The following is a 72,089-nucleotide window of genomic DNA, read 5'->3' as shown; positions in this document are numbered from 1 at the left end:
TTAGCAGACCTATTATGCGAATTATAGGTTAAGGGTTTATGTAAGAAGCAGAGTAGAAACCGATACTAGATCTGGCATTATAGATGATATTTTGAAGTAGTACAAGACACTGGATTTATATAATCCATTTTGTAAGTCAGTGAGACTTCCCATTTTGTATTTGAGCAGTGAGCTCTAGGCACTTGGCCTTCCTGCATGTGCAGGCCCCTCTTGTAGCACTAATATTCTCTTATTGGCCAGCAAGTGAATATTGTGGTTCACAAATCCCACCGAGGTTTTTCCCACACCGGGTTTCCCTGTTAAATCATTGTGTTATGGTGTTTTTTTCATGTGGTTACTGTTATCTTTGTTTATAATATTACTTTTTGTTTACCGGTACACAGTACTAATATGTTCTGCATGTTTTAAGTTGAAAAATTGCTCATACCGGTGTTAGATACTAATTCACCCCCCCCCCCCCCTCCTAGTATCTGTGGGAATCCTAACAAGCTCAGGGGAAGCTTACGTTTTTAACAACACATTTTTGGTAGATTCTTTTTGGACATCATTTTGGACACTTTTTTATTTTTCTCATGAGTGTTGCCATCAATGCCAAAGGGGGAGATTGTTGGCAAATGCACACTCCAATGAGAAATTGCAGGTGATTGAAGGTATTGTCATTGATAGCAACCTTACAATCATGTGATACTGACAGGCAGACATAGGCACCGGCATCAGCACCAGTAGACTCTACATTGGCATACAGATCACCGGCACCAAAAAGGAAGATTACCGGCACCCTGGCCGACAAGAATTTTGTATAAATATATTTAATAATTAATTGTTAAATCTTTTGTAAGCCGACTTGGCAGATTGTAACATGACTCATATAAGTATGAGATCATTGTAGATAATTTAAAAAGAGAAGTATGAACATAATAGAGAAGACCTAATGTGTGAATTATTGGGATAAGGGTTTGTGTATATTGCAGAGCTTAAACCGGTACTGAATCTGGCATAGTAGATGCTGATCTAAAGCAGTACAAGACATTGGATTTGTATAATCCAATTTTGTAAGTCTGTGAGACTTTTTTTGTAACTGAGCAGTGAGCTCTAGGCACTTGGCCTTCCTACATGTGTAGGCTTGTATTGTAAATAGTAATATTCCCTTATTGGCCTGTAAGCAAATATTGTGGGTCACAAATCCCACTGATATTTTTCCCACACTAGGTTTCCTTGTTAAAATATTGTTTTATGGTGTGTCTCTTATGTTGTGGTTATTATTCTTCTTTACTGCATTATTTTTAGTTTACTGATACATAGTTTTGAATTGCTTTTCATGTTATAATTCAAGTAAATTTACATATCGGTCAGATACTGATTCACCCCCCCCCACTTCTCAGTATCTTTGGGAATCCTAATAGAATCAAGGGTCTTTTCATTTGTTGCATTATTGTGGTGTATGTATTTTCTATTCATGCTTTGATTTAAGGGGTCGATTAAATGCTTCAGTGGAATTGTAGATTGGTAGGGCTTATGCAGGGATTTCGATAAGTAGTTTGGGTTGGGATTGTAGATGAGATATATTGTAAAGCAATATTATCATAGATTCAGTGCTATTAGATAAAATTATCTCATATTTTTATGTTACATCATATAAATTCAGGGTCCCAATGGAGTAAAGAACTGATTACAGCTTGTAAATGTCTTTAATGTTAGTTTCATGTTCTGACTCATCGAGAACTTACTATAATTTACTGAATATCAAAATATCACTCTTATTTTTTTGTATATTTTTTTTTTATGTTTTGTCCATCTCATTCTCCAATAGGTTGAGGATCACTAAAGAACTCGCCATTCTTGAGAATTCTCCCTCTTTGTTGAGCCTTTTATATGAGACCATCTACTCTATTTTGGTTAAATTTGTGAGTAGGGTGCGGAGATTACAAATTCACCAAGGGATCACCCTCCCGGGTCTTACAGAGCCCAAAGTGTAGAAGGATTAGCAAAATCCTTTTCATATGTTGGTCCAAGTTCTTAAAGATATTGATAATTGAAGTTGGCTTCTCCATAGATAATCTGAAGAATCTACTTCGATACTGCCCTCTGCAGTGTAAACCCAACACGCTTGGTCACAAGGCTACAAAGTGTGGATCTAGTGTAGGAAGAAGGTATGTCGCACAACAAAGTATCACCTGCTATAATTGTAATATATCAAGACATATTGCTAGATTCTATAGAGGAAACAATGCCAAAGTAGATGATTCATAGAAAAGGGTTGATCAAATAAATAAATAAATGGAAAATATGTGGGCAAAGAAGATAAATGATAAGGATGATGACAAGGTGAAGGATGAATCTCTACCCTAGGATGGCACAGGTGTGTCTTTTGGAAACTAAAAGGATAGCAAAAGGTCAATAAGACGTATTCACTGCATATATCTTGTCTCCCCTTAAGTGTATGGATATTCTTTCATAATTTTTTATTACATATATGGAGTAATTGTAATTTAGACAAAGGTGTATGTGATAATGCATAACTTTTTTGTATTGTTTTGAAATAATTTCTTCTTTTTGTGTTGAAATGAGGATATCAATACTTAGGGAAACAATATTTTTTACATTTTTTTCTCCATTTTCCTATTTTTACACATGTGTGAAATAAAGACCTTAATGTTTAATGAAAACCCTACATTTAGAAGAAACAAAAAATAAATATATTAATACAAATTAAATATATTTAAAATTATACTTTTTGGAAAGCTTATAATGAGGACTACATACTTACAAAATATAAGTTCTAAATGAATTCATTTGACCCCCCAAAAGTTAAAGCAAAAGTAGTTTTTTATCAACATTTTGATAGGTGCAAAGGAGACTCTATTACATGTATGACTTAAGACTATAGGAGTTCTATCCAAGGAGGCTTGACTTAACCCTATTCAATTAATTCCTTCAAGTGGGATCTCTCGAGGCTTAAATCATTATATTTAAACAAAATATGTAATTTTAAGAAAAAATCATGATATCCCAAGTCTATAACCCTTTATTTTGGGATCCTAAATGTTTCATATTAGATCTTAGCCAAAGCCCTAGCTCTTTGGACTAGTAGATATCCTCTCCTAATTTTTCTTCTCAACTCAAACTAGATTTATCAAAGACATTAAATTATAGAAAACCTCATCACTTGTTGGGAAGTCATGGAATGTGCCAAAGTCTTTAACCAAAACATTGGCACCCTTTTGTTGGATTTTGAAAAAGAATATGATAGAGTGGAATGGTCATTCATGATGATGACACTAGAGGCATTTGGCTTCCCAAGTAGATTTTGCCAAACTCTTAAAACACTTTCAAATGATGAATTTTCTCATGTTGATGTTAATGGATCCCTTGTTTATCCTTTTCCTTTGGAAATTTTTGTTACTCCATATAAGTTATGCCCTCTTTGTGATAGCCTTAGATGATATATTTTACATTCTTAGAGATTCGTCCTTGTATCCTAAACCAAGAGGTATATATTTCCCTAATGGAGATGAACTATTAAATGTCTAATTTGTTGATCTTCTTGAAAATAATGTTGATTATCTTATGAACAAACTTGGGCTATTTAGTGAAGCATCCCAAGCCAAAATATCTAGAAGGCTTGAACATTATTCTTAGTTAGAACAATGAGCCCCCAAATTAGTTTGATAGATTTTAATTTCAACAAGGAGGGCCTAAGATAATTGTTAGGTACTTAAGAATCGCATTTGCTACTAATCACTATTTGAAAGAGATGTGGGATTGAATCAAGAGATATGTTGGCAAGAAACTTTGTAAATGGAATAAACAATACCTCTCTTTTGCAGTTAGATTTAATATTTGTTATAAAATATTATCTTCTTACAACTTATAATTACTCTTTTGTTTAGCTTTTCATTAGCTACCAGGTGAATGAGATTCAAAAGAAGATCAGACAATTTCTTTGGTTTAGTAGGAGAGGTAATAAAAAAATAATGGTGTGAAGCGATAGTGGTGTTGACATGAGAAGGTTGTAGAAGGTCTAGGATTGAGGGACCTCAAAAAAAGTGCACTCTCTTGTTGGTAAGTGGATATATAAGGCCTTGAGTGGCCTTATATACCCACTTACTACAAAGAGAGACTCCATAATAACTATGCCATGCGGGAGAATGAGTGGAACTCAAGTTCTTTTAGTTCTTTTAGTTATTTTAGTTATTTCAGTGACGGGAGTTTCTCCATCCTAACATATTAGATTTTATCAATTTTATTTTGGTGGACCAACAATATTTTGTTGTTTGTCATTAATAAAAAAGGGAGAGATTGTTGGACATATGTTGTGATTGATGTCGAAGAAATGTTCTCACTAATGATAGATGAGTTTCAAATATGCTATTTAGTTCTATGGTATCCACAAAGTTGAAGAAATTATATTATCGACATGACATATCAGAGAATTTTGAGTTGTGGTAGTACAGTTGATTGCTATGATAGTGGATTCAAATGAGGAATATCTATAATGTCATGTTTCATCTATTTATGTCAATCGAAGTGATCTATAAGTCTCATCTGAAATCTTTCAAGATAAATAGCTAAACAATGAGCTTATTCTAGTAACTTGGTTTGATTCATATTTATTCATGTTTGAGGTTTGTGTCCCGCAATTTGAAAGGAGAGTATTTCTACACATGATACATCATTATCTAGATTTTATAGAGTTGGTGTGTAGTGGTCTACATGTTTGGAGTGATAGAAGTGTCATTGTTCTAATGAAAATGACAGGTTGAAGTTTTAGTAATGGATCAACAAATTCATGAGGTTTTCCATTGACCTTTAATTCTTTTTCCACTCAATCTTTCTTGGCAACTCCATGGATTAGGGTTTTTTAGTATTCTGAGATCGAGTTTGCAAATCCTCAAAGAAAATTCCTTCCATGGTTTTAGTCCACACTCAATGGATCCAATATTATTTGGTTTGAACAAAGGGACCAAATGATCAACATGATCTACTTGAAGGATGATGGAGGCAAGAGTAAGGGGTGAGAACAAAAGAAAAATAAAAAATAAAACAAGCAAGAATATAGTCGAAAGTCCAAACCCTACCTCAAACACAAAACAAAGAAAAATAGAGAAAAAGAAGACCAACTTGCCAAGTATAAGCCCAATCCCTGCACCAAAGACCAAGGAGCAACAGTCCAAGCTCAAACCTGACTTCTTACTAACACCGATTTTGACATATATGTTACACTCAACTTGAAATTAAAAATCAAATGGTGCAAATGATCTCCACTTAGGCCTTATTTAAAGCCTAACTAGATAATGTAGGCACTACTTACCACAATAAATGTACATGGGTTGGGGGTGAAGGATTGGAAATTGGGGGTTGGGAGTTGGAGGTATACTTGTCACCAAGTGAACATTTGATCTCTAATCCCCAATGCCTAAATAGGTAAGTTATTGGAGGTCATGGGTTGAGCATCCCTTGTTCTTCTTACAAAAGAAGAAACTAGAAAGCCCAAAGGTCGATCCCTGAAAAGGAGAAAAAAGAGAAGATAACTTGAAAAAAGAAACAAGAAAAGAAAAGAACAAGGCCTAAGGAGACCAAAGAAGAAGGAGAAGAAACAAATGAGAGGGAGTCCTCACTTGGCCAATTGGCATAGTGGGGCGTGAGTTGTGAAGCACAACAAGAATAAGGCTAGAGAACTATCAAAAAAAATTAATACCTGGGAAAATATCTAATGACATTGTAGATGAACTAAATATGACAATTTCTAGAGATGAGATAGTAAGTACAATTTATAAATTAAATAATAGTGAATCCCCCAAAGTTGATGGTCTCCCTATTGAATTTTTTTATGAGAAATTTTGAGTGGATTGTAGATGATCTATTATAGGTCTACGTTGAAGCTATAAACAACGGCTCCTCTGGGACTAATATTAACAAAGATATTATCAAAAATCTCCTTAAGGATGGAAACAAATCTCTAATAAAAAATGGAGACTAATAGCAAGGAGTAGAGCCGAAGTCTACTTATTTGGCTACACTTTTTGGCCAAACATGGCAATGAAATCAACATTTTGCACTAGATCTTCAGTTTATAACACTTATAGCAAATAAACCATTAAGAATTTAAAGATGAATCAAACTACTTATTTGTGTGATTTTTGTGTAGATTCTAAATATATTTTCTTTAAAAAAATTAAAAATTAATTTTGCATATTTTCACGCAACTTTTAATAACTTGTTTTATTATAGTAGTCAACAGTTTTTGAAGTGACATTTATGTCATCATGCATAGCATTTTTTATAAAATGAATAAAATTCTAATTTTTAAAATATAAATTTGTCACACCAATATCTAATGTATGCATATTTTTTTTATAATTTTTTGTTGCATATACTTTCTAGTTAATTTTTGTAGTCTGAGTAATTGTAATTTAGACAAAGGTGTATGTTGTCATGCATAACTTTTTTGTATGCATTTGAATTAATTTCTTCTTTTTGTGTTGAAATCGGGATCAAAACCTAGGGAAAAGAAAAATTTACAATTTTTTTCTATTTTCCTATTTTTATACATGTATGAAATAAAGACCTTAATGTTCAATGAAAACCTACATTCACAATAAATAAAAAATAAATATATTAATGAAATTAAATATATTCAAAATAATAATTATTTGGAAAGATTATAATAAGGAATACATACTTACAATCTAAATGAATACATTTGACCTCTCAAAAGGTAAAGTAAAAGTGATTTTTTGTCAATATTTTGATAGGTGCAAAGAAGAAGAATCCATTATAGGTATGGCTTAAGACTAGAGGGGTTATATCCAAGGGGGTTTGATCTAACCCTCTTAAATTAATTCCTTTAAATGGGACCTCTCAAGCCTTAAAGCATTATAAAAAATATATATTTTTAATAAAAAAAATCAGGATATTCCAAATGTGTAACTGATGTAGGAGCACTAGTCTAGTTCTTACCGGTTGAGCATTTTTTAGTGGAATTTCTTGAGATCATGGCATTTCTTCTTATTTGAATGTTTAGTGTTGTGGTTTTGGGTTTATTCCCTTGTGTCCGTAGTCTTGTTTGTGTTCAAGTTTCATGTCTTTTGGATTTAATCCCGATGAGTTATCGATTCCGGTATTGGCTGGGTTGATATGTTCTAACCAGTTATTATGGCAGTGTGTTAAGTGAAGCTGGATCGGGTTGTGGTTGATCTTCGTGACTTGTGGATCATTGATTTATGCTTCCTATACCGTGTTCAATGTTCCCGGAGGACCACACATTGTTTTGTTTTTTTTGGAAGTTGTTCTTAGTGATTTGAAGAGACATGTTACCGTTGCATGCTTCATGAACCAGTTGGTCTTTGGGTCAACTTGATTAAGTTGTAATTATTTGCGGATAGTATAAATGGAAGTTTGAAAATCATTTGAGGAGGCATAAGTTATAAGATTGAAGATAGAGTTTAGAGATCGAGCGAAGATGTAGATCTAGCGAGATTCTGATCCAGTGGACTGAGGTCGGAAGGCTAAGGTCAGATTAGGATAGAATCTGGAAACTATTTTTGGAGGCCGATCTGATATGTGGATGATCTGCAGATCTTGCAATTGTGTTGTAAGAATTATTTGTATCCTGGAATGCGATCCAGCATGTGGCATGCATAATTCTTCAGACTATAACAAGATTTATTCATACCGTTTACTGGTTATGTGTTATGTTATATTATGTTACCGGTTGTTCTTTCTATTGTTTTTTGGCATCTTGTTACTGGTTACCGGTATATTTTGCATGGTTTACGTGTTAGGCCACAATTTTGGGTTGTCCTTCATTGGATCTCCCTACCTTGAATACACCAAGTTGTTGGCATTATGGATAAATTGATTATGTGTTGCATTAATGTTTTATCATTGATGTCAACACTAGCTGATATGGTTGGTTACCGATAGACAGGTTTTGGTTACCAGTAGAAGATCTACTGTTACCGGCAGACGAGACTATCTATTGGACACTTCCAGCATGTTTGGATCAGTGAAGTATGTTTTATTACATGTGATATGTGCTTCATGAGCATGTTTTGGTCAGTTGGTATTGACCTGGTATTGGATACTATCATACATTCTGGTAAACCCTTACTGGCATTGGTTTAAGGCTCTACCGGCAGAGCTATCACTAAGGAATCTTGACAGGATGCATAATTATTTTTGGTGCAACTTCTACATGGATTTCAAGATGCTGAAGATGTTCTTTGATTGTGCTTCAACTGCTTGAAGATATTGTTTTGGCGTAGTGGACCCAGAATAGGTCTGGTACCTATCTAAGTTATGGACCAGTATCATGCTAACGTGTACTCTACACGATACCGAGATGTTTTGAGATGATTTATGGATTTGTTGTTGTTGTTTTGATCTTAAGCCGACATGGCATATCAATGTAATATGGATTTATGTAATATCTTTTAGGTGGCCAACCTAATTGGTTTAGGCCTTAGGGTTTGTATAAAATGATGCAAGATCTCATTTGTAGATCGTGGTATGGGGATTATGTTTCATGGTCTTGGAATGCAATATCATATGCGAAGGAGATTTGGTCAATCATAGGTGATCGAATTGGATTACGGAAGAGGTCAAAGGCCTCTGGTATTGAGCTTAACCGGGAATGTAATCAGGCATGATAGATTCTATTTTAGGCAGTTCACTCTATTGGATTGTTGTCCATTTATCTTAAGATGGTTGTAGCCTCTTTGTAGTCAATGAGACTCTTTTGTAATGAGCAATACGCTCTAGGCAGTGTGCCTTCTTGCAAGTGCAGGGCCCTCATTGTAACACATACTTTCTACAAAAGTATCATCTGACTGTGGGTAGGCTTTCCACCGTGGTTTTTCCCTTTTCGGGTTTTCCCCATACAAATAATTGTGTAATATGGTATGGTTTCTTTGCATTGATTATCTATTTAATTGTTAAGTTTATCAAAATGTGTTCCTAACGGCATCTGTATGTGCTTTACCGGTACTTGATTTGTTTAAAGGTTTTAAGTGGATTAAAAGTTATAATCTGTTAACAACTGATTCACACCCCCCCCCTCTTAGTTGTTCACCAATTATCCTAACAATTAGTATCAAAACTTTGGTCCTCTTTTGCAAAATCCTAATCGCTTGAGGTAGATCCTATGGCAGCTAACACTTTTAATCCACCGCAACTATTTTCAGAAGAGAAATCCTTAAGCTTGATGGAACAAATTATGGGATATGGAAAATTTGAATGGAGACACATCTTAGATGTCTTGGCAAGGATATTTGGGAGATAAATGAGAAAGGATACACACCTTATGATCCAGCATCTGGCAATCCTGCTCCTGTAGACTTGGATAAGAATATTAAAAATGATTGCAAAGCTAGAAAAACCCTCTTGTGTGCACTTATTGATCAGCAGATCATGGGATTGACTAATAAATCATCATTTGAGGTTATGTGAGACAAATTGCAAGCTATGAATGAAGGTGATCCTACTGTCAAAATTGCTTAACTTGATGGTTATCGGGTAAGATATGAAAAATTAAAGATGGAAGATAATGAGAGAATTGTTATGTTTATGGAAAGAGTAAATGAGATTGTTATGGGAATTCAATATTGTGGAGGATTTCTAAGTGAAGATGAAATTGTTTCCAAAGTCTTGAGAGCCCTTCCACAGGCTTACAAAATGAAGGCAACTGCAATTAATGAGTTAAGAACAATGGAAAACTCTTCAATTAACAGAGACATTCTGATTGGGAAATTATCTGCTTTTGAGCTTGAAAATTTTAGATCTTCTAGAGCTGTAAAGTCTGAACCTTCTTTTCATGCATCATCATCATCATCTATCGGCAAAAGTGATTGGAGAGCCCTATATGCAAAAGAATTGGAAGACATGAGGAAAGAAGATGAAGAACTTGAGCAACTTGAAGCCTTATTTACTTTAAGAGTACCTAAAGGACCAAGTGGAAGTAAGTATGAAGGAAAATCACCTTTTAAATGTTTTGCATGTAACAAGATTGGTCATTTTGCATCTAGATGTCCTGAAAGGAATGCAAGGTTTGAAGAAAGAGTTAAGAAATCTTTTAAGCCTAACCAGAATAGATAAAGATTCAAGAAAAGTAAACAATGGTACATAGCAAATGAGGAAGGAGTAACTGATGACTCTGGAGATGAACCAACAGAAGACTCTACTAGTGGATCTGACAATGGAAAGGAATGGGTATTCTATGCTTTGAAGGAAGATGAATTAGAACCAGCTATCAAGATTGAAGAAAAGTCCTTGGCAGCAAAAGTTGAAGATAAAGATGAATGGGTAATTGATCATGGATTCTCACATCATATGACTGGAGATAAAGGGAAATTTTTGTCCCTGCAAAAATACAATGGCGGTCTAGTCAGATTTAGAGATGACAAAGCATGTATGATCAGAGGTAGAGGTATTATTTCTCTGGATGGTAAGAGTAATATTGATAATGTCTATTATGTAGAAGGTTTAAAGCATAATATTTTGAGTGTTGGTCAGTTGGTTGATAAGGATTTCCAACTTCAGTTTAAAGATAGAAAATGCAAAATCATTAACAAGACTGGTTTGGAGATTACAACCGGTATTTAGACATGAAGTAATATCTTTCACTTGAACACTAGTAATAAGACATGTTTGATTGCTCATATTGATGAGAGTTGGCTATGGCATAAGAGGTTGTATCATGTTAATTTTGATTGTATTGTTAAGATCAATTCAACTAAGGCAGTTAGAGATATACCTAAGATTATGAAGCCTCATAATCCGGTATGTAAGGAATGTCAATTAGGAAAGAAAGTTATAAGTTATTTTAAGAGCATACATGATAAATCTAATGATGTACTTGATTTGATTCACACTGATTTATGTGGTCCATCAAGGTCTAAAAGCTTTCAAGGTGATAGGTATTTCATGTTGATTATTGATGACTATTCTAGAATGATGTGGGTGACTTTTCTAAGGGAGAAGTCTGAAGCTTTTGAGAAATTCAAGATCTTTAAAGCAAAGGTTGAAACAGAAAATGGATTGAAAATCAAATGTCTAAGATCAGATCATGGAGGTGAATTCATTTATCATGAATTTAACAGTTATTATGAGACAAATGGAATCAGGAGACAACTATCTACACCTAGGACTCCTTAGTAGACTGGAGTAGTGGAAAGAAAGAATAGAACCATTTTGGATGCAACAAGATCTATGATGATGGAAGCCGAATTGCCTCATATCTACTAGAGAGAAGAAGTGAGTACAATAGTCTACACATTCAATAGAGTTCACATCAAAGGTGAAACCGGTAAGACCCCTTATGAACTATGGTTTGGACATACACCTACTATTAAGTATTTCAGAATTTTTGGAAGTAAATTCTATATCAAAAGAGATTATTCAATTGGAAATTTTGATCCTAGATGTGATGAAGGGATATTTCCTGGGTATTCAATTCAAAGCAAAGAATATAGATGTTATATCAAAAGATTGCAGAAAATTGTGGAAAGTGCTAATGTGAAAGTGGATGAACAGTACAAAAATCATTTTATATCATATGACAGGGAACCGGCAGTGGAAATGATCATAACTAAACCGACAATGCCTCAACCAGTACAGGAAATTGAAATAGTTACACTGGCACAATCAGAAAATTCAACTATGACTGATGATCAGAGCAGTGAACCTGAAGTTTAAAAGACACCAAGGTATGTAATATTAAATCATTCTGAAGATCAAATTATTGGAGATAGGAACAAGGGAGTTATGACAAGAAGAAAATTGGCAAATGAAGAGGCATGTCTTATTTCTCAAGTTGAACCAGCAACTGTTATTGAAGCTTTTAAGGATAAACATTGGTTAAAAGCTATGGAAGATTAAGTAGATCAAATAGAGAAAAATGAGACTTGGTCTTTAGTTCCCCAACCTAAAAATAAGAATGTTATTACAACTAAATGGGTTTTTAGGAATAAACTGAATGAGGATGGTCAAGTTGTAAGAAACAAGGCTAGATTGGTTTGTAAAGGATATTCTCAAATGGAAGGAATTGATTATGGCGAGACATTTGTACCTGTATCTAGAATTGAAGTTATTAGAATATTTCTTGACTATGCAGCTTTTAAGAACTATAAGGTTTATCAAATGGATGTTAACTGTGCATTTTTGAATGGTGAGCTTGAGGAATAAGTTTATATTAAGAAACCTGATGGATTTTCACTGATAGATGATAAAGATATGGTTTGCAGACTAAAGAAAGCTTTATATGGATTGAAACAGGCTCCTAGAGCTTGGTATGCAAGGTTGGATAAATATCTTTTGAAGGTTGGTTTTACTAAAGGCAATGCTGATAGTAATTTATATTATAAGATCACTGATAATGATATTTTGATTATTGAAGTATTTGTTGATGATATCATTTTTGGAGGAGAAAATAAATTGTGCATGGAATTTGCTAACATGAAGAATGAATTTGAAATGTCTGTGATTGGTGAGATGAGATTTTTCTTAGGTTTACAGATTACTCAAACTGACAAAGGCATTTTTATCTGTCAAACTAAGTATCTAAGTGAGTTGTTGAAGAAGTTTGGTATGGATAATTCCAAACCGGTTAGTACCCCTATGGTGACAAGTGAAAAATTATCTATCAAGGATACTTCTAAATAGGTAAATCTGACAAGGTATAAGTCTATGATTGGTGGTCTATTATATCTAACTCAGACTAGACCTGATATTATGAATGTAGTAAGTATTGTTTCAAGATATCAAAGTAATCCCAAAGAAATTCATGAATGTGCAGTAAAGATGATATTTTGGTATTTGCAAGGAACAACAAAATATGGTTTATGGTATTCTAAAAATGATGATTTCACTTTGTGTGCATATAGTGACTCCGATTGGGCAGGAGATACTGATGATAGGAAGAGCACTTCTGGTGGAGCTTTCTTTCTTGGAAAGAAACTAGTTTCATGGATCAGCAAAAAATAGTCATGCATTTCTTTATCTCCTGTAGAAGCTTAGTATGTTGCAACAGCAACTAATTGCACTCAAGTCTTGTGGATGAAGCAAATGTTGAAGGATATCAGGTTAATTGTAGTGAACCGGTAGTTATCAACTGTGATAACTCTACACCTATTGACATGTCTAAGAATCTGGTATTTCACTCTAAGACTAAGCATAGTTCAATAAAGTAAAACTTTCTGAAGGACAAGGTAGAAGCAAAGGAAGTCAAATTGGTTTGTGTGAAATCTAAAGAATAGAATGCAGATATATTCACTAAACCATTGTCTAAGGAATCATTTGAGTATTTGAGAAACAGGTTAGGGATTTCTGCCCCTTTGGCAGAGACTTGATTGATGCAGTTTGTCATCAGTCTGACATGCATTACCCGAGACATTATTCATTCTGGCACTGATGAGTGGTGCTACTACTCAGGGGGAGTAGTCAGCTCGAAGTTTTAGAGGTTTACATTATTGCTATGATATTTTTGTCATATTTATGGCATTGATGTCAAAGGGGGAGAGATATTGATGTGAAAATAAAAATAAAGGAGTTGTATACATTAGGGGGAGAGATTTATTCAGAACTCTACAGAGATATCATTCACATAGATTTTTGGTTTTCTTCTACAGGGGGAGACTTGTTTGGCATTTTTTGGTACTTAGATGTTTTTCACATCTAGTGTTGTCATCAATGACAAAGGGGGAGATTGTTGGCATTATAGATAAATTGATTATGTGTTGCATTGATGTTTTGTCATTGATGTCAACACTAGCTGACATGGTTGTTTACTGACAGAAAGGTTTTAGTTATCGGTAGAAGATCTAGTGTTACCGGCAGAAGAGACTATCTGTTGGACACTTCCGGCATGTTTGGATCAGTGAAGTATGTTTGACTACATGTGATACGTGTTTCATGAGCATGTTTTGGTCAGTTGGTATTGGCTTGGTATTGGATACTATCATACATTCTGGTAAATCGTTACTGGCATTGGTTTAAGGCTCTACTGGCAGAGATTTCACTAAGGAATCTTGACAGGATGCATAATTGGTGTTGGTGTTGCTTCTACATGGATTTTAGGATGTTGAAGATGTTCTTTGATCATGCTTCAACTGCTTGAAGACATTTCTTTGGCGTAGTGGACCTAGAATAGGTCTGGTACCTATCTAGGTTATGGACCGGTATCATACTAACGTGTGCTCTACACATTACGGGGATGTTTCAAGATGATTTATGGATTTGTTATTGTTATTTTGATCTTAAGCCGACATGGCATATCAATGTAATATGGATTTATGTAATATCTTTTAGGTGGCCAACCTAATTCGTTTAGGCCTTAGGGTTTGTATAAAATGATGTAAGATCTCATTTGTAGATCATGGTATGGGGATTATGTTTCATGGTCTTGGAATACAATATCATATGCGAAGGAGATTTGGTTGATCATAGGTGATCAAATTGGATTAAGGGAGAGGTCAAAGGCCTCTGGTATTGAGCTTAACTAGGACTATAATCAGGCATGGTAGATGTTATTTCAGGCAGTTCACTCTATTGGATTGTTGTCCATTTATCTTGAGATGGTTGTAGCCTCTTTTTAGTCAGTGAGACTCTTTTGTAATGAGTAGTACGCTCTAGACAGTGTGCCTTCTTGCAAGTGCAAGACCCTCATTGTAACACATACTTTCTACAAAAGTATCATCTGATTGTAGGTAGGCTTCCCACCGTGGTTTTTCCCTTTCCAGGTTTTCCATGTACAAATCATGGTGTTATGTGGTATAGTTTCTTTGCATTGATTATCTATTTAATTGTTAAGTTGTATTGTTTATCGGTATTTGTTCCTACCGACATCTATATGTGCTTTACCGATACTTGATCTGTTTAAAGGTTTAAGTGGATTAAAAGTACAATCTGTTAACAACTGATTCATCCCCCCCCCCTCCTCTCAGTTGTTCATTGGATATCCTAACACAAGTGGTATCAGAACTTGTTTGTGAACCTGTTGTTGGACACAGTGTTGATTGTGCACCAATTGGTTGGAGAGAAAGTTGAGGCAACTTATGGACTTGTTTAGATCATCAAACATGAGGTAGAGCAAGGTTTGCAGGTAGACCATTGATCCTAGAGCTTGAGCTTAAGGTAGTTAGTGGATGGAGACTTGAGCAGATTGTCGATTGAGGCAAGTTGCAGTTTGGACCGGTGGATCACCGAGGAGAGGCAACCGGAAGCTGTGGTCAGAACATCAAAACCCCTAAGGTAGTTGCAAGTATGTACTAACAAATCATCAAACTAGATCAAGTGATGGGACTCACTTTGAGCTTCATATTGGTATTTTTAAGATTAAAGTTAGCTGAAATATAATAAGATAACATTTCAAAGACTTTGTGCTAGTTACTTTGTTATCTTGATAAGGAGGTGGTGATTTGAAGACTTTGAGCTTCATTATATTATTTTCAAGAAAATATTATCAAAATTTGTAATAGGATATCAAGATAAAGACTTTGTGCTTTACTTTATTGTCTTAGGACACAACTATGGGCTACAAAAGTTATTTATAAAAGGTTGATAGGATTATATTGACTACAAGACTTTGAGCTTGAACACTATTTTCTCGTCCCGAAGAAGAACACATTTAATTTTCACTTTACTTGAGGAAAATAAGAATTTGCAACAAGAATGACATTTAAGAACACCCTCACCATAAACAACAAATGAATCCAACACAAAGTCTCGATGCCAAATCTTTCTTCTTATTTTATCAAGTTTGTAAATCACAAGAGGAACACAAAGTTTCACTTTTGCTCTTCACTTCGGCAGAGTTTCAACATATAGATTAAAAATAGATGGATCTAAGATGAATATTATAAAGAGAAACCTCATATAAATAGAGGAGAGGTGAACTAGGAAAATTACAACTAATTTGTGACCAAGTCAAAGGTAGAGTCCTATTTGACTTAGAACTCGTGCACGTTCTAGATACCAAAGCATGAATACAAAAAGACACTTGAAGTGTCAATTGAGATAACAAAATGACACTAGGCTAGAGATGCATAAAAATGACTAAGTGTTTAGAACCTCGTCTTGTTCCCAACATTCTTCACCAATGGAGACTTCATGTTCTTGCTTGATAGCCTATATTTTACAGTCATCTGGTCCTAATGTGTTGAATCTTGTATCTTGAGTGGAGTTGTAGAATTGGATTTGAAGAATTCCCAGAGTTGGACAAAAACAATCAAAAGGGGGTCATGAAGTGCATTTCAAACTTATAAGTCCAATTTGCATTTAGGAAGGGTCAATAGTCATATAGGTTCATATCGGACTTACAAGTCTGATTTGCACTTATGCAAAAACAAAGGGAAGAAAAATTGTCTCTGGTGCAAATCGGGCTTATAACTTTGATTTACACCTAAGGAAGAAACATGGTGCCAATTGGGGTTACAACACCGATTTACACCTAAGAAGGGAACATGGTGCAAGTCATAGTTACAACTCCGATTTGCACTGACTCTTAGCACTTCAAAAAAAATACAAAAGGAAAGCAGTGTGGGTTGGGATTATAACCTCGACATGCATTAAAAACAAGATTTCTTAGGCTTTAGGTGTAGGTCGGGGTTATAACTCCAACTTGCACCTGACATGAATGACTTGGCTATGAAGTGGTGTAAATCGGGGTTACAAACCCAATTTGCACCGGACTAAAATTTTTGAAGGGGAAGTGTAATTCAGGGTTGTAACCCTAATTTACACCAAAAGACAAAACTAACTTCAAAGGCCTAAAAAAGGACTAGAACCTCTAAATTGAGAATCAAGGGTCCTAAATCACACATGAGGAGGAATAAAGACTACCTCAAAAAGTGTGCTTAGAGCATATAAGCTACAAACTAGACAAAACTTGTAGGGGTTATCATGTTTTTGTGACATAGCAAAAAACAAGGACAACAAGTCTAACATAATTATCAAGTACCTAGGAATCCCATTTTTTATTAATCCCTATTTGAAAGTGTAGTATCATAAAATTTTACCCCTTGAAATTTTGACCGCATTTTAGGCCCTCACCTTTGCGACTGCATATCCCTACTCAATTGGGACCCCTCTTTGCATCATCATTTAAAATTTTCTCTTGTGTTGGCCCCTGAATCACCTTGTGACCCTGTCCAGGCCCCAAAATAGGGTAGGAGAGGGGTGTGGCACCCCTTTCCTCCCTCTTAGGGTGGCCCTACGATGGGTCCATCTGACCCTTGGACCTAATTTTCTTCTTGGGGACTTAAATTCTCCTATGTTGGCCTTCGGTGAGATGAAAATTAATTCTCCAAGGCAAGTATAAAAGGGATTTAGTCCTCTCATTTGCATAAGAAGAAATTAGATAAGCGAAGAGAAGCGAAATTGAGGAGGAGGCCTTCATTATCATCATCAAGCATTCAATTCTTCAAGAATCCATCAAGTCTTCTTATTCATGTGTCGTCTTCATTCATCCATTGGAGCAACATTACAACATTCATTTTCAAGCATGTGTGTGTGTTAGAGTTTTTTCATGTTACATGTCATTTCATGCAACACTTGTGATTACATTCAAGAAGCAAAGCAACCATCATCAACAAATTGTAGATCTACAAGGTATACCTTTTCATTATTTACATTTAAGCATTTGCAATTACTTTCTTTTGAGTTTGATTCTTCAATCGGGGTTTGACTAAGGAAAACTCCTATCCACAACCCTTCTTCCCTTCTATTCTATGTGTAGGTTGTAGGTGCGCAACTGTAATTGCATATTTTGGCTTCATTTGTAGAGAAGAAAAAAACCCTTTTTGACTAGTGAATTTTTCGGAGAAACAAATACACTTTCAACCTGGTCCTGATGAATTTTCTCCAAATTTGTAGGGCAGATTTGTATCAATCTAAATACCTTAGATCTGAATTTATAGCGTGATCCCTAATCGGTAGCTCCTTATTTCATCCATTTTATCTTTATTTTCTACATAGTCAACAAGTCAACTCTTCTACTTACAAAAGAGGGCAAATTACATTCTAACCCTTGCAATCCACCTGGAATTCACATCCTTATTTCCCTTATATTTGGATCTAGTGGATTCAACCCCTCTTTTGAATGTAAAGTATCTCCCAAATGAAAATCATCCTAGTGATTTTCTTTCTCTCTCCTAGGTGGAGAATCACTAGGGTTCAATTTTCCACTTTACATTTTGGTGAAACCGACATCCTACATCTTAATTTTGATTTCTTATTTGTTAGATCTAAATAATTGCAATTTGAACTTTAAAATTTGATTTCCAAGTTTGATTTTTTATCAAAATTTAGAGGTTAATTGCATAAAAACCCTAATTTTTCATTTTGAGAAAATTAAGTTGTGAAGTATAGCATTTTGGTTGCTTGTTTTAGATTTGATTTCTATTTCAAAATTGCAATTCAAATCTGTCTTTTCATTCTGAAAATTAAGTGGTTAAATAGTAAAACCCTGATTTTTACGAATCTCCTATTTTGACCTTTGACTGCTAATTTGACATATATAGACATCTCCAAATCAGCTATTGTTTTGGATTCTGAAATAAAATCATAATTTCTATATCCCTAAAAAAATTCAAAAAAGTTGGTCAGACCATGTACACTTTGCACTTGGTCCCTAGCTTTTAACCTGAAATTTCAGGAGTTGGAATTGACTGTAGTTTTATGCTTAAATCTAAGAAATTGGTTGATTTTATCAATTTTTAATTATCCTAAGCTCGAAAGAAAATTCAAAATTGTATGTTTGATTTTCTTGCAATTTACAAAAAATCTAGATTTGAAATTGAATTTGTCCAAAACTTGGATCTTACTTCAAAATTTCAGATTTATCATTCTTGTCAGAGTTGTCTCTTGCCTAAAATTCAAATTTTCAATTTCCCTCCTTTTCCCAAAATTCAAAATTTCAAAATTCAGTGGTTAGGTCCTAAAACCCTAATTTTCAAATTTAATTGGATTTTGTACAAGTTTCAATCAACTTCAACTAATTTTGATTTTCTAAATATTATTCAAAGTGGCCCTATCCATTAGGTCTGACCTTTTTCAAATTTCCAATTCAATTTTTTCAAAACCTTAATAGGGTCCTATTTCAACATTCAAACCCTAATTTTGCCTATCTAGAGATCATAAAATCATTCAATTTTGGGGGGTTAGCTCTCAAATCATCATAGCTTTCATCCCTTAAAATTTTTGAAAAAGTTGGGAGGACCAGGTGCACTTTCAACTTGGTCCTTGGTTTTTTTACCAAAATTTTGGAAGACTATTATGACTATATCTAATTGCTTAAATCCAAAAAATTAGCTGATTTTGTCGAATTTTGATCCCTTTAAAATAAAATAAAAAACAATTCCCAATTTCAAAATTGCAACTTTCAAGGAAAATTTTAAAATTAAGTGGTTAATTATAATCTGCCCTAATTTTAAGATCTTAATTGTGTCCATTTTAAATTTGAAATTAAGTGGTATCCCATAGACCCTACTTTTAAAAAGACCTCTTTTGGATAATTTTATTATAAGAGGTTTTTTTTACATAATCCTAATTTTAAATTTTAATTTCCTAGGAGGTTTCATTATTATTTTTTCAATCAATTTATTCATTTAATTGAATAATCATTTTTCCTAGAATTTTGAATTATTCAAATATTTTGCAAGTTTCAAATTTCACAATTTCAAATTCAAATTTCAGAATTCAAATTCCATTTTCCCTCCTTTATTCAATTTTCTATGCATGTATGAGGTGAACATTATTATGTTTAGATGACATGAATTTCTTGTTTGATCATAAGTGCATATGGAGTACTTATCTTATTTTGCTAATTCAATTTCAAGTTACATTAAAGATGTTCATGATGTTCCCTTTTATGCATGTGATGGTAATTTAGTTCTCCCTTTCATTCATACCTATGATTTACCCTCTCCCAAAATTGATCTCATTAACAAGGGTACATTGGTGCAAAAAGGGAATATGGACACTTCTTTCAAAGATCTCCCTCCTAAAAATGAATCTTTGGAGAATTGTGTTCCTTCTTCTCCTAAAAATTACCTCTCTCATAAGGATTATTTGGTGCAAGAGGATGATATTATGGCTACTTATCCTAATGATATTGTACCTTATTTTCATGATCTTCCCTCTAAAGATGAAGCATTAATTACATATGATAGTCCTTTTCCTAATGAGTGTCTTGAAAATAAAGATACCTTGGAACAAGAAGATGATATTATTTCTCATCATAATTCTCTCTCCCAAAAATCAATATCCTAACAAAAATCAAATCAATTCCATTCATGTTCCTAGGAAACCAAAAATTCTTCTTGATTATCATGTTGTGCCTTACACATATACTGATGAGGTAGTTGATGAGAACATAAGTGAAGCATCATATGCTTTCTTAGTTCCTACAATCCTCTCTTAAATTCACTCAAATAAACCATCTCCTACCAATTAATACAACATTACATTGATTCAAGCATGTTAAAAATAACATCTAACAATTAATGGCATATTCATCATGATCATTTAAAATAACATTCAAGTTCCTATTATGTTGCTCCTCACTATGTGGCATAGTTAGCCTACCTATTGGGGGCTCCTTGTCATTCATGGTGGTATAATTTAAGGTGCAATCATACTTAGTGACCAACATAATAGTCTATTTCTTCTTGCCTCTATTCTTGGAGGGCAAGAATATTCCTTTTCCTCTTTCTAAGGTTTCACTATTTTCTTTATGGAGTACATTATTCATAAACTTTATGTCCTTTCTTGCATGGAGTTTTCCTTCATGTGAGCGCATGTCTATTCCATGAGTGGGATCTTCTCCTTGCTTGAAATGGTATGTCTATTATGAACAATCTCTCCTCAAATAACTTGTGTGAATCTTCTTCTTTCTCTCTCTTTGAAAATTACCTCTTCTATTGTGTTATTCATAACTTGATGTTCTTTCTTGAATGGAGTTATCCTTCATGTGAGAGCATGTTTGTTCCTTGGATAGTATGTATTCCTTTCTTTAAATGGTACATCTCTTATGAGTAATCTCTCTCTAGAAGTTGTATAATTATTCTCATTGTTCTACACTTGGGAGAAATGATATCTCTCCCTCTCTCTTTCTCTAAGGATCCACTCTTTCCTATGTTGTGGACGATGTGAGTTTTATTACTTTATGTCATTCCTTGTGCGGAATTGTTGTTGAAAACTCAAGGGTTCTCTCTTATAAAAGAAGTGTAAGTCCTTGACTACAATATATTTCACACTTGGTAATTTACATCTATAATAAATTCACCCATCCCCATTGGGATAAAAGTGAGTCATCCTTCATCAAGAATCCCTTTCACCTAGCAATAGGAGGAAGGATTGACTTCTTGTTCTCTTTCGCACTTCATTCTAGAAGATGTTATATTTATATAAGACAACTCCTCTTGGAGTTAGATGTATTTTGAGCAAAGATCTCCCCTCCTCTAAGGATCTCCTTTACACTTATAGAAACAAATTTATTTTCAACTAACTTATCCTTTCTTGATGAGTATTCCCTCTCTTGTTTGGATCTATGACATTGTTGCATAATGGATATCTTCTTTGTGTGAAGATAGGTATCTTTGTTCTACTTTCCTTAAGATATCAACATTAAACTATGTTGACATCTTAAAGGGGGGCACTCACACTGCTCCTTTTGTATTATATTCCTCTTGTGCATTGTATCTCTTATATAGTAGGTCATTCTCGGAACCAAAGGATGGCCTCTTAGAGAAATATGTCACCACATTTCTCTTATACACTGGATCATTCTCAGAACCAAAGCACAACCTCTTAGAGTGAGATGTCACCACTTCTCTATTATACAGTGAGTCATTCTTAGATCCAGAGCACAACCTCTTAGAGAAAGATATCGCCACATTTCTCATATACAATGGGTCATTCTTGAAACTAGAGGGCAGCCTCTTAGAGTGAGATGTCGCCAATTTACTTTTATATAGTGGGATATTCTCGGAACCAGAGGGCAGCCTTTTAGAGTGAGATATCGCCACTTTCTTAAAATTTGTACTATACATCTTATATAGGTTGTAGTATACTCGGGAATAGACTCCTATGAGGTGCTTTGAAACTTGCTTGCACACACATGCATGGGGTTGAGTGGAACCAACGGTGCTCTCACCCTCCTCCCTTACATGGATCACCTAGACAAAATCTAGGGCTAGTTTTCCATGTCCTCTTTTCTCCATGGATCACCTAATTCTAGGGGAGATATTTCCATGGTTCCTTTTGTTTTCCTTTCTTCTCATGGATCACCAAAGTGTGTATTCATGTTCTCTCTCTTCTTCCTCTCATGAACTCATAGTTCTACTATTGATGGTTCATGGATGATGTCAGCTTTGCTCTTTTATGTGATTAATGGTTTTTATGTGATGGTATGTGTCTTTGTATTTCAATTAGTTGTTGAGACATTTGAGTATCGATGTCTCTTTGGCTAGTTGATTTGTGGTCTTGTGTTTTGATTTTTGTCATGTGGTCTTGTTTTGTTTGTCTTGTCCTTTTTGTTTTGTGTGCAGCTACATATGTTTGAATGAGTTAAGATCCTAGGATTGGTGGCTTTGTTCCTCAAGATTAACGATGTCTTATACTCCTGGTGATCTTGCTCTACATTTCTCATCTAAAGTGGGGGCTAAATGTAGAATCATAAAATTGCACCCCTTGCAATTTTGACTGCATTTTAGGCCCTCACCTTTGTGACTGCATTTCCCTACTCAATTGGGACCCCTCTCTATGTCATCATTTCAAATCTTCTCCTATTTTGGCCCCTACATCACCTTGTGACCCTGTCTAGGCCTTGAAATATGGCAGGACAGGGGTGTGGTGCCCCTATCCTCCCTCTTAGGGTGGCCCTAAGATGGGTCCATCTGACCCTTGGACCTAATTTTCTTCTCGGGGACTTAAATTCTCCTATGTCTGTCTTTGATGAGATGAAAATTAATCCTCTGAGGCAAGTATAAAAGGGATTTAGTCCTCTCATTTTCATAAGAAAATATTAGATAAGCAAAGAGAAGGAAAATTGAGGAGGAGGCCTTCATTATCGTCATCAAGCATTCAAGTCTTCAAGCATCGATCAAGTCTTCTTCTTCATGTGTCTTCTTCATTCATCCATTTAAAAAACATTACAACATTCCTTTGCAAGAATGTGTGTGTTAGGGTTTTGTCATGTTACATGCCATTTCATGCAACACTTGTGATTACATTCAAGAAGAAAAGCAACCATCATCAACAAATTATAGATCTACAAGGTATACATTTTTATTATTTACATTTAAGAATTTGTAGTTACTTTCTTTCAAGGTTGATTCCTCAACCAAGGTTTGACTAAGGTAAACCCCTATCCACAACCATTTTTCCCTTCTTTTCTGTGTGTAGGTTGCAGGTGCACAACTATAATTGCAGATTTAGGCTTCATTTGCAGAGACGGAAAAAACCCTTTTCGACTCGTGGATTTTTCGGAGGACCAAGTACACTTTCAACCCGCTCCTAGTGACTTTTCTCCAAACTTGTAGGGAAGATTTTGTATTAGTCTAAATACCTCATATATGAAGTTACAACGCAATCCCTGATCGGTAGCTCCTTATTTCATCCATTTTATCTCCATTTTCTGCATAGTCAACAAGTCAACTCTTCTACTTACAAAAGAGGGCAAATTACAATCTAACCCTTGCAATCCATTTGGCATTCACATCCTTATTGCCCTTGGATTTGGATCTAGTGGATTCAACCCCTCTTTTGAATATAAAGTATCTCCCAAGTGAAAATCATCCTAGTGATTTCCCTTCTCTCTCCTAGGTGGGGAATCACAAGGGTTAAATTTTCCACTTTAGAGAAAGAGATGTGGGAATGGATCAATAATAATGTTGAAAAGACTCTTGGTCTTGAATGAAATAATAAATACCTCTCTTTAGTAAGTAGACTTAAGCTTTGTCATGAAATATTATGTTCTTACAACTTATATTACTCCTTTGTTTGGCTTTTTAGTATCTATCAAGTGAAAGAGATTCAAAGAAGATCAGACAACTTATTTGGTCTGATGGGAGAGGTAATAAAAAGAACATTATGAAGTGATAGTGTTGTTGTATTGAGAAGGTTGTAGGAGGTCTAGGATTGAGGGACCTCAAAAGAGATGGAGTCTATCTTGTTGGTAAGTGGATATAAGGCCTTGAGTGGGTAAGATGTTGGCATTGTATTGCCATTGATGTCAAACCAGTAAGTATATCAACCGGTATGAAAGATATTGTTATCGGCATTGGAGATTGTAAGCATGTTGATGTCAACCAATATGGGATGTCAACCGGTAAGTTTGTCAACTGCTAAGCAAGCAAACCCAGTAAGTGAAGTCTGATATAACATGACCTAACCAATAGATAGTGAAGTGCATGATATGAAGGTTAACCGATTAGTATATATCATTAGCATGATCAGTCGGTGACCAAAGTTGAACTGGCACAATCAAGTGAGCTGGATGCTAACAGAGATGTCACGTGGACTCCAAGTGGTGAATGTGCAGTGGTAGGTGAATGGTGAATCAGTGAGGTAGTTGTCGACTAAGATTGTATTAAATGTCGACTGTGAAAATCATGGAACAGTCGTAGGGAATTGTGGCTCAAAGAAGATAGAGGGGCAGAGATTTGATTCTTTGACATGATGATCAAAGAAGGATGTTTGATCATCTAGTTGATCTCGAGAAAGAAATTGCTAAATAATTTATTGATCGACAAAATCAAGACTCATGAAAAGAGTTGTGTTTGCTAAATATAGTAAACGTTCATAGGAAGAATAAAAAGACGACAAATCTTTTTACTGTACTATTGCAAGTTGACGATTCTAAAAAGATGAGATCCGATTTGATTTGGATAGATGTTGGTGAAGAAAACCCTAAGCGCGTGAAGTTTGAGTTTGTGTTTTGGTGGGAAAGCATATATATAAGTATGTAGATCAAAAACTTACATAGGCTGAGAGAGAGAGTATGCTTGATGAGAGATTTATGATACAGTGAATCTCTGCAAGGCAAGAGTTGATCAGTCTAAGTGAGATAGAAAATAGAGAAGCGAGTAAGTGTTGGAGAAGAACCAGTAAGGAAGGTTTAACCGACAAGGGTTAAGGTAACCGATAAACTATTGCAGAGTATAATAGTCTGTTTAACGGGCAGTATTTGAACAGATAAGAGAGCAATAGAGAGTGAAGGAGAGCAAAGTGAGTTTCAAAGAATATTGGGCAAGGCTGAAACTTAGTTGATAGAGGATTCAAAAAATAAGAACAGAAGACCGGTAGAATAGAGAAGTGGTGAAACAAAAAAGAAGTTTAATCGGTAGAGTGAATAGTTTCTAGGTGTTACAAAACTCATTTGTAACCAAGTGTTTATCGTTGTATTGATTTTATATCTCACTATTATTCATTGAGTGGGTGCTCAGTGCAGGGGTTGGTGCTCAGACTAGAATAGTGGTTGGTGTTCCTTTGGGTAGGTGCCAATAAATTGCTAGGGGTTGGTGCTCCTTAGGTTGGTGCCCTAAACATTGTAAAATTGTTATTTCACTATGAGGCTAGATTGGAGTAGTAGATCTCTAGCAATATTTCTCACAAAGGTTTTTCCCACATTGGGTTTTCCTCGTATATCTGGTGTTATTTGATGTACTCTTGTGTGTGATTGCTTGTTAGTGCTTTTATTATCCTACCGATTGTTAGGTCCCGGAGACAATTGAGAGGGGGGGGTGAATCAGTTGTCAAATAAATTTAAACCAAAAACAATTTAACCAATTTAATGCTTAATACCGGTAAACCAGTTCAACATGTCAATAGACAGTTTTAATAGTTAATTACTATACTAGTAAGGATTAGTGCATGAAACATAAACACAAAGTCATCCACAACACATAACACCAATAATTGTACGTGAAAACCCTATAAGGGGAAAAACCACGGTGGGAAACCTTACCCACAATCAGATGATACTATTGCAGATAGTAAGTGTACATAAATGGGGTATGCACATGCAGAAAGGCCAATAGCCTAGAGCTCACTGCTCAATCACAAAATGGGAGTCACACTAACTACAGTTGGATGGTTAAATCCAATAAGAATGTACTGCACAAAATAGCATCTTCATATGTTGGATTCAGTACCGGTGCAATGTTGATATGCTTCCACAAAAACCTAGCTTCACCTTCAAATGACGTCTGCATGTATAGCTCTGCTTAATCTCGCATATACCTTCACACAATCCTTTTTCGCATTTCACATTTGATCTTACAAATAAGATCTTACATTTATACCATAACCTAAGACCAATTTTAGTAGGTCGGCTCTACAAGATATTACAATAAAAACATTTTACAAACAATATAATATCTGATGCAATAACTGATTGAACATGTCAGCTTAATGCATTTACAACAATAATTAATCATCTCCATAGCGTGCCATGTTGATCTAGAAAAGATAAACCTGTCGGTGTAACCCTGGATAATCCTGGACCTATTTGTCGGTGAGAGCAAATATGCAAATATGAATATGTCAATAACCAATCCTTCAAGACAAGATGTACATACAATGTCTTCGATATTACCAGGTGTCTTCCATGCCATTCCAAGTACCGATGATCATTATATCTTGTAGGTGTACCATATACCGGTAACTATGCAATAGTTACTTGCTTGCCAATGAATGTTGCTAGATCTCCAAAGTGCTAGTGTTTTAGTAGGTGTTGACATCAATGACAAAACCATACCAAAATACCAACACCGGTTGCACTCTTGTGTTCTACAATTGGTATCAGAGCCTTAGGTTCCCTGTTTGTCAAAGATTTCTCTAGCTTGGGTAGATTCTAGTTTAAGAACACACTGGCAAGGAATGAGTCCTCCTCCTCCAAAGCTCCCATGTTTGATGGTACCAACTATGCCTTCTGGAGCAGAAGAATGGAAACCTATCTGTCATCCCTAGGTTTTGATGTTTGGATGTCTGTGCACAATGGGTATATTGTCCCTAATAATCCTCCTATAGATCTAGATGATAAGAAGGAGTACGAAAACAATGCCAAGGCCAAGCATGTTATTCTCTTTGGTCTGTCTGATAATGAGTTTGTTAAGGTCATGCACTCCTCATCTACCAAGGAAATTTGGGATAAGTTGAAAAGATTGTTTTGAAGGAGATGTCAAGATCAAGGAGGCTAAACTGCAAAATTAAGAGGTCAACTAGAAGGCTTGAATATCAAAGATGAAGAGAAGGTTTCTTATTATCTTCATGGAATTGATGAAACGGTGAACACTATTGGAGGACTTGGAGAAGATATAGCTCATGAAATGATTGTTAAAAAGGTACTTAGATCACTCACATCTAAGTATGACACAAAGGTCTCTGCAATAGAAGAAGCCAAGGATCTAAAAAACCTTTTCAATAGATGATGATAACTCAATGATGATCAGCGAGTACCAAACCAGTACTGAGAGGGGGGGGTGAATCAGTACAAACACAAAAACTTTTCCTGAACCTGTTTGACTGCAAATGGTGAACTTGACTGGCAATCACTAATGTCAATCTTAAACCAAATTACTACCAGTTAAGCACAATGAGACTATGAAAGATATAAACTAGAAACACTTATCTTTCCACACAACCTACACCCTCATTTCCACATTATCCTTGTACATAAATAGGTAATCTATCATCAGAAATATAATAACTTGCTATATCAACATGATTCACCGCTTAACAGAAAACAACAAAATCATCACATGAAAAAGACAACACATATGACACGCATATTTTTCATGTGGAAACCCAATTGGGAAAAACCATGGAGGGGATGAATACCCACAATCTATTTTTGAGCTCTTTAGAAGTCCTCTTTGTTAGGAGCCTTGTCCGGTTAAAGACTGTTACAACAGGTTTTGTTAGGAACCAATCCTGTTAGGGATCACCCAGTTAAGGGATGGCTAGAATACCCGATTAAGGGTTAAACCCTGTTAAAGGTTACCTTGTTAGAGGATTTTAAGAACTCAATGGCTTTGAGTCACCCTGTTAAAGGATTTATAGCAAGCTGGTTAGAGCTACCCTGTTAAGGGATTTTCCAACTGTTGAAGTGGTTACAGATCAACAAGTATTACAATGATCTGGTAATAGCACTCAATGCCAATGCAGATCCGCTTTAGTTCCTTCCTTCTGCACACACACTCTACAGGTATCAATTCTCTTATTTGGTCTAGCAAGAATCACGTATCTCTGCACTTAGATACATACACAACATTTGCCAACAACTTCAACATGAAACACAATATCGACCTTATAGGAAATAGATAGGTCGGTAGCATAAACCCTAAACCCTAAACATCTAGGTTGAGCAATTCAGTCAGTTCAATCCTGACCATTGAACACTTTGCATTTGAATACAACGGCCTTGAACAAATCTCAAACATTCTCCATCATTCGTTCTTCACTGCTTCTTGGAGATGATAACCCATCATGCATTCTCCACCATTTGCAGGGACTTCACACATTCCCAAGGTAGATAGGATCACTCTCCTTCATGCAAGATCCTTCACGCACACGAGGCTAACGTGGCAACATGATCTGATCTCCATTACACTGCTAACTCATCTCATAATGTCATCAGTTGAATTACACATGCTCAAAACACTTCAACTGGAAACCCTGAGATGGACTACCAACCGATAGACATACCATATTAAACCTTGATAGAAAACATTCCATATACCAGTTCACTCTTCAACATACCAGTTTACTTGGACAAACATACCGCTTCACCTTTTGCACATATACTGGTTCACAACATTGTACCGGTTCTCTTTGCCAGTTGCTTAACTTCACTAAACTGGTTCACTCTTCAGCATATTAACAGTTCACTCTTCAGTATATTGACATCAATGACAACACAATATCATCATGTCAACATACTCTGCTCATATGCCAACAATCTCCCCCTTTGGCATTGATGGTAATATACAAAGATATCTCTCTTTTTGCATAGCATTTTCTCCTTAATATTGTAGATATCTTCTCTGCTTCACATCTTCTCCCCCTTTGACAACAATGTCAAAGTGGAGGCACGAGCTTCCTTGTTCCACTACGCTGCTCCCCCTAAGGAGTAGCATCCTTCAACACATCAATCATGAAAAGATATAGCAAAGTAAGATCTGACTGATGTGGAGTGCAAAACTTTAGTTTACCTCTTGGAGGGGCAGTACCCCTAATTCACCTCTCAAATAGGTAAATGTAGCCTTTAGTAGAGGCTTGGTGAATATGTCTACTAACTGCTCCTTACTGGAAACATGTTCCAATACCACCTCTTTGTTCTGAACCTTTTCCCTCAAGAAATGATACTTGAGTTCAAAGTGTTTAGTTCTAGCATGTAAAACCAGATTCTTGGAGATGTTAATTGCACTTGTATTGTCACAATATATACTTACCAGTTCAAATACAGGAACTTTGAAGCCATTCAATACATGCTTCATCCAAGTAGTCTAGGTGCAATTCATAAAAGCTGCAACATACTCCACTTCTTTTGTAGACTGAGAGATACAACTCTGCTTTTTACTCATCCATGAGACCAGTCTACCACCGAGAAAGAATGCACCACCGGTTGTGCTCTTCCGGTCATCCACATTACCAGCCCAATCAGCATGTGAACACTTTCAGGTTGAAATCATCATTGTATGGATACCATAATCCATAGTCAATAGTTCCCTTCAGATATCTAAGAATCCGCTTGACTGCTACCAAGTGGGATTCTCTTGGGCTTTTCTGAAACCGAGCAGTAATACCCAATACATGTGCAATGTCTGGTCTGCTATGCACTACATAATGTAACTTACCAATCATTGATCGGTAATCCTTCTCATTTACCAATGCTGAGTCATCCTCTTTTGATAGTTTACAACCAGTCACCATTGGTATACCAACTGGTTTGTTGTCTTCCATGCCAAAGGTCTTCAACACCTCTTTGACATACTTGGACTAAGTAATTAAGATTCCATCTTTCATTTGCTGAATTTGTAGTCTAATGAAGAGCTTAATCTCCCCTATGAGTGACATCTCAAACTCCTTTTTCATCTCATCTGCAAAGTCATGACTCATCTTGTCATCTCCACCAAAGATTATATCATCAACAAATACTTCACAAATCAGAATCTGATCTCCTTCTGATTTCAAGTAGATATTGTTGTCTTCACTTGTTCTTTCAAATCCAATCTTCACAAGATGGGAGTGCAAGCATTCATACCATGCTCTACATGCCTGCTTTAGTCCATACAAGGATTTATGTAGCCTACACACCATGTCACTGTCTTCTGATAGGGAAAACCCATCTGGTTGCTCTATATATACCTCCTCTTCAAGTATTCCATTTAGGAATGCAGATTTTACATCCATTTGGTATACCTTGAATCCTTTAAAAGCTGCATATGCAAGAAGCATACAAACTCCTTCCAATCTTTCTACTGGAGCAAAGGTTTCTCCATAGTCTTCCCCTTCTTCTTAGGCATATCCTTTACATACCAGTCTGGCTTTGTTCCTTACCATTGTGCCATCCTCATTCAACTTATTTCTGAAAACCCATTTAGTTCCAATAACATTTTTATGCTCTGGTCTGAGTACCAAAGACCATGTACCATTATTCTCTATCTGGTCAAGTTCCTCTTCCATTGCCTTGATCCATTCTTCATCTTTATGTGCCTCTTTGAATGATTTAGGCTCAAATTCAAAGATCATACATGAGCTTTCTCTGACCTTTCTTCTTGTAAGAATTCCTGCATCTTTGTCTCCTATGATCTGCTTTGGATCATGATTGAGTTTGACATACCTAGGTATATTCTTAACAGATTCCTCTTTCTTTTCTTCTTCATCCTCTTCTTCATCAGCATCAGCATCTACCAGTGTAGGAGCATAGTTACTGGTACTGGGCAGATTTGCAACCAGTTCCCAGAAGGTTACTACTGGTTCATCTCCTACATGCTCACTGTCGGTTTCCTCAGGTTTCTCACAGTTTTCATAAATCCTAACATTGATGCTTTCAATGATTCTCTGAGTCCTATTATTGAAACATTTGAGATCTTTACTCTTGGTGGAATATCTTAGGAATATTCCCTCATCATATTTTGCATCGAACTTGCTCTAGTGTTCATTTCTCTTGATATAACATTTTCTACCAAATACTCTAAAGTAGCTTACCACTAGTGTCTTACCAGTCCAGTACTCATAAGGAGTCTTATCCTTTCCTTTCTTGATGAGTACCCGGTTCATTGTGTAGACTACAGTGCTCACTGCTTCTCTCCAAGAGGTGTGAGTAACCTTTCCTTGGATCAACATAGGTCTAGCCACTTCAACCACAGTCCGATTCTTTCTTTTTGCTAATCCATTCTGCTGTGGAGTCTGGGGGGCAGACAGTTGCCTCTTGATGTTATTCTCTTCACAATATTTGTTGAATTCACCAGAAGTGAACTCCCCTCCTTGATCAGTTCTTAGGCATTTGATTCTTCTACCGCTTTCCTTTTCTACCAGTGCTCTAAAATCTTTGAGGTTTCCAAAGGCTTCAGACTTGTCCTTCAAGAATGTGACCCACATCATTCTTGAGCAATCATCTGTAAGAATCATAAAATACCTATCTCCCTGTACACTCCTAGTTTTCATAGCACCACACAAATCAATATGCACAAGATCAAGTAAATTGTCTGGAGTGAAAGATTTAACTTTGAAGGTTGAGGAAGACATTTTCCCCAGTTGACACTCTCTGCACTGAGGATTTTCTGGTTTGCTCAACATCGGCAGTCCTCTAACTACCTTGATCTTACTAGCCTTCACAATGTTATCAAAGTTTATATGGCAGAGTCTCATATGCCATATCCATCTATCATTAAACTTAGCCATAAGACATGTACTTATATTTGCATTCAGCTAAAATAGGTTACCTTTGGTCTTCCTACTGATGGCCATTAGTTCACCATTCTTTCCTTTGATCTTGCACACTCTATTTTTGAATTCCACGGTGAGTCCACTATCATTCAGCTGGGCAACACTCAATAGGTTGTGTTTAAGACCTTCCACCCAATACACATTGTCAACACTTCTCTTTCCATTCAAATAGATGGACCCTCTACCTTTGACCATACATGGTGCATCATTACCAAAATGAACCACACCACCATCATACTCTTCCAGAGATAAAAACTTACTCCAGTCACCAGTCATATGGTGAGAATAGCCACTGTCAATAATCCACTCATTGGAATTATCAAAGCGGGATACAAGAGCCTTCTTGTCTAACACATCTTCCTTGACTGCAACAAACATAATATCTTCATTTTCTTCATCTTTTCATTCCTCATCAGTGACACCTTCATCAACTGCTACAAAACAGTTTCTCTAGTTTCCTCCTTTGAATTTCTTGAACCTCTCTGGTTTGTCCTTGTTATCACCATTAGGACAGTTTACATCAATGTGTCCTATCCGGTTACAAGAAAAGCATTTCAAAGGGAGCTTACCTCTGTACTTACCAGTTCCCTTAGGAAGTCTCTTGGCAAGAAGAGCTTCAAATTCCATCAGGATCTCCTCATCATCCATTTCTCTGCACTATCTTGGTTCACCACTGGTGCTTGCTTCTTTTCCTTTTCTAGATGGTGCAACAGATGCTCTAAAAGTTGATTCAGTCTTCTGGATACTGCCATCAAAAATATTTAGCTCATAGGTTGTCAACTTTGCAATGATGGAGTCTAGGGATACCTTAGTCTTGTCTATTGACCTCAACTCCTAAATAGCAGCAACCCTTACTGCATATACCGGTAGTAAGGACCTCAATACTTTGCTAACAATAGTAGAATCATCAATTTTGCCTCCTGCACTCTTGATATCTCCAACAACAGTTTTGATTCTTATTCCATATTGTTGAATGGTCTCTCCTTCAACACTCTGCATGTCTTCAAACTTTCCCCTAAGGCTTTCTTCCTTAGCTTGTTTCACATGCTCATCACCACCATAGATATTCTCAAGAGTATCCCATACCTCTTTGGGATTTTCTTTATCCTGGACATCAATAAACTCAATGTCAGATAAGCTATTGATTAGGGCTTCCATAACTTGCCCATTCTCCTAGATCTCTCTCTCTTTTGATCATCAGTGAGAGTACAAGTAGGAATAACATAAGCATTCTCAACATAGCTCCAATGTTGAGAACCCATGCTTCTGATGTATATTTTCATTCTATCCTTCCACATTTTGAAATTATCTCTATTGAAATTTGTACCTTCCCTCTTCATCATTACAATAGGATCTTTCCCTCAAGCGGTTAAGCTTACAACATAGAGGACCTGGAGGATGCTCTGATACCAATTGATAACTCAATGATGATTAGCGAGTACCAAACCAGTACTGAGAGGGGGGGGTGAATCAGTACAGACACAAAAACGTTTCCTGAACCGGTTTGACTGCAAACAGTGAACTTGATTGGCAATCACTAACACCGGTCTTAAACCAGATTACTACCGGTTAAGCATAATGAGACTGTGAAAGATATAAACCGGAAACACTTATCTTTCCACACAACCTACACCCTCATTTCCACATTATCCTTGTGCATAAACAGGTAAGCTATCATTAGAAATATAATAACTTGCTAGATCAACATGATTCACCGCTTAACAGAAAACAACAAAATCATCACATGAAAAAGACATCACATATGACACATATTTTTCATGTGGAAACCCAATTGGGAAAAACCACAGTGGGGATGAATACCCACAAGCTATTTTTGAGCTCTTTAGAAGTCTGCTCTGTTAGGAGCCTTGTCCGGTTAAAGACTATTACAACAGGTTCTGTTAGGAACCGATCCTGTTAGGGATCACCCGGTTAAGGGATGGCTAGAATACCCGGTTAAGGGTTAAACCCTGTTAAAGGTTACCTTGTTAGAGGATTTTAAGAACTCAATGGCTTTGAGTCACCCTATTAAAGGATTTATAACAAGCTAGTTAGAGCTACCCTGTTAAGGGATTTTCCAACTATTGAAGTGGTTAGAGATCAACAGGTATTACAATGATCTGGTAATAGTACTCAATGCCAATGCAGATCCGCTTTAGTTCCTTCCTTCTGCACACACACTCTGCAGGTATCAATTATATTATTTGGTCTGGCAAGAATCATGTATCTCTACACTTAGATACATACACAACATTTGCCAATAACCTCAACATGAAACACAATATCGACATTATAGGAAATAGATAGGTCAATAGCATAAACCCTAAACCCTAAAAATCTAGGTTGAGCAATTTAGTCAGTTCAATCCTGACCATTGAACACTTTGCATTTGAATACAACAGCCTTGAACAGATCTCAAGACATTCTCCATCGTTCGTTCTTCACCGCTTCTTGGAGATGATAACCCATCACGTGTTCTCCACCATTTGCAGAGACTTCACACATTCCTGAGGTAGATAGGATCACTCTCCTTCATGCAAGATCCTTCACGCGCATGAGGCTGACATGGCAACATGATCTGATCTCCATTACACTGCTAACTCATCTCATAATATCATTGGTTGAATTACACAGGCTCAAAACACGTCAACCGGAAACCCTGAGACGGACTACCAACCGATAGTCATACCATATTAAACCTTGATAGAAAACATTAAATATATCGGTTCACTCTTCAACATACCAGTTTACTTGGACAAATGTACCGCTTCACCTTTTGAACATATACTGGTTCACAATATTGTACCGGTTCTCTTTGCCAGTTGCTTTACTTCACTAAACCGGTTCACTCTTCAGCATATTAACAGTTCACTCTTCAGCATATTGACATCAATGACAACACAGTATCATCATGTCAACATACTCTGCACATATGCCAATAGATGAGTTATTTGGGTCCCTAACCACTTATGAGATGAGAACAACCAGTGAAGGAACTTCAAAGAAAGAGGTTGCTTTTAACTCCATCAAAAAGGGTAAGGAAGAAATTACTCATAGAGAATCTAGTGAAGACTCAGACACAATAGCAACAAACTTTGTAAGGAAGCTTAAAAGAGGATCCGGTAAGTACAAAGGAAAATTACCTCTCAAATGTTTTAACTGTGTTAAAATAGGACACTTTGCTTCAATATGTCCCTATAGTGAGAATGTTAGAGAAGAGCAACAAAGCACTAGCAAACCTTCGGGTAAGGATAAAAAGAAGAATACTTACCGACAAGATAGAAGAAGCTACCAGAAGTAGAACAACCTGTATACTCTTGAAGATGATGCCACAAATGAAGAAAGTACCTCAGAAAATGATTGTTGTGAGGATGAAAGAGTAACCAATCTTTTTATGGCACTAGATGAACCAGTTGATGAAGACGATAAAGATGAAGACATTAAAGTTGAAGTGGACCTAGAAGGTGAGCTCATAAGTGCTCTTGAGGATTTGAGTAAAACATGAAGAGATTTCAAGAAGGTTAAGTGTGCTACTGCTAAAGAACAAGACCATTTGAAGCAATCCATGGATGAGTCCAAGAAAATAATTTCTGATTTGACACTCCAGTTGGAAGAGGCCAAGAGGATATGTGAAGTTACATCCTCTAATTTGATAAAGAAGGAGAAGGAGCATCAGAATCTGGAAGAAGAAGTTATAAGGCTCATAAAGAAGATTGAAAAGAGTAAAGATGAGTTGAAGATGAGAAGCAAGTATGAGGGAAACATTAAAGCCTTGGACAAAATGAAGTAATCAAAACCACTCAAAAGATACTAGAGGTTTAGGTTTTGAAGAAGGAGGGAGTTCAAATAGCAAAGACACATGCGGAAAGGAGATACAATTTACTTCTTCAAGTGAGAGTAAAGAAAAATAAACCTTCACGATCAACAAAACTACCAAGAAGAAGACCTATGCTGAAGCTACAAGAAATGTACTTGTGAACCGAAATACTCATAACCAGAAGGCTTACTCTCTGTACCAAAATGCAAACCATAAAGGCAAGTTCAATATTGATGAAGAGGGGTTCACTAAATTCAATAGCATGAGAGGAAAACATCTCATTAGACAAAGGTTTGTCAGTCCAATGCAACAAGATTGGTATGTACCCAAATTCCATGGTTACGGTTACTCGTGTAATAAGTTTGGTCATAGAATTGATGATTGTAGTATGTTGTGTAAGCCCCCTACTAGTTTTGAAAGTATAAATTCATTTGCTACACTTTAGGAGATGAATGTCACTTGTTATCAATGTAATGGTTTTGGTCATAAGAGTTATGACTGTAGGAGAAGTCAGTCGGTATCCTACAATAGTTTTTCAAATTCATCATTCAATGCCAATGTGAAATGCTATCATTTTTCATAATGTTGGCCACATTACAAAGCATTGCAAACTTAGGACTTATAAGCAAAATAATTCAGTGCCAGATCAAAAATCAAAAGCAAAACCAGAGCAAAAAATTGCAACTGACAAGAAGAAGGATGTCAACCCGGTTTGGGTTGAGAAGGATAAGAATAAAGCAGAATCAAGTCTGATTGTGTAGACTATTAATCCTATGAGGATTCGGTTAATACTTAGTGGGAGGTGAATCAGTATTAAGACCAGTTGAAACTTTAAACCCAAAATCAAACTTATATTAGATCTGAAACCATTTAAAAAATATCCCAAATACTTTAATTAGATCTAATAACCTCTTTATCAGATTTACTTAACACATTAATCAAATCATTTACCACAACTATCAATACTTTCACCACCAAAGAAATCATATAGATTTGATCATTTACCAACTCTATATCTTCATCAATCATATTAAAATACTTTCTCTACCAACACATATCAGTATCGGTAACCTCTAATAAACTTATGATAAAACATCATAACCGGTGTCTCAAAAATAATGCATGAAATGACACATAAACAAGAACATCACATGAAAAACATTCCACACGTGAACACCATAAGTTTTTGAAGTGGAAACCCCAATAGGGAAAAACCATGGTGGGAGTTGGCACCCACAAATATTTGTACTCTTTTGAAGTATGCCCTTTTAGGATCTTATCCCTATTAGGAGCTTACAATACGCCCTGTTAGGAGTCACTCGGTTAAGGGATTTGTCTACCAACCCGGTTAGGAGCTTGATGATCTATTAGGATCAACCTCATGAGAGGATTTAACACTCTTTTGAGAGATTCCCTATTAGGGGACTTAAATTTTTAAGGCCTATTAGGACCTACTCGGTTAAGGGATTTAACCTGCTGCAATTGTTAGGGAACAACAGTATGAAAATGATATGTTACTTCCACTTCTCTGCTTGCTTGATTATATCTAGTTATACACAACACTCTGCAACTCTTAGGAAGATCTCACACTTCACTTGGACGACTTAACACATTCTTTAAGACCACCGACATCATAAACATCAATTGTGTCATCCTAAATAGCTATCTCAACTAGGTCGGCCACAAAACCCTAATTACATCTTACAATATAAATCATAAGAGATCATCACAGATTGATATACAGATCATTAGAACAAATCATAATGCAATATCAATCATTGGTTGATCGTAACCCATCACAAAAATCCGATCTATACCAAAATCAAACCCTCAAAATACTCTACTAAGCGTTTCGCTGATTCCCAAGAAATTCTTCTTGAATCGTGCCAAAATAATAATTAAATCATTCATGCGGGTTGTGTCATGTTACCACCTTCATGTAAACTCGTCCTCGATCACCGTCATAACATAAATCATTACTGGTTTGATGATTTCTTCACCAGTCTTAAACCCTACTAAAACCTTAGCAAAACTTCATCAAAAATTTGAAACACGCCTTTCGGTAATCTTCACAAATTCTAGTTCCGATCAGATACACCTTTCCATGATACACGTTCACCATCCAAACCTCAAATCACCAATCATCGTCGATCATCAGATTCAATCAAAACATCTCTTCTTTACTGGTTAAAGTCCTATTTCACATACTTTAGTTCTCTACCGGTAAACCCTGTCTTCCGTTAGGTTCAATCACTTAGATGACAAAACCAAACATCATGAACATCAGTTTTTGTCAATGACAACATAAATAATTGATCATGTCATCTATTCACAAAATATCAATCTCTTCATCACAAATAGACTTCTATCCTTTATCGGTGCAGTCATCAGACTTCAATTGCATCACTTGCATCTGCATCAGTTATGCCAAATGCCAACACAGACTACCCTACATTCAAAAAGAAGAAATTTATGGGTTGTAGATAGTGGATGTTCCAATCACATGACCAGAGACAAAAAGAAGTTCATCAAGTTTGATGATTGAAATGGAGGTTCGGTGAGGTTCGGAGACAACTCTTCCATCAAGATAAAAGGCAAAGGTACTTTGAACATAGATGGAAAATTAAAAGCACATGATGTATACTATGTGGAAGGACTAAAGCATAATTTTCTAAGTGTGAGTCAAATGTGTGATAAAGGATACAAAATCACATTTAACTTTACTAGTTGTCAGATAAGGAAGGATAGTACTAGACAAATTGTTGCAGAAGGTAAAAGGACAAATGGAAATGTGTACAATTTGAAGGAATTCTTTGAGTCCCAATGCATGATGGGACAAGTAGATGAGAGCTAGATGTGGCACAGAAGATTAGGCCATATAAACTTTGATAATCTGGTTAAGGTGAGCAAGATGAGACATATACCACCGATCATAACACCGACAAGTACTTTTTGTGGTGAATGTCTAAGAGGCAAGCAGACTAAGGTAACCTTCAAGATAAAGAACATAATACCTCAAGGCCCTTATAACTTGTGCATACATATCTATGTGGTCCAACCACGATAAGAGATTTAGCCGGTGAGAGATACTTCATGTTATTCATTGATGATTTTTCAAGAATGACATGGGTCACTTTCCTACATAATAAATCACAAGCGTATGAGAGGTTCAAGATATTCTGGAAGATGGTTGAGAAGGAAAGTGGATGCAAGATGAAGTGTCTGAGATCAAACCGGGGTGGTGAGTTCACAACAAATTAATTTGTAGACTATTGTGAGAGGCATGGAATCAAAAGACAGTATTCGGCCCCAAGAACACCACAAACAAAATAGTATTGTAGAAAGGAAAAACCAAACTATCAAGGAGATGGCAAGAACTATGTTGAATGAGGCAAACATACCAAATATGTACTGGAAGGAAGTTGTGCATACAATTGTATATACATTGAACCAGGTTCAACTAAGAACAAATAGCAGAATGACACCTTATGAACTATGGTCTGACCAGAAGCCACCAGTTAAATATTTCAAAGTGTTTGGAAGTAAATGCTCCATCAAGAAAGAGGAAAATAGTTTAGGTGGATTTGATTCTAGGAGTGATGAAGGCATCTTCTTAGGTTACTCTACTCATAGCAAAGCCTACAAATGCTACAATAAAAGACTAAGAAGAGTCATTGAAAGTGTGCATGTAAGAGTTGATGAAGATTTGCATAAAGGCAAAAAAGTACATGTAAACCAGTATGATGATTCATGTGATGAAGATGAAGTTCAGTCAGAAAAAGAACCGAGAGAAGCATCCAACAAGACCCCTAATAGATATGTGCAGAAAAATCATCTGGAAGAGCAGATTATAGGAAATAAAAGTGACGGTGTATAGACAAGGAGAAGACTTGCCCGAAATAATGAACAAGTGAATTTATGCCTCATGACTGAAATGGAACCCAAAACATTTAATGAGGCCATAAAAAGTGACAAATGGATGGATGCAATGGAAGAAGAGTTGTAATAAATTGAAAAGAACAAGACTTGGGAATTAGTTCTTAGACCAATAGATAAAAATGGCATAGGTACTAAATGAGTCTACCGGAACAAGATGAATGAAGAAGGTAATATTGTCGGGCATAAAGCAAGGTTAGTCTGCAAAGGGTTTTCTCAAGTAGAAGGAATTGATTTTGAAGAAAAATTTGCAATGGTTGCAAGACTTGAGGCTATTAGAATATTCTTAGCATTCTTTGCCTTCAAAGGATATAAGGTATATCAAGTGGATGTCAAGTCTGCTTTCTTGAATGGCAATTTGGAAGAAGAAGTCTACATAGAACAACCGAAAGGTTTTCTACTACATGATGATGAAACTTTTGTATGCCAATTGAAGAAAGCATTGTATTGTTTGAAGAAGGCTTCAAGAGCATGGTATTCAAGGTTGGATAAGTATCTGAAGGAGCAAGGTTTCAGAAACGGAAGTGCAGATAGTAATTTCTACATCAAAGCAGATGGAAATCACTTGATTATTGTTGTTGTATGTGTGGATGATATAATTTTTGGAGGCAACAAGGATATCTTGTATAAAGAGTTTTTCTATCAGATGCAATCAGAGTTTGAGATGTCAATTCTTGGAGAGCTGTCATATTTTCTTTGTTTACAAATTTCACAGCAACACAAAGGAATATTTATCTCTCAAACCAAGTATGTCAGAGATATGTTGAATAAGTTTTAGATGGAAGACAACAAACTGGTAAGTACCCCCATGGTGACCGGATGCAATTTGAGAAAGGTTGATGAGTCACCGGAAGTGGATCAGACCCTGTATAGATCCATGATTGGTAGTTTGTTATACCTTATTTCCTCAAGACCGGATATAGTGCATGCAGTATGTATGGTGGCAAGATTTTAAGCTACACCTAAATAGTCACATGAGAATGCAGTTAGAAGAATCTTCAGGTACCTACAAGGAACACTTCACTATGGCTTATGGTATCCAAAGCAAGGAGATTTCACTTTATAGGCCTACACTGATGCTGATTGGGTAGGTTGAATTGATGACTGGAAAAGCACAAGCGGCGGTGCATTCTTTTTAGGTGACTGGTTAGTTTCATGGCACAACAAGAAGCGAGATTCAGTCTCCTTATCTACTATCAAGGCAGAATATATTGTTGCTACTACATGTTGTTCTCAGGTGTTATGGATGAATAAGACTCTCAAAGATATTTAGATAGAAATATCTAACCCTATTTCAATCCGGTGTGATAACTCAAGTGTAATAAACATTTCAAATAATCCAATTATGCACTCAAGGACAAAGCACATTACTATCAAACACCACTTTCTCAGAGAGAAGGTTGTAGAGCAAGAAGTGAAGGTAGAATATGTTCCTACAAGTGAACAAGTTACTAAATCTTCACAAAACCTCTACCGATAAACACATTTGAATATCTAAGACACAAGTTAGGAGTTTTCTCCCCAACTTTATGCACTTAAATGGGTATAGAGATTTGTGGTTCAGGGGGAGTTCATAGCAATACATTTTTTACTCTTTGACCATATGATGTACTCAGGGGGAGAGTACGCATCCCCAGCTTGTTTGTGATTTTCTTAGTTGTGTCAGTTGTCTCTTCAATTCACAAGACTAGCATAATTTTTAGTATCAAAGAGGAAAATAGGTTTGGGACTTTGGCATGTTGTCTATTCAATTTGTCTATCTACCTAAGTCACAATCAGCTTGATTAGGAGAATAACTTCATCAAGGAGAATGTGCTCTTCAATCTATGTTTGTGGTTATTTTTCAGTGTATTCAATTTGTAATTAGTAAAAATCACAATTTGGACCACAAAGTGAAAGGGAAAAGTAGTCTGGCCTACCAAGAGATAAAATATAGTATTTCATGAATTACCTGCAAAGGGGGAGACCTCAGAAAGTTGTACTAGCCCTTTGTCATTGTTGTCAAAGGGGGAGAAAGTTACGCAGTTGGAGATAGTGCATATTGTAAGCCCGGGTTAGTTGGAGAAAGTTTCGCAGTTGGAGATAGTGTGTTGGAGATAGAGCATATTGTAAGTCCGGGTTGTGGAGATTAACCCGATAATATGGGTCTTGTCATCAATGCCAAAGGGGGAGATTGTTGGCATTGTATTACCATTGATGTCAAATTGGTAAGTATGTCAACCGATATGCAAGATATCATTACCCGCATTGGAGATTGTTGGCATGTTGATGTCAATCGGTATGGGATGTCAACCAGGAAGTAAGCAAACCTAGTAAGTGCGGTCTGATATAACATGACCTAACTAACAAAATAGTCAAGTACACGATATGAAGGTTAACCAATTAGTATATACAGGTAGCATGATCAGTCGGTGACCAAAGTTGAATCAACACAATCAAGTGAGTTGGATGCTGACAGAGATGTCACGTGTACTCCAGGTGGCGAACATGCAGTGGTAGGTGAATGGTGTGTCGGTGAGGTAGTTGTCGACTAAGACTGTATTAAATATCGACTACAAAAATCATGGATCAAATGCAGAGGATTGTTGCTCAAAGCATATCGAAGGGCAAAGATTTGATTCTTTGACGTCATGATCAAAGAAGGATATTTGATCATCTAGTTGATCTGGAGAAAGAAACTACTAAATCATTTATTGATCAACAAAATCAAGACTGATGAACAGACTCGTGTTTGCTAAATATAGTAAACGTTCATAGGAAGAATAAAAGAGGACAAATCTTTTTACTGTACTATTGCAGGTTGACTATTCTAGAAAGATGAGATTCGATTTGATTTGGATAGATGTTGGTGAAGAAAACCCTAAGCGCGTGAAGTTTGAGTTTGTGTTTTGGTGGGAAAGCATATATATAAATATGTAGATCAAAAACTTAAGTAGGCTGAGAGAGAGAGAGTATGCTTGATGAGAGATTTATGATACAGTGAATTTTTGCAAGGCAAGAGTTGATCAGTCTAAGTGAGATAGAAAATAGAGAAGCAAGTAAGTGTTGGAGAAGAACTGGTAAGGAAGGTTTAACCGACAAGGGTTAAGGTAACCGATAAACTATTGCAAAGTATAATAGTCTGTTTAACCGGCAGTTTTTGAACAGATAAGAGAGCAATAGAGAGTGGAGGAGAGCAAAGTGAGTTTCAAAGAATATTGGGCAAGGCTGAAACTTAGTTGATAGAGGATTCAAAAAATAAGAACAGAAGACCGGTAGAACAGAGAAGCAGTGAAACAAAAAAGAAGTTTAACTGGTAGAGTGAATAGTTTCCAGGTGTTACAAAACTCATTTGTAACCAAGTGTTTATCATTGTATTGATTTTATATCTCATTATTTTTCACTGAGTGGGTGCTCGATGCAGGGGTTGGTGCTCAGAATAGAATAGGGGTTGGTGCTTATTTGGGTAGGTGCCCATAAATTGCTAGGGGTTGGTGCTCCTTGGGTTGGTGCCCTAAACATTGTAAAACTGTTATTTCACTGTGAGGCTATATTGGAGCAGTAGATCTCCAGCAACATTTCTCACCGAAGTTTTTCCCACATTGGGTTTTCCTCATATATTCGGTGTTATGTGATGTGCTCTTGTGTGTGATTGCTTGTTAGTGCTTTCATTATCCTACTGGTTGCACACATTATTTGAAATTGTTTATAATCACTGATACGGCCCCCTTCTCAGTGACATCTTGTGTTCTACACAAGAACCTTGGGAAGCACTTGTTAGGAACAATATCCAGACTATTGTTCCTAAACAAGCGAGGAATTGGAAACAACTCCCAATATATTATGTTTTATTTGAAAACTTCACAATAATACCTGTTGGCCCCAATGTCTTTAAGAGTATTTGGAAAGCATTTGAGACTCACAAAGAACATGTTAAGTTGGAGTAATTATAAACTCTAATACTAGTTCTTCAAATTTTGAGAAATCCATCTTGTGGAACCTTAAGTGTAAGATAAACCCCTTGCACTTCTCCATGACTGGTCTACAAAAGCTTGACATCTAAAATGCATCAAATATTTTAATGGCATTCTTTGCAACAATCATCTTAAATCATGGAATGAGTTGAGCAATTAGTTTAAATTGCCTCCAACTTAGTGGAGGACATTATTTGTTCTTAGAGAAGTTTGCAAGATTATTCCTTTCCCAATCTACAGATCAAATGAAAATGCTTTTCTTGATAATGTTTCCTAGTTTGATGAAACTAAAATAGAAAACTTGACTCCTAAACTTATCTACAAATCCTTAAGCTCCTCCCAAGAAATAACCAAATTCTTAAATGATTGTTGGAAACTTAAGTGCTTTGATAAGATTTGGCCCAAAACTTTTAAAGATAATAGAATAAATCTTCTAACCTAAAGTTGCATGCTTCAAATGGTTATTTATTATTCAAAAACCTTCTACTACTAGATCTTCCTCTATGGTTTTTTAATGTTTTGTTTGTAAGCAACCTGAACATATCCAACATAAAATTCTTGATTGTTTCTTTGCTAAAGAAATGTGGATGATGTTATTTTTTTATTTGATTGGATGGGGTTGATAAACGAAAAATTAACTGGCAAGAGATTATTCTAGGTCATGTGAATGGTTTAAATCAATCTTATAACCTTGCTTTGGCTCATAATGACTTTTAATACATTATGGGCTTTATGGAAAGCTATAAATGAGGATACTTATCAAGGTACTAAGAGAGTGCCTATTAGGTATTTAAGAAGACTCATATTCCACTATATGATTGTACATGTAACATTCATGATAGAAATTTCCAAAGACAAGTTTTAGAAACTACTCAAAGATGGAACAATGGCTATCAACAAAGAAGAGATGATATACGAAAAATGTTAACCTATAATGAGGCTTAAAATGTTTAGTTCATGAAAAATTATCTAGCATTTCAAAGGAAGTACAATGAGCAACATTCTTCTAAAGTTTCCGAGAAGGACCTCAACTTTCATAGATGTTCAAGATCCCACATCAATAAAGGAGAAGATCCTACCATTGAAGCAGACATATCCAATGAGGACATATCAATATTTGATCCACCTTGGAATGAGTTAGACTCATTCAGTGAAAGTAGGATTTTTTTACGTACTGCCAGTTGACTATCTACTTCATCATGAAGCTTGTTGCATTGGGTCCTCTAAATAATCAAAATTATTTTGTAGTTAGATCATTATACAATATGGTTATGTGATGGAAGTCCATACCAATGATACTTAATGCGTGCGGGAAAAGCGGGGCTATGAAACTTAAAATGTGAAAAATATGTTCAAAGGGACTTATCCACACACCCATAGGACTTCTTGGTGCAAGTTATGGAGTCATGAAGAATGACTGAACTTCCCAAGGTAGGTTCCATGGTTCTATATCTCACAAGATCCCTCAAGCCAATGCCTTTGCTCTTAGATCACTGGGCAAAGTGACTTAGGAATAACAAATGCAAGAATGAGGGATGCTTTAGATTGATTTTAACATGAAGTGCATCCTATTTATGCATGATTCTATGAATGAGTTAAACTAGATTATAAGATGACAATATTAGTAGTAATACTATCCTAACATGATATACTAGTTAATGATTTAAGCTAATGATAATAGAAATACTCTAAAATGCTTATTAGATTAATTCTTATTACAAAAAGAGGCTAGATGTATTGATAAAATTGAGCATAAGTGAGATACTAAAAGCTTGGATGATCTTTGAAATGGAGGAATGAGAGCTCTATTTATAGGGAAAATAGGGCAATGAAAGGTCAAGATTGAAGGAGTTAATCAAGGGTCAGGATTGAAAGTTATCAATCCATGTTTACAATTTTCACCAATGAAATAGTGGCAATTGTCAACATAAGACTCCTTGAGAGGAGATGTAAGAAGCATTAAATGCTTGAGAAGACCTCATGGTTACCTTAGGAGGTAAGGGTTAAGGTTAGGTTAGGGTTATTCAATGGATAAAGCTTTTACCCAAAGGATAAACTCTTGTGCAAAGGTTAAAGGGATAACCATGGTCAAAGCAATGAATGCTTGATGAGACCCCTCGGTTAGATGAGGGTTAAGTTAGTTAAAAAATCTCTAACAATGCCACTAAGGGTTAGTTAACCATTAATGGTTTGAAGAGTTTGGGGACAAATTTGTAAGAGTCCTTCCAAATTTGGGGGTATTCAACAAGTTAGCTTGTTGAAGGCATAAAGGTTTTAATGCCTTTTGAAGACTTTACTCCAAATTTGAGAAGTGGCCTCCTCAAATTTAGGGAAAAGGGATACTGGATAGGTTTAGGGTAATTGATTAGGATTAGATGGATTCTAGAAGAAATTAGGAATAGGATTAGGATGCAAGTGGGAGATGTAGGAAAATGCAAGTGGATGAGGAATAATATAATTAATTAAAATAAATTTCTTTATTTTAATTTGGTTGCAAATTGGGGATTAAATGAATTAGATTTATTGAATTGGGGTAAACTATTTAATTAAATGTAAATTTAATTAAAAAAGTAGGAAGAAGGGATTTAATTAAATAAAATGATTTATTCAATTAAATGATGTAAAGGGCTTAAGTGAATTTAAATAAATAAATTGAATAATTTATTTAATTAAATAGAAGAATGTGAGTGATTTAATTAAATTAGATTTAACTAAATAAAGGAATGAGAATAAAATGAACATTAAATATTCATTTAGGAATATGGTCATTTTTATACATCTACATTTTGCCCCTCTTTGAAGTGACGTGTATGCACATGTTGATTCAAAGAAAATGATGTGTCGTCAAGATTTGGTTATGATCAATGTGATGTCATGTTAAGATGTTCATGTCGTGCCCCAGATTTGATAAATGATGTTGACAATGCCCCCTCGAGAGATGAATCAAAATTTGAAAATTTGATTTGTTTTGATAATTTTGATTGCATTTTAAATATTTGTCTATGTTGAATGAGATAAATTGATTCATCTCCCGATAATGATGTTTGTGAGGGTTAGAAATGAGCCCACGAGCAATTTACGTGCTCGTCCACGCAACCCTAATTTTCATTTACCCTATAAAAAGGCAAAAAGTGATAATTTTTGTCTCATTTGTGCTTGTTGACTTTGGAGAAAGTGACACTTGGAGAAAAAGACAAAATGCCGATTCCTTTTGCTTCTCATCGATTTGAGCGCGTTCGGAGGTATCGGAGGCCCGCCATGTATGGACCACCGGTAATTCATCCTTTTTTACCTCTTTTGGATTTTTGTTTTTTCATTTTTTATCATGTTTTTGAATTTTTACACGCAAATTTAACGGTTTAGTGCGTCGGAGTTAAACCGTAGTGCATACAATAGGTTGCGCAGTGCGTAGGGTTTAACGAAATAGGGTAGCGTCTAGGTAGATTAGGATAGTGCAATGATAGGTTAGAGTGGCGCATAAAGATAGGTTAGTGCATCGGGGGCACAAGGTAGCGCATAGGAGAAAAGGGGTAGCACGTAGGAAAGACCTAACGCGTAGGGTTAGCCGGGGTTCGCATGGGTAGTATAGGATAGCGCATAGGTATGACCTAGCGTGTAGGGTTAGGTTCACAGCGCAGAGACCAAGTAGGATAGTGCATAGGCTAGAAGTAGCATGGAGGGTAGTTTAGATGGCGCATCGATAGGACAGGGTAGTGCTTAGATAAGATTATTTAGCGCATGAGCAGAAAAAGTTGGGTAAAGTGTGATTTTGGATGAAGAAAAATAGGTAGGTATTTGCCAGTTTTGTCGGGATGGGTGCGAATTGTCAGTTTGCATGCCTATTGTCATTATTTTGATAAGTTTGTCCAATATGAGTTCCAATATAACTTGATTTGATTTGCAATATTTCAAGTTGATTTGGATCTGATGTTGATTTGATATGATGTAGATTTGCTATGATGTGGATTTTGATATGGATGTTGGATATGAACTTGATTTGAGATGCATTGTTTCAAGTTGATATATATGTTGAACTTGAGTTGTTTTACAAGCTGATATGGTTGTGGAACTTGAGTTGTTTTACAAGTTGATATGAATGTGAAACTTGAGTTGTTTTACAAGTTGATTTGATTGTGAAACTTGAGTTGTGTTACAAGTTGATTAATTGTGAAACTTGAGTTGTGTTACAAGTTGATATGATTTGATATGGAAATGGATTTGATATGATGTGGAACTTGATTGGATTTTCAATGTTTCAAGTTGATATGAATTTGAAATAGATTTGATGAGGAAACTGATATTGGACTTGTTTTGCTTGTGACAGGAGCGTATTGGAGTTGTCCAGTCGTGAGAGCGATTTTTGAGACCGTGGTCATTGATACCACGATTGACACAAGCTGACAGGGATATTATTGAGAGGTGTGGCCTATCCTCTTTGTTAGAGATGCCCCGGTTTATCATTAATCAAGGTTTATTGACAGCATTGGCCAAGAGGTGGCATAGCGACACCAACACCTTTCATTTGGTGACAGGTGAGATCACAGTGACACTTGAGGATTGCTACCAGATTCTGCGGATTCCTATGGTAGGAGCACTATTACCTTATGAGCAGACAGAGGAGGGCAGGACAAAGGCACTTCGTCGGATTCTACAGGATGATACAGTTTGCGGATATGAGATCCCCTGACAGGAGTTCATTGATTTGGATTACACTCCTCTACCATTAGTGCTGGCAGGATTTATAGGTAGTTTCTTATGTCCCAACTCTAGGTCAAAGGGACTGGCAGTAGGATGGGGATTGGTCCTGGAGGACATGGTGACTCAGGGTCGCCGATTCGCATGGGGGTCCGCTATGTTGGCCCTGTTATATAGGGATCTGCATTAGGTGGTGTATTCGGGGTATAGTAGTCTATCCGTTGGAGTTACACTGCCACAGGTATGGGCATGGGAGCATATTCCCATAGCCAGGCCACTTGCGGACAGAGATAGGCCTATTGGGTGTGCATATGCGTATGGATATCGATGGATAGTTGTCCAGTGTAAGTTGGGCAAACTAGAGCATTGGAGGAGAGTGTTAGATGATATTGATACAGTCGTTTGGAGACCGTACATGGAGTGCGAGGTATGGGAAGAGGATGGGATGGAGATGCCCTATGTTTATATGTCCTAATTTTTTATAGGGTGGACGCCCTTTGTTATTGAGAGATTTTTGCATAGCTGAGTGTTGCGGCGGTATGGTTGCCAACAGGGAGTGCCAGAGGGAGCATGCTTGTATGCTTGACAGAGACAGGATATACCAGAGTGGGGACCCACTATTGATAGTGAGGCGACAGTTGAGGAATTCTTTCACTTAGCCGGCCAGATATGGGACTACGCCTATGGGGTAGTAGATGCAAGGATGACGGAGGAGTTCGCCACACTATTTGCGGCATATGCAGTGGCTAGGATATCAGATCCAGTGGAGATGATTCCTACTTTTGACAATGATGAGGATGATGAGCAACCCAAGAGGCTAGGGAGATGAAGAGAGGATGGAGAGGAGCTGGATGTGGGAGGTGGGGATGTTGGAGGGGATGGTGGTGGTGATGGTAGAGGAGGTGGCCGAGGTTAGCGAGGGGATAGAGGGAAAGGAGATTGGGCGAGTAGAGGAGATAGGGGTGGAGATCGGGGTAGGAGAGGAGACAAGGGTGGAGATGGTGGTGATAGAGGAATTCGGGTGGAGAAAGTAGTACGGCGAGCGGTGGTGGATAGAGGGAGAGGAGGTTTGGCTATTGGAGCTGGGGATGAGGAGAGAGTAGGAAAGGTGATAGAAGTGGTGGGAGGGACTGACAATTTTAGATCATCGACCTAGAGGAGGAGGTCTGATGTGTTACCCCCACTAGCATCGAGGACAGGGAGAGGGATAGGGGGTACCACTTCACAGGTACCCATCCAGATGCAGATTCTAACGCACCGGGAGGACCCGCAGATTAGGTTGTTGTAGTTATCAGTGCAGCACCTGCAGACACAGCTACTGGCGCATCAGTGGCAAATTGTACAGCTGACCATGAAGTAGGATACAGTTTTGGAGTGGCTAGGTTGATTTGAGGCTCGAGGAGAGGCTTTGGAGAGAGCGCTAGTGGGTGGCTCGATGAGAGATACCCTAAGAGAGGTGGATTTGAGAGCCAAGGAGATGGAGTACTACAGGAGGCATTACGAGGATGAGGTTCCTAGGGAGCGCCCAGTGCCGAGTGTTGAGTTTCGCAGCTTTGAGATCCAGTCGATCCTGAGAGACTGGGTCAAGGATAGAGAGCAGAGGCGTGATAGGGCCTCCTAGGAAGGATCCACTTAGAGATCTAGGTGCTGGGTCATCTACTACGAGACTGTCACCCTCAGGAGATAGTCATACCTGAGAGATGTTGTCTCTATTGTATTTTGATCATTTCGTTGTATTTGGCACAGACATGATATATTTTGTACATTGATCATTTTTGAGATAAATATAAGACACCATTTTCCTTGATCCTCATGTGATGTGTTATGGATGATGCTTTATATATGATTTTGATTATTCTATGATGATGATGTGATGCTTAGACGTATGTGCTTTGATATGTGATGAATATGATGTGTTAATGCATGATGTTTATGAGATGTATCTTGAAAATGAGATGTATGATAATGATATGTTGTGAGATGTATCTTGAAAATGAGATGTATGATAATGATATGTCGTGAGATGTATCTTGAAAATGAGATGTATGATAATGATATGATGTGAGATGTATCCTGAAAATGAGATGTATGATAATGATACTAATGCAAGACTAATGTGATATGCAACTAATTGAGCATCCTCATCCTGCGTTTGTCATCTCGGTATAGTCACATGTTATTTTGCTTTCTTTGTAGGTATCATCATTGAGCATTGATTTGTTGGGATATGTTGAAAATTTATACAAGTAGAATGGTATAATTGAACCATAATGACCTGAGAAAAATTTACATGATTTTTTTTATTTTGCAAGATGGCACAAGTGCCAAGGTATAATTGAACCAGGATGACCTGAGTGTGGATTGCATATAAACAGACAAGATTAAACCATTTGTATGCGCAAAGTGGAATCATGTCTTCAGTGATATAATTTGAATCACGTCTCGAGACAAGTATTTGCACAGTACAAGTGATCGCCTCATAGACAGAAAACTAAAAGTATTGGAGTCCCCATGACTTTCTCTAGCTTGATGCATTGTTGAGAAAATGTAGAGGATCCAATAGCTCAAAAAAAGTTCAAGTGCAAAAAGAGTCAAAACTTCATGCAAGATGAAAACATTTGATATTTTAGAAAACCATCCATTATGTTTTGTGAATCCTTTTAAGTGATCAGGGTTTCGCTTTTGTGATTGTTGAGTTGTTTGCTGGATATGATGTTCTAAGTTTGCTACAAGTTTTGATGTCTTGAATTTGGTGCAAGTTTTGATCAAAGCTACCCCTAGCTGAGTTTTCCTCTTAATGTGGATATGTATAGTGATTACCAAGCCATGGCGAGATGCTGTGAAAGGATATGCGGATAAACTAGGATAGTGACTACACTAAGTATGTCCTAGATGGATAGTGTGAAAAAAATGTTGGGTGATGGCTGATAGTGCTTGACTGTGGATATAACGGTTGGGTAGTAAAGATAGATAGAGGAGTTGTCCTCTCACAATAGCGCATGTTGCCAGGTTTTCACCAGTTGCTTTTATTGTACCTTTTTATTTTATTTTTCTTGATTTTTGATATTTTTGTTTTTTTTTACATTTTCGACTTTTCCATGCACTAGACTACTCAAGTGTAGTATTTCTTTAGATGAATGATGTTAGTTGGTTCATCGATCACATCTCCTTCTGAAGTTGTTAACTGATAAGCACCTGATCCATAGGCTGATATGATGACATAGGGACCTAACCAGTTAGGTTCAAATTTCCCTTTCTTTTCTCGATCTTGCTGATTTCTAGGATTTTTTTTGAGTACTAGGTCACCAATTTTAAAAATTCTGGGAATGACCTAGTGGTTGTAACTTCTGCACATGCGTTGCTGATATGCTTTGAGGTGAGTGTAGGCACGTTGGTGTCTTTCATCTAGAAGTTCTATCTTTTGCAGTCGGTTGACTTGATACTCTTCATCTAGAATTAGGCCCTTCAAAGAGACTCTGAGAGATGGAATTTCTACCTCCAGGGGTAAAATTGCTTCTAATCCATATACCAAGGAATATGGTGTAGCTCTCGTAGGTGTGCAGATGCTAGTTCTGTATGCCCAAAGTGCTGGATTGAGTTGTACATGCCAATCTTTGCCGGCATCATTCACTATTTTCTTTAGGATTTTCAATATTGTCTTATTGGATGCTTCTGCCTAACCATTCCCCTGTGGGTAGTAAGGTGTAGAGAAACGATGTTGGATTTTGAATTTTTCACATAGTTCTCACACATCTTGGTTCTTGAAAGGTCATCCATTATCTGTGATGATGGAACTTGGAATGCCATTTCTACAGATTAGATAATTAAGGATAAAAGAGGCTATTTGTTTCCCAGTCACTGTGGTCATAGGGACCGCTTCAATCCACTTGGTAAAGTATTCTGTTGTAGTTATAATGAACTTGTGTCCATTTGAAGGTGAAGGATGAATTTTGCTGACTAAGTCCAATCCCCTTTGGCAAAAGGGCCACGATGTTGTGAATGGTTGTAGTTCCTGTGCTGGTGCATGTATAAGATTTCCATGGATTTGGCATTTAGGACACTTTGCAAAATAATAAGAGTCATTTTCCATTGTCGACCAGTAATATCCCATTCTTAGAAGTTTTTTAGCAAGAGTAGGACCACTTGAATGTGTGCCATAGATACCTTCATGAATCTCTTGTAAAGCGGAGTTAGATTCATTACGATCAAAGCAACAAAGAAGAGTACCATCTAGGCCTCGATGGTACAAAGTATCAACAGTGAGCGTCTAACGGGCAGCTTGCTAGATAAAGTTGCATTTTTGGTTTTGGGATAGGTCAATGGGTAGGATATTGCTTTTAAGATAGTCATATATTGGTCCATATAACGAAGAGTCAGAACCGGTTAAGGCATAGATAACATGGGAATCAGAATGGTCATAGGCCGGGGAGAACAGTTGCTCTAATAGAAACTCATAACGACTCTGTTGCTCGGGAATCTGTAGTAGTGAAGCGATAATAGTCATTGCATCGGCTGCTCTGTTATCCAACCTTGGTATTTGCTCGAAGGTGATGTGTACAAAATATTGTTTGAAATCATCCACCATTCGCTTGTATGGTAGCAGCTTGTCGTCCTTTGTCTAATAGTCATTGTTGATTTGATTGATGACTAGTTGTGAATCTCCATAGACTTTTAATTTTGTGATTCTCCATTCCATGACCATTTTGATGCCTATGACTAGTGCCTCATATTCAGCAACATTATTTGTGCATGGAAACATGAGCCTATATGATCTTAGTATGGTGTGCCCTTCAGGAGTGATGAACAGAATGCCAGCACCTGAGCCATGTTGAGTATAAGATCCATCAAAGTATAGGGTCCATTGTTTGGTGGAAATAGCAAGAATGTCTCTATCTAGAAATTCGATCTCCATTGGTTGTTTTCCAAGTAGTGGTGCTTCAGTCAGTTGATCTACAATTACTTGTCCTTTGATAGCTCATCACTCTATGTAGTGGATATCAAATTCACTAAGAATCATGACCCATTTAGCCAATTTGCCTGTAAGAGCTGCTTTGCTGAGTAAATATTTAAGAGGATCAATTTTTGCTACGAGCTTGACTATATGTGCTAGTATGTAGTGCCGAAACTTTTGAGAAGTGAATAGCACTGTTAGACAAGCTTTCTCATTGAATGTATAGTTGAGTTCATATCCGTTTAATGTCCTACTGATATAATAGATAGCTCGTTCCTTACCTTGTTGATCTTCTTATGCTAATAATGCCCCCAATGATATATTTGTTGTTGAAATGTAGAGAATGAGTGGCTTCCCTGGTATTGGTGGTACTAGAACTAGTGGATTTATTAGATACTGCTTGATTTGATAAAATGATTCTCACATTTTGCCTCCCATCTGAATGGTACATTTTTATGTAGCAAATAATTGAATGGTAGACTTTTATTTGCTAGTTGAGCGATGAATCGCCTGATTGACTGGAGCTGTCCTTGTAGAGATCTAAGTTGTCTTATGTTCTTTGGTGGTGGAATCTCCGTTATGACTTGTACCTTTGCTGGATCCACTTCAATACCCTTAGCTAAAACTATGTAGCCTAGTAACTTGCCTGATGTAACCCCGAAGACACACTTCTTAGGGGTGAGCCTGACTTGGAATTTCTCCAATCTGTCAAAAATTTTCTCTAAGATGCTTAAATGTTCTACCTTGGTAAATGATTTAGCTAGTAAATCATCCACATAGTCCTCCATGAAGGTATGCATCATGTCATGAAAGATTGTTGCCATTTCTCATTAATAAGTTGCCCCAGCATTCTTTAAGCCAAAAGGCATGACATTCCAATAGTACGTTCCCCAAGGTCAAGTAAAAGATGTTCTATCTTGATCCTCTGGGGCTATCTTTATTTGATTATAGCTTTAAAACCTGTCCATTAGTGATAGCATTGCATGGCCTGATGTGAGGTCTACAATTATGTCGATACTAGGCAAAGGAAAGTTATCCTTTGGACGGGCTTTGTTGACATCTCTAAAATTGGTGCATATTCTGATACTGCCATTAGGTTTAGATATTGGTATGATGTTGGAAATCCATTTAGCATAGTCGATAGGTTGAATAAATCCGACGTCTAATAGTTTCTTCATCTCAGCTTTGACCATGAGTGCTACATGTGGATTCATTTTTCTTAGTTTTTGCTTGACTGGCTTAGCTCCTAGAGCAATGGACAAATGATGCATGATTAATTGTGGATCGATCTTGGGCATATCTGCATATGACCAAGCAAAGTTGATTTTCTTTTCTTTGAAAAATTGGATAAACTCTGATTTTTCTTCCTCTGTCAACGATTCTGCAAGGTGTATGTTTTTGGCTGCTTCTGTTGTACCAATGTTGATTGATTGAGTGGGCTCAACCAATATGGGTGGTCACTCCTAATAATGTTTAGGAAGAGTGTCAAGTCTCCCATCTTTAGGTGCCTTAAAAAGGTTTTCACCCTCAGATGCGTCCTTTATTTTTACTTTTTGTGATCTATTGCTGCCATTGACTGGTTTTCAGCAGTAGATCCTTTATGTTGTTCATTTTTGCGACTAAGAGACTTGTCACTCCCCTGATTGTAGATGTCATTACTTTATTCACTGGTAGAGTCTGTTTCTAGGTTAACGATACACAAGTAATGGATAATGGATTCATCAGTCGGGAAAATTGATATATCATGAGTTTCAGGTTCATCCCAGTCTATGAGGTCAGAAAAGACAAGTGGTAAGGAGTCAATGGGCGGATCAAGTTTAGCTATTGTAAGTGTCAAGATGGAGGTGTGCCGACTTGAATTTCATCCTTAGAATGCTACCTGCAATAAGTTAGTTTCACAAAATATAAATGGAAATACTACAGGAAATCCAAATTCAACCAATAAAACTACATGAAGTACATATAAAGTAAAATACTAGTATTACCTTCATGGATTATGTCTCATTGTGTCCTAACTCCATTGTTCCTGGTTGCAGATGGTGTGCTCTCAGACAATGCACTGATGGCTTCCAAGATGGCATATGAAGAATGGACTGATAACTTGTAGTTAACTAATGCTATGATATGCAAATACTACATGATTATGGTAAAATGCTATATGATATTTTCTAATACTATTTGCTAATTGCTTCAAAAACTCGCAGATGCATATGATTAATTTTAAGACCAATTCTCTCTCAACTGAAGCTCTTGATTTTATAGACTTTGAGAGGATTAGATGATGTGGCTTAGATCAATGGTCATGATCATATCTGCAGATTTGAATGGCAATGAGCAAAGGTGAAGGTTGAGAGAAAGGGGGAAGGAGAAGACAAGTGGACTCAAGTCCTTCCTAAGATGTAGGGGGTGTTGGAGAGAATATAGGAAAAGGTTATGAAATATGTGTACGTACACAATTTTCATTAATTTTGGAAGTTGGAGATAAATGATGAATTAATATTTAAGAAATATTAATTTCCTTAGCCACATGTTTGATGAGTTGGCAAAGGGAAGATGAAGTGGAGATGGAGGGTGAGTTGGAAAAGGGACTAAATAATTTAAGAATTATTTAATGTTTGAGACTATAGGATAGGAGAATAACTATTTAATATTGGATATTTAATTGTTTGGAGAAGATAATTAAATATTAGATATTTAATTAACTTGGTTACAAGGATAATTAAATATTAGATATTTAATTAATTAGAGGAATAGGATAAATAAATTAATTAATAGAAAGACATGAAAATGAATTAAATAAATTAATCTTTTCAAATTAACTATTTAATAGAAGAATAATTATTAAATAAATATAAAATATTTATTTAATTGCTCATAGCCAATTTTATGTGTATATAGGAGGTATCATCGTGGTTGGTCGGGGTGTTAAAGAAGTTAAGGATTTCGTTGAGGTCTTCGATGGTATCATCTTTTGTGTAGACTTGTTCATAATGTCACTCCTTGTTTTCCTTGGCATCATAGATATTTTGTAGACCAAATTCAAGTGGTCTAGGTTATGTGTCGTGTTCTTCTTGAGAGATGGGTGTATGAGAGTCATTTGCACCAATATCTTCAGTAACATTAGAACAGTTGCCCCATTCATATTCATTGGAATCAGTTTCAGAGGTATTATCACAGATTCTGGTAGTGTTGTGGATGGTTATGTTGTGGGGTGAGAACAGGTCTTTGATGAGTGATACAAGTTTGATAGTTTTCTCTGATTCTGTGTCAGATCCTGCTTCCACTCTTTGCATTTGTTCATATATTGTCTCTCCTCGGGGAGGAATGATGTTACTAGGAGGTTATTCTTCTTTGTTGGATACTGGTTCTTGAATATGATGTGCTTCTGCAGTAAATGTTTCCTTCTTTTGTTTGATGGGCTTCTCTTGATGTTGTTGTCGTTCTTGATATTCACGTTCTTTGTGTATTGTCTCTGTTGACTCAAATAGTGCCTCCTGCCAGGAGTCCTCCTCGTATTTATTATTTGCTTTCCACTGAGGTTTTTGGTATTTGCTTGGTGTCTTCCTTTGTGGTAGAATGTGTTCATACCCCAATCCTGTTTTGTCTTTACTAAATTATGAAGGAGGATCTAATCATTCTGTGACGCCTTCCTGACATTTGCCAATAGGTCCTTTGCCATTGTATCCCATTTTTTGCATGATCAAGTAGCTTTTTCCATACAGGTGTGTTGGTATAGCTACCTCTATGGTAGTCTCTCTGTCTTCTTCCCCATCCATGTATAGCCAACTAAGGATGTCTTTTTCCTCTGATTCATGTGCTATTGTGCCTAGTTGAATAAATTTGCCATCAAACTTGGTGATGGGTTGGGTTGCTTGATGTGTTGATGTTGTAGGTAATCCATGAGATTTATGTGATGCTGGTAAGTTGGCCAAACACAAGGGTTCCAAAGAGTATTCTCCAATGCCTTGCTCTTTGATTTTCATTTTTTGCTTGAAATCCATAGATAGTGATTTAGACTTTTCTTGCTGAAGATCTGGTGCTGAGTAACTTTGTTTTTCTCTATTATGTGGAACCAAGCTATCTTGGGCTGCTCCCATAGCATTACGATGTTGAAATGGGTTATGATCTACTGATATAGAAATCTCCTGTCCATTGTAGGGGAACTTAACACACTAATGATAAGTAGAAGGTATTGCTTGCATTTCATGTATCCAAGGTCGACCCAATAAGATGTTGTATGTGAGGTCTATGTCTAAGACTTGGCACATAGTGTCCTTTTGTATTGGTCCCACTTGAATTGGCAACATTATTGTTCCTTTGGATGATCTCTCTTCGTCATCATATGCTTTGATAGTGATATTTTTGCGTGGATCAATAGATTGCTCAGAGAAGCCTAATGCATGGATAAGTTTCAAGGTACAGATATTGAGTCTATCTCCTCCATCTATCAATACTCTTTTGACTCGATGCTTGTAGACCAAGACTTAAATTTGGAGTGGAGTATTGTGTGGATGGCTCAATGAGATATTATCATGCTCAGAAAAGGTGAGGTTATGATGACCTGTCATATGAGCCACTACGGCTTGGAATTTGTCAGCATCCAGATCTTGAGGTACATTTGTTTCTAATAATGCTTGTACCAAGATGTCTTTGTGTTTTGGTGAAAGTTTCAACAACTCCAATATAGATATTTGAGCAGGAGTTTTGCGCAGTTGACTGACTAGATCATATTGAATTTTGGGTATGGTGTTTGTTGTTGATGTATGCCCCTTCAAGACATATTTTTGAGCTCTGGTTGTTATGTTGATGGATTCATGTTCACGCATGTCCTTGATTGCGATGATGTTTACTTGATTGTCCTTGGATGATATATGATTGATGGTGTTATTGTATAGGTGATTGATATGAGCTCCATATGTATCGTTTGAGGTTGAAGCTCCATCCTTGTTGTAGTTTGGAAGAGGATTCTTAAAGGCTCCATGGTCACCATTTGTCTTGAGACCATCGACTGTTAAATCGCCTCTATCAATCATATCTTGAACAATGTTTTTTAGTCTCATGCAATCATTTGTTTGATGACCTTTGTTGCGATGAAAATCACAAAAGTGTGAGTCATTCCACCAGGGTGGTTTGATTTGTGGTTCAAAGTTGTTGATCGCTGGTAAGGAGATAATTTTGTTTGCCAGGAGTTCTCTGAGTGTTGACTCCAAGGATTGCCCTAGTGGTGTGTAAATGCGTTTTGGAAAGTTGTTTGCATTACCTCATGAGTTTGGATTAGGTCCTCGATTGGTGTTATTGCTTTGGGTATTATTGGTGTTATTTGTGTTGAGTTGATCTTGATTGGTATTTGGTGCATAAGTGTTAGTGCCTTGGTTAGCACCTTTTGGATTCTTTGTAGCTTGAGGATTACCTGATAATGCTAGCACGAGTTTCATGGATTTTGGATCATTTGATTCATTTCCTCCTTCATTTCCAATGTTTTTGTTTCTTTTCCAGAATCTAGATTTTTCTAAGTTGTTGTTTTGGTTGGTGTAATTGGATGAATTTGTTCCTTATTTGAAGAATTTCAATATTCCTTTCTTGACACATGCTTCCTCTACTTGGATGCCATTTTCAATTAATTTGGCAAAAGATGGTATGCATTGAAGTTTGAGTATGTAACTCATCTCACTATCCAAATTGTCAATGAAAATTTCCATCTTTTCTTTTTCAGGCACATCTCGAGGATATCTCGAAACCATACGTCACCAACATTGTAGGAATATTGATAACTCAATGATAAGAAAATAGTACCAAACTGGTACTGAGAGGGGGGGGTGAATCAATACAGACAAAAACCACTATCTTAAACCGGTTTGACAGTAGACACTTTGAAAGATTGGTAGACAGTGACACCGATTTGAAACAAAGTGCAACCAGTAAAGCTAAGAATGTCTGAGACAAGCATTAACCGGTTACTCACTTAACTTTTCACTCAACTTGAGACTACACTACCATATCACCCTTATGCATAAATGGGTAATCTATCAACAGATCATAATAACAGCTAATTCAACATGTTTTATTGACAAGCATAAAACATAGAACCATCATATGCTTGACAAACAATAGCAAAGCATCACAAGATAAAAGCATCACACATGACACACATATTTTTCACGTGGAAACCCAACTGGGAAAAACCACGGTGGGGATGAATACCCAGAAGCTATTTTTGAACTCTTTGGAAGTTCGCTCTGCTAGGAGCCTTGTCTGGTTAGAGACATTATAATAGGTTCTGCTAGGAACCGATCTTGTTAGAGATCACCCAATTAAGGGATGGCTCCAATACCCGATTAAGGGTTCAACCCTGTTAAAGGTTACCTTGTTAGAGGATTTCAAGAACTTGTTGGCATTTCTGTTGTTTATGTTGTGATTGTCATTGATGGACACACACTTGTATTGAGATCCCCTTTATATGTATGAGCTTGTGCTCAACCGGTATTTGTTCCAACCGGTATGTTGTATACTAGTCTTTAGACTAGTGGTGATTTTGCAGAATGTGTTTCCCAGTCTGAAGCGACATGTCGACCCCAAGAGGTTCGTAGATTCCAAGCGGTACAAGGGAGCAAAGCGGCACAACACATTCTTACCAGTCTTCATTTTTGTCAAACCAGCAACCGGTATTTTGTATGAACCAGTAACACTCTGTGATGAGTTACCAACCAGCATTTTGTGATGAGTTACCAATCCACCGATTGTTTGATGGTGCTTCTTGTGTCGTGTTATTGAGTATGTCTAGATTCATTAAACCTAAGAAATTGTAATGTAATCCTATTGGACCAACATGAAATCAGATTCCTTTAAAAGGACATCATGTCTAGGGTTTTAAGTTGTTGCTGAAAGGGTTAATGTCGAGCTAGGGTTTAAGGTGGAAGTTGAGAATGATCTTATCTGAGAAGATCAAGTTGTAACTGTGAGAGAGAGAGAGAGAGAAGACTGAAGTAATGCTGGAATGCATTAGTTGTGAGCAATACTGGATCTAACCAAGCAGTTTGTGCTATTAGATAGATCAAACACTTGTTGATTACTCACATCTTTGACAAGTCTGTAGCCCTTAACCAGGTAGGCCTCAAAGCCTTTGTAAAATCCTCTAACAAGGTAGTCTTTAATCAGACTTATCTCCTAACAGAGATTGAGATTCCTAACAGGATCTGTTCTGGTGAAGAACATTGTAAGACCTTAACCGATCTGGTTTCTATTCTGTAGATAGTGACTTGTGAGTTCCATCTCACCATGGTTTTTCCCAGTTGGGTTTCCACGTCAAATATCTTGTGTTATGGTTGTATTACTTTTGTGGGTGAATGCTTTATTTGCTTTTTGGTTTGCATGTGTGGTAACTGGTTTGACTATTAGACTGCTTTACCAGTTTATCTTTAGACTGTGTAAGTGTTTTAGTGCAGTGATTTTTGGCATACTAATTCACCCCCCCCTCTTAGTATTCATCAATTGGTATCAGAGCCTACCTTTCTATAAGTTTAACCACTTGGAAAGAGATATGGGGGAATACACTATGAGGGAACTTACTCAATGGCTCACTAAGTCTGAGCAAGCCTATGATGATCTTATGGTCAAATACAAGGCGTCTCAAGCAAAAAGGAGAGAACATGCAAAAAAGCTGATAGAACTATCTGAAAGTAGTTCTAAAGATGAAGCTAACATGGAAGCCATGATTGCTGAAGTAAATAAACTGAATGATTCAAACTCCAATCTGAGAAAGGTGTTGGAAGGACAGACTATTAGGTTTAGTCAAGAGCTTGAGAACCGGAGAAAAGTTGAAGATCGGATAAAGGATAGAGATCATGAGATCTCCAAGTTGAAACAAGAGATCAGTGCACTGACTGCTCACCTTCATGAGAGTAGAATGGAAAAAGAAGACATGCAAGGAGAACTAAACATAGCCATCTCAGAAAATGCAAGTCTAATGGAGACAAACACTGCTATTTCCAAAGAACTCTTTGAGTCAAAGGAAATACTTGCTAAGTTTGGCAAAAGTACTATCAAGCTAGAGCAAAAGCTTGAGTCATCTAGACCGGCAAAGAATACCAATGGTCTTGGTTTTTTTGGACATGAGGAAGGAGAATCCTCAGGAACAAATGCTGAAGCATCAAAGAAGAAACCGACACTCAAAGGAAAAGGTAAGCAAAAATTCAAACATGTTTGCTTTAACTGTCTTAAAGAAGGACACACTGCCAATCTATGTAGGAGCAAAGCCTACAATAATTTTCCTTATTTTATCAACAATGTACCTAGATCCAATAAGTTCAATGGTCATTGTTATGCATGCAAAAAGTTTGGGCATAGAGCATTTGAATGCAGGTCTGTAATGGATAACACTGGAAGATATCCTCAGAGGACCCAAGGAACTGGTCCTGAATCTTTTATGAACCGGAACCACAACCAGTTTAATGTCTTCAATCATCAGTCAAGAAGCAATGGCCATCAAGCGGCAACCGGATGGAGAGAAAGTTGTATGATCTGTCATGGTCATGGTCACACTGCTGCAACATGCAAAAGGAAGAATGGTAACATGTACAATGGACCTTGGAGAGCACCTGGACTTGTTTGCTATCACTACAACAAACCGGGTCACATTGCAAGATTCTACAGAAGCAGAAAAAGTATATCTGATGATATACCGGTCACTCAGGAAGGAGAAATCGATGTTGAAAAAGTTCAAGGGGACATGAAGAAAACATGGAGGAAGAAACCAATAATGTCGGAAGAGGAACCGATTTCTACACCTAGTGTGGAAATATCGAAACCAGTAAACTAAGCCTTAAAGGCTTAGGGGGAGCAAACGGCGAAATGCTTTCGAACCCCCACTTGACACTGATAAAAGACCTTAACCGATATGCGATACATGTCGCTTGGTAGAAGACTGGAAACGGTAAAAAGGAAAATTAGGGTTTACGCCCTAATAGAGGAGCATTAATGATGGTAGGTGAGAGACATGTATAAATGCATTTTTCAAATCATTTCTCACTATCTGTTTTCGAGCGAAGAAAATTTTTCAAGTGCAAAGTGAAGAAAAGGCGATTTGAGCTTAGATTTCAAGAAATTGAATAACCTTGAAAGAGATTCAAATCTAGTTTGCAAGCGGTAGTAGAGAACACAAAGTGGCGATTTGGCATCCGACGGAGAGTGAAGTGAAGCAGAATCGGAAGCCCTAAATTCGTGTTTGAAAGGTATTTTTCGTGTTCTTGAAATACTCTTCAATGGCTTCCGCATCTCATACCAGTTCGAGTACATCAATTGAGTCGAAAAGTTTTATTCAGAGGAAGCCTAAATATAATGCTTTGTCACAAGTTTCAGCTGGAGTCATAGTCGAAGAAGGAATTTCTGATAATATTGATTGCAAAATTGAAGACCTAGGGTCTTTAGCTATTCATACTCAATTAGGTCTATTTTGTGGCAAGGACAAAAAGATCAAACTGAAGTTCAGTATCTTAGAGAAGAAGAGACTCCATAATGCAGTATATTTTCTGGAAGACTTCACAGAGGATCACATCAGGATCATCTTGAGCAGAGTCCATGGTGACAAGATGTACCTGGAGAGGATGCATGATATCACGCCTCAGGCAATTCATGCAGTCACCGGTTTCTGAAACATAGGGGAAGTGTCAGCCCTAAGAACGGTAAGCAAAACAGAAATGACCAAGCTCACCGAAACAACTAGTGATTCACGAGGTATGACAGTTAATCCTATCAAGGATGATCTGGTGAAATACGCCTGCATGGTGATAGGCTACAGAACATTCTCAGCCAGCAGGATTAATCCTGTATCTGTTGCAGCGGTAAATGCCGCTTAACAGATGATTAAAGAGGATAAATCATTTGACCTATGCACCGGTATGTAGAGGCAACTCTTGTTAAATCTTAAGGCAATCAAACAGGACAATTCACTGAGGTTTAAGTTTGGACAACTACTGGTAGGGTTGTTCTTTTATTTCCAAGGCTACTTTCCGAGTGTAGGAGATGTCCAGTGGTCCCCTAACCAACTGGTAACCAAGCAGATAAAGGAAAGTGTACAAGCCATTGGAACTAGCTACCCTGAGGTACTGAACAAATATTTTGATGAGTTCAGAAGAAAGATGAGTCAGAGAGTAAGAATCTCAGGTGACATAGTGAAGAAATACGAAGATGACATCTGTTTCACTATTTAGGTGGACAAATGTTTAATGGAGGCTGTTGAGCCTAAAATGGAGGAGGTAGAGCCAATGGGCTATGAAGTTATGTTTGACATGCTGGAAGGGTATGCCTCAACCCTTATTGCCTTGCCTCTTGATCCAAAGGCTAAGAAGACCGGAAACCACTTGGAGAGGATTGCACCGGTTGAAGAACCATCGGTGAAGAAGGGAAAAGAACCGGCAGCTAAGAAAGCTAAGGCAGTGCCTGCAGCATCGGCACCGGCTACCATTGCAACTCCAACAGTGACCAAGCGGTCACCGGCAAAGAAGAAACCGGAGGTAAAACTGGAAAAAGTCTTCGAAAGAAAGAGGAAGACTAAGGCAAATGAATTGGACTCCGAAGAAACTGAGTCTGATGAACAGCCAAAGAAGGCAAGACAGACAAAGAAGATGAAGAAGAATGAATCGGCAGCATCCACACCGGTAAACATAGACATCTCCTCATACAAACCTTTGACACATTGTCAAAGGACAGTAAAAAATATTAGGAGAAAGTTACTTCATGATTTAGTAGACTATTATGATGAATTTAATAGTGAGGAAAAAGATGAAGTACTACAGGAAATCATTCTTTATTTATGTAAAAATGATGAGTCACCATCAAAGATTAAATCTCAGACATCGGATTCATTATTTAAAGCATTAGATAATAAATGGTGCATTGCCATTGAAAAGGAATAGGAGATTAGGGAGAAAGTATTTGCACAGTACTTCCCAGAACTCTCAAATTCAGAATTATTTGATGCCCTGGATCAAAATAAAGGTCTCTTCTTCACAAGGAGAAGAAGACTCTGGTTGTTGGAGGGGAGAGTTGATGATGTTGAAAAAGATACTCATTAGCATATGGCTCAAGCTATCAGCTCTCACAAAGCACGAATGGCCAACCTCCAAGCAGAAAAGGAACCGGTTATTTCCAAACCGGATGAGGTCTTTGATGAGGAAGGAAACCTGGTGGAAGAACCAATCAACACCATTGATGTCGATGCCCTAGATGTAGAAGATGTCACTTAGGACATACCTTCTTAGGGAACTGAACAGGGGCAACAAGCAGATCAGGGTAGTGAACAGGCTGAGGACACACATCAAGCGGCAAAGGAACAGGAAGAGAAAAAGAAGAGGGATGAAGATGAGAAAAAGAAGAAAGAGGAAGAGAAGAGAAAAGAGGAAGAGGAGAAACAAAAGGATGAAGAAAAGAAGAAGCAAGAAGATGATAGGAAGAAGAAAGAAGAAGAGGATAAGGAAGAAAAGAGAAAGAATGAAGAGGAAGAGAAGAAGAAGAAGGAACAGGAAAAGAAGAAGAAGAAGAAGGAAGAGGAAGAACAAAAGAAGAAGGAAGAGGAAGCAAAGAAGAAGGCAGAAGCAGAGCAGAAGCAGAAAGAAGAGGAAGACAAGAAGAAGATGGAAGAGGAAGAGAAGAAAAAGAGAGAAGAGAAAGAGAAAGAAGAGAAAGAGAGGAAAAAGAAGGAAGAAGCAGACAAGACAATTGAAGCAATGAAGAGCACACAGATGGAGACTCCTAAGGCAACCGGGAGCCAAGCCAAACCGGCTGCTATCTCGAGTCCTATTGAACTCCAATCTGCAAGTGAGTCTGAGCTTATGCAAAGCATCAAGGTTGCCCAAGAGTGCCTTGAAGGCATTCGCAGGAAAAGGGAACAAGATATTATTCAGGTGGTTGTAGACACACTTACCGGTTTAATCCTTGGTACTAATCTTCCTGACACTGAATCATCACTAGCACAGCTCAAACTTCTATGTACTGTAGTGGATGATCAGGTGCAGAATCTGGAAGAAGCAGCAGAGGCCGATGTAAAGAAAGAGCACCAAAAGGCTCTTAATGTTGCTCTAGTGAAGAAGTTGAATAAGCTTAGGACTGAACTGCTGAAAGATCAAAAGGACATAAGGAATGCCTTGGATGAGGGGAACTTGCTACTCAGCAAAATCTGTCAACCTCATCTGTTCTATGATGATGTGCTAGCCAAGAAGCAATAGCTTCAAATGGACTTACAGTCCTACTTGGGCACATTCAAGACTCCTTATGATTCCTTTGCAGCATATGGGTAAACCGTTCACCGGTTCCAGATCCAGTCAGCCAAGATGGAGCAAGAGATTAGCACACAGTCTAGGGATTTGCAGGAGCTTCAACTGGTATTACTTCCATGACTACAAATTCTTCAGAAGTGTTATCTGAACCTGGATGCCTTGACAGTCACACAGGAATTGAGCATAGTAGATGCCATGGAGGAACAGGTATCCCAGATGCAGACAGAGAAGGAAGTGGCAACCTCCCTACTTGAGTCCTGGTCCCTATCCATGAAACAATTTTTGCAAGACTATAAATCGGTTTTTGACAAGTATTATTCATTATTGTCATAAAAAAATTTATATATATGGAAACAGGGTTTTTCAAGCGGTACTTTGTCATTGTTGGCAAAGGGGGAGAAGTATATCTGGTTTTTGGTTTTAAAATTTTGATCTTCTAACACAAGGGGAGAAGTATCTGTTTTGAAATTTTGATATATGTTGTGATATATGCTCTGATGATTATGCTCTGTATGCAAAATTGCTATACATTGTGTTGTTTAAGGGATAGTGTATATGCTTAGGGGGAGCAATTTTGTTAATGGCAAGTTTTTGTTGTAAAACACTTAGATGTCAAAATTTTATTTTCCTAAGTGTTGCCATCAATGCCAAAGGGGGAGATTGCTGGCATTTATGTTGTTTATGTTGTGATTGTCATTGATGGACACACACTTGTATTGAGATCCCCTTTATATGTATGAGCTTGTGCTCAACCGGTATTTGTTCCAACCAGTATGTTGTGTACTAGTCTTTAGACTAGTGGTGATTTTGCAGAATGTGTTTCCCGGTCTTAAGCGGCATGTCGACCCCAAGCGGTTCGTAGATTACAAGTGGTATGAGGGAGCAAAGCGGCACAACACATTCTTACTAGTCTTCATTTTTGTCAAACCAGCAACCGGTATTTTGTATGAACCGGTAACACTCTGTGATGAGTTACCAACTAGCATTTTGTGATGAGTTACCAATCCACCGATTGTTTGATGGTACTGACACATTGACGATGCTTCTTGTGCCGTGTTACTGAGTATGTCTAGATTCATTAAACCTAGGAAATTGTAATGTAATCCTATTGGACCGACATGAAATCAGATTCCTTTAAAAGGACATCATGTCTAGGGTTTTAAGTTGTTGCTGAAAGGGTTAATGTCGAGCTGGGGTTTAAGGTGGAAGTTGAGAATGATCTTATCTAAGAAGATCAAGTTGTAACTGTGTGAGAGAGAGAGAAGACTGAAGTAATGCTGGAATGCATTAGCTGTGAGCAATACTAGATCTAACCAAGCAGTTTGTAATATTAGATAGATCAAACACTTGTTGATTACTCACATCTTTGACAAGTCTGTAGCCCTTAACCGGGTAGGCCTCAAAGCCTTTGTAAAATCCTCTAACAAGGTGGTTCACACATGTGAATCTAAAATCCTCTAACAAGGTGTAGCGTCCTAAAATTGCGACACTTGCAATTTCGACTGCATTTCGGTCTTCACGATGGCGACGCAACACGCAACCTGAATGGAGACCCCAAAACTTGCTCACAACACCAAAAACTGCATTTTTCAAGCACCTTGGCCTGAACCTCCTTGCACCCCGCTGTCCCGGAGGTGGGACCAGAGCACCCAGCGCCCTGGTCCCTGGGTCCTATTTTGGGCCCAGTCTCCTAAGTGATATCGGGTCTTTTTTATTGCAATTTGGAAATATACTTCCCTGGTCGGCCTAAGGTCGGGAAAATCAGTCTATCAGCCCTAATTGACAAGTATATAAACTACATTTTTCTCTCTCAATTGGCATGAAGAGGATATGTGTACAAAGCATGGAAACTATACTCAAGCATTCAAGCAATCAATCATTTCAAGTCTCCATTCAAGGCTAAGTGTTGCATTCAAGACAAGGATTCAACCATTGAAGAGGAGATCACTTATTACATGCTACATACAACATACTACATACTACAACATACAACATCTAAACCTTCGCACATAAGGATACCGACATCCTTAGAACAAGGTATTAGTACTTGTTTACATTACAGTCATTTACATTTACAGCTCTTGCTCATTTCTTGGTTAATTCCAAAACCGGGGTTTGACCTAAAGGCAAACCCCTAATCCCTAACCCCCCAATCGTCTTCGCTTTTCTGTGTGTAGGTTGCAGGTACGCGGCTGAGATTGAAGATCTGGAATCCTTGTGCAGAGACGAACCGATCCCCCTTCGTTTGATGGATTTTTCGGAGGACCGTGGCGCCGGGCGCCATCGTCCCGACAACTTTTGCTCAAATTTGCAGGACAGCGCCGTATCGACATTTTACTGCTAATTCCAGGTCCACAGCTTCATCCTATAACCTAAACTCAGTTTATAAGCGAATCTTTATGACTTTCTATGCATGCTTAGCTTAATTCTTCTATGCACATTCTTTACAAAAGAGGGTAGCCTTGCTTTCCTAACCCTTGAAATTCATTTAGCATCCAATCTTACATTGTGTAGGATTGAATCTTATGAGTTTCAACCCCTCTTTTGAATGTAAAGTCTTTCCCCTAAGTGAAAACCCATCGAATCCTAGCGAACCTCCCTTCTCTCTCCTCGAAGTCGGAAGAGGGGAGAACAAGTAGGGTTCGACCGCGATTTTCCGCTTTACATTTTGGTGAACCCGACGTGAACATCCTTTCTGATTTTTCATGCTTAGATCTGAAAAGTTGATTACATTTCCATGTTTGATCTTTTGCAAAATTTTGGAGGTGATTGCATAAAAACCCTAAATTTTCTTTTTGAACATTGAACTTGCGAAATGTTTAATTGTTAATGCTTGCTTCAAATCTGCTTTTCTATTACAAATTATCAATTCATGTCTGTACTTTAATTTTGAAAATTAAGTGGTTAAAAAGTCAAAACCCTAATTTTTGAAACCCTCTTGATTCAACCTTTGTCCGACAATTTCACTGATCAAAACATCTCCAAATCAGCTGTAACTTTGGATTCCGCAATAAAATCACATTATCCTTCATCCCTGAAAATTTGGAAAAAAGTTGCGAGGACCGTGTTGCACTCCGAGCGCCATCGTCCCCGACATTTTTTCCGAAATTTCGGGAGCGACATCTTACTGTGTTTTTCTGCTAAAATCCAGAATTTTGGCTGATTTTATCAATTATAACACCTTCAAAATTACAGTCAAAGTTGGTCTTGCGATTGCTTGGTCTAAGGCTCCTAATCATTCAAAAATTGTCGAAATTAAAATTTTGTGTCAAAATTGCGTTTTTATTATCATAAATCTGAAAAGTGTGTCTACATTCATTCGAAATTTCAGTGCTTTATTCAAATTCTTGCAATTTATGATTTTTGAAATTAAGTGCTTAATTACAACAACTTTGATTTCCGCTTTCAAAATTGAATTTTGCGTGAAATTGAGTCAATTTTTAATTTTCAAAATTTGCATTGCTTTTGACATTCCCTCTAAAATCATAAAATTCAAAATTTCAGTTTCCCTCTCTTTTTCAAAAATTCAAATTTTGCATTTTTCGACAATCTTGATAGGGTTCAATTTTGAATTTGCAACTTTAATTTGGCCTATCTACAGATCGTAAAATCCCTCAATTTTTTCAGATTAGCTCTAAAATCATCATACCTTTCATCCCTGCAAATTTCGAAAAAAGTTGCAAGGACCGTGTTGCATTCCGAGCGCCACGGTCCCGGACATTTTTTCCGAAATTTCGGGAGACTGTTGTGATTGTATTTAACAGCTTAAATCTGGAAGATTGGCTGGTTTTACTGAAAATTGCTACCTCTAAGATCAAAATCTTTTCTCTCTCTCTAGTGCATGAGTTTTACAACAGTAAGCCCTACTTACACTATTCCCGTTAGACGAAGCCGTAGAATTAAGTCCTTCCGAGGTTTAACTACCGAGGAGATGGAACCTAATTTGAGTAGCCTTTTTAACGAGGATATGGGTAATTCCTCTAATCCTCCTAATGATGAAGAAGCTCCCCATGAAGTTTCCGTTGAACAACTTTCAAAATTGGATAACCAATTTGACGATTTTCACCAATGGATGTCTCATGAGTATCCCGATAGTCAAGCTCTTCCTTTAATTGAGGGTCTAAAACGCATGCTTCAAAGTGATAAGAATGGAATTGATGTTTTACGTGGTATCGCACATATTGTGGATTCGAATATGATGCCTATGAAGAGTTGTGCTGAATCTTTAGGTTATACACAACCTCCTACACAAGTCAACCATTCTATTCCTTTGACCACTCCTATAGCTAGTATACCTACCTTTACATCAAACATCATGGCTACCTCTATACAAGACATTCCTCCTGTGATCACTAGTCATGGGGGCAATCCTCCCTCTTCTTCAATTAACCCTATTCCTTCATTCAATCCAACTTCTTCGTACATTCCTTCAATGAATGTTCCTATTACATCTTCACAAATGAACATGACGCAAGGGGGCAATTCATTTAACCATTCCATTCCTCCTTGTAGTGTTCCTCCTATCCAATCATCCCCTATGGTTGACTATCATAGGGTCCCACCACCTTACTCTCTACCTTCTTTCAATAACATCACACCTCCATCTCAGTCTAACACACCTAATATGAATTCTTCGACTGAAGCGACCATTAACAATCTTGCACAAACCGTCTCTTCTTTACAGCAACAAATTGCCTCTATGAATCAATCTAAGTTTAGTGTGCCCACATTTGATGTTGCGAGCCCACTTTCTCTTGATATTGTTCGAGCTATCCCTCCTAAACATGTTGAAATCCCGCATTTGGAACTTTATAATGGTAAAGGAGATCCTCTAACACACGTTAAGACTTTTCAAACAATTTGTACTAATTTTGCTTATGACCAAAGGTTGCTTGCGAAACTATTCACTAGAACATTAAGAGACAAAGCCTTACAATGGTATTGCTCGTTGCCTTCTTATTCTATTAATTCTTTCGAACAACTTGCAAATGCTTTCATTCAACAATTTCAAAACAATATAAGTCCTAAAGTTACTTTGATTGATTTAATGCATTGTAAACAAGGTGTTAAAGAAAAAGTGACTGATTTTATTGGTAGATATAAGCATTTGTATGCTCAAATTTCTTTTCCAGTGCCTGATAATGATATTCAAAGAATCTTTATTTCTAATTTACAAAAAGATATTCGAGACAAACTTCTGTTTTCTGAGTTTACTTCTTTCCAACAGTTGTGTGCCACTCTTCACAATTATCAACTGACTATGAGTCAAATGGAACAATCACATCCTATGGCTCCGAGTGATAAGGGTGATAGCAGTCAACAACCATTGGGGAAGATTAAACCGAACAAAGATTCCATCAAATTCAATGAAAACATCATCAACAACAATGTGAATGCAGCATCAGGTGTGCCTCCTATTTCTAAATTTTTCAGGAAAGAAAGAAAGTATACTCCTTTGAATGAATCATTGCATGATATTATGAATAAGTTATTCGGACAAAATGTGCTTACTCTTCCTCCTGTATGACAAATTGATCCTGCAAAGATTACTTCACCTTATTTTGATCACAAAGCTTTTTGTCATTTTCATCGTCAGCCTGGTCATGATACTGAAAAATGTTTTTCTTTAAAGGGTAAAATTCAGGATTTGATTGATAATAATACTATTTCTGTTTCTGGAGTGAATGATAAAGGCAACACATCTATAGCTCCTCCTAACCAAAATCTTCAGATTTTCACTGATCCATTGCCTTCTCATACCTCTAATGCAATTGAGGCTAATGATTCCTCTCTTTCATCTGATGATATTGTGTCTATGACTCCGAATGTGATTAACTTTGTAGAGCAGCAAGAAATCCCTAAAGAACCTTCCATCACATTTGATTCTAGTGAAACCATTAGAGCACCTGATGGTCCTTTATACATAGTTGCAAAAGTCAAAAATACACCTTGCCGTGGAGTGCTTATTGATCCTTCGTGCATGATTAATGTTATTACTGAAGAATTTCTTTTTACTTTGCAATTGAATCAAGTGATCTATGACAAAACAGATGTGATTATGAAACTATTTGATGCATTTTCTTCTCCTGCAATTGGTTCTATTACATTGCCTATTGAGGTCCATAATAAATCTCTTGATGTGAACTTTGCTATTATTCCTTCTTCCGAACAATTTCGTGTGAAGCTTGGCTATCCTTGGCTATCTTCCATGAAGGCTATTGCTTCTCCTATACATAAGTGTTTGAAATTTCCCCATTATGGTGAAGTTGTTACTATCAATCATAGTCTCTTTAAACCAGCTGAAAGAACCTCTAGTGCTCCTATTGATTACTTTTGGCCTAAACAATTCCAATCTCTTCCCCCGCGAAGTGATCATCTTTTCAAATCTTATCAAAAGTGGAAAACAGATATGATCCTATCTTTAAGTGAACCTAGAACACCTAAACTTGACATTCCTATCATTCTTGAGAAGGAAATTCTTCCTTTGAAAGATAAAACTAATGTCTTTCCTCAAGAAG

The sequence above is a fragment of the Cryptomeria japonica genome, chromosome 8 (assembly GCF_030272615.1).
Source record: "Cryptomeria japonica chromosome 8, Sugi_1.0, whole genome shotgun sequence".
NCBI lineage: Eukaryota > Viridiplantae > Streptophyta > Pinopsida > Cupressales > Cupressaceae > Cryptomeria > Cryptomeria japonica.
This window is presented reverse-complemented; position numbering follows the sequence as displayed.